The 72,089-nt window shown below is 39.8% G+C and overlaps 2 protein-coding genes across 3 annotated transcripts; one reads left to right on the top strand and one right to left on the bottom strand.

Annotated features, from left to right (window-relative positions):
• Positions 1-12,765: 12,765 nt before the first annotated feature.
• On the top strand, positions 12,766-51,251 carry LOC124218450 (mucin-17). The gene is made up of 7 exons (XM_046624923.2): positions 12,766-13,205; positions 29,998-30,107; positions 36,266-36,313; positions 36,449-36,919; positions 37,005-37,292; positions 37,373-48,674; positions 48,771-51,251. Exons 2-7 carry the CDS (start codon positions 30,017-30,019, stop codon positions 48,871-48,873), a joined length of 12,303 nt encoding a protein of 4,100 aa, XP_046480879.1. The 5' UTR covers positions 12,766-13,205; positions 29,998-30,016; the 3' UTR covers positions 48,874-51,251.
• Positions 51,252-54,227: 2,976 nt separating this feature from the next.
• On the bottom strand, positions 54,228-64,467 carry LOC124219297 (myeloid differentiation primary response protein MyD88-like). Of its 2 annotated transcripts, XM_046626655.1 has the most exons (8): positions 63,878-63,988; positions 63,756-63,774; positions 62,285-62,481; positions 56,580-56,675; positions 56,186-56,313; positions 55,927-56,095; positions 55,672-55,840; positions 54,228-55,551 (listed from the first exon to the last, which is right to left on the bottom strand). In XM_046626655.1, exons 3-8 carry the CDS (start codon positions 62,358-62,360, stop codon positions 55,128-55,130), a joined length of 1,062 nt encoding a protein of 353 aa, XP_046482611.1. In that variant the 5' UTR covers positions 62,361-62,481; positions 63,756-63,774; positions 63,878-63,988; the 3' UTR covers positions 54,228-55,127. The 2 variants fall into 2 exon arrangements, with proteins under 2 accessions (XP_046482611.1, XP_046482610.1); XM_046626654.2 differs by lacking the exon at positions 63,756-63,774 and having other exon boundaries at positions 63,878-64,467.
• Positions 64,468-72,089: the final 7,622 nt, after the last annotated feature.

Raw genomic sequence — 72,089 nt, 5'->3', positions numbered from 1 at the left:
ACATTTTTGTTCGATATTTTGTTTATCTTGGTTATGATTCCACATCAATGAACAATTTCAATTACACTTTCGCAGGCATGTTGCTGTGGATATTGAGTTAGTGATTCATATATTTCAGCAGATCTTATTTTCAATCGTATAATTCACACTACTGTAGCTTAGTGGATTACTTTTACTTAGATTCAATTTAGTCTTAAAGCTTATTTATCTCTAATGATTTAGTTTCGTTCGATTATTTTTTATTCAACTCATAAGTTAACTTAAAATATAAATATTTTAGTCCATTTTGTGAAATTCAATGTTATTTTCATTGTGAAGTGATTTTTTCAATTTATCATGTACCTATAATATTAGCTGGTTTTTGGTTAAATTTAGTTTCATCAATTAATCTAGTCTACTGAAATGTAATTATTTCAATCTTATTTCTCATCAACAATGTGAATTACAGTACGAGTTAGATTACACATGTAATGACTTCAGCAATACTTCTTAGCTTGTTTCGTTTCAGTTCTGATCGGTTTACTTAATTGATTTACTACAATAAAAGTCTTAAATTATTGCGATCCGTTCAGTTGAATTTCAAAACCACAGTCAGCTGCTTACGTAATGACTAGTATGCATCGATTCCTAGTCGACCAATTAAAATTGAACAGTTTTTAAAACTATATCACCTTTCAATTTTTTTTACATCTGTTCAAATCGCGGATGCAGTAAATGAATATAGAACTTGGTTAGTTTATCCAAATGCATACGCGATACCGAGGTAAATTCAGTTTTTTTAATTAGCCGATGTTGACGATTGTACGTGTACGTAGCCGAGGCTGGTCTATAATGAGGAAGGCGCGAATAATTAATCAAGGTAAACGCACCCGGAAGTTTATTCTGGCGCTAAACAAACTGCTATGTACAAGAAATAAATAGGTACACATCGCGAGGTATTGTGAGGTGTAATAACAATAGCTTCCCGTGTGCACTCGGTTATACATATGGTATAAGCTAATTTTCATATTCTTAGAAGACGCATTTCACCTTCGATAGAAAGAAAAAGTACTCATCTGTGTAACATTAATGATGGTAGAGATAATTATTTCGCAATGGTTTTGCGAAGATAGAGGAATAAACAAACGAGTCGAAAACCGCACAGGGAGAAATTTCTAGTAATGGCTGATATACAGTGATTACCTATTTTCATTATTTATAAAAATCAAAATATAACAGTCCGGGTATAAAATGAAAATAAGTTTAACAAGAAAACCTGGTAAGTGCTACTATTCTTTTTGATTATGATCACTTATGGTATTTAATTTTTTGTGATTGCAGCAATGATAATTTTATATTGCCCGAACAAAAAAATGTATATGTTAGATATCTGTAATGTAAAATGTATTGTCAGATTATGCGACAGCATAAATATATTAGTGAAACGTATAATTTACTTATAGTCAATGGATAATAAATGGATGTTAAGGCATTATTCAACCGAAAATATGTACTGAACTAATGAACCACACTAAGTAGTTACTTATACCAAATGTTTTTCCAATTCCAACAATATTCGAACCATTCTTGTAACGATACTTGATTTACCAAAATTTTGCAGTTCACTGTACGAATGAGAATTTTCTCAGTACTTACATAATAAAGACAATAATCATGAACTGTTTGACAATCTGCTCGTTCATTGAAACATCCGCTGTACTAAGGCCGAGAAGCAGCGTCGTCCGATTCAATTTCTCCACAGACTTAAGCCTCGGCGCTGAAGTATTTGAAAAATAGAAAGCTGCACATGAAGTTCTGTATGTGAAGTGCAGGCCGAGGGTAAAAATTCCATCAAATATGAACTGCGAGAGTGCCTAGAGCTCGATGGTGCCCCGAACCCTTGAAGCAGCACTCACTGTCAAAGGGCTTTATAACAATCTGTTCCCTCCAACTCCCGCCCCACTCTCTCTCTCTATATATATTTTTCTCTTCACGGACCCATCATCCTGGCACAACGCATCCTGTCGCTTACAAAGACAAATCAATTTCTCAAGGACCCTACCAGGACTCAGCTTTAGCTTCCTCCGCAGACAGGTTATTCCAGCCTGCAACGACAAAATTACTCAAGTCCTTCGTAATTTACTGCAACCACTCATCTGGCGCTTCTTCATTTCCGAGAAATTGAACTGCCAACGTCTAGTGGTTTCGCTCAAGCAATTGTTATCTGCTTCGTGAGTATTAAGAATTAGAAATTTCGAGAATGAAGCGTAACAATGAATTAAGGAAATTAAAGAAAGCTCAGATTTCGATGCTTCATTCCATAAGGCTGCAAAAACGTTGAAAATCAAGTAGATTCATTCGATTTTCTTCTGTGATGACTCATTTTGTTCAGAAGACGATCTTCTGCAAAGTCACCGGAGCAGGCTTATTTCTCTTTAGTAGTCAAATCGATACGGCTGTCGATTGATTGTCATCAATATTGGTATAATATTGTGAAATTAAATATTCAATACTGCTAGCGTCATAAAAATATGTTCCACAGAATTTGTAGAAAATATTCCTAAACTAGGTAAAATAAGCCATGGTACAATGAAATGAGAGGAATCTAATAGATTTTTAATTGTTCTAAAGCAATTCACAATAACGCATCGGTATTTCCAGTATTTTCAATTTTCACATGTTTTATAGCTGTCAAGATGTTTACAAGTACGATAATTTGACGAAAGCTGAATGTACGACTATCTTGTATCAAGATGAATAAAAATCGTCGATTTGTGACTGGCCAACCTCTTAAACCAATTCATGGAATTCCAAGTGCAGTAAAGTATCAATTTTCCGGTACTGTTCCTCCGAGTCTTTAGTATCCATAATAAACTTCGGACATCCGAAATGCGTGATCCGAGTTCACCTATAATGACAACGTGCACGTGCGTTGCAAATATTTGCGACAAGGCGTCGGACGAATTGCTCATCCATCCGTCCAGCTTCCCCTGACACTGGAAGCGTTGGCACATGACGTCACCGGACACATGTGCACCACCAGCTCCCTCTCGGCTCACCCTCGCTTTCCACATAGTCGAATACCACACGTTATCATTGTAAGCTTCCAATGTGGATTCATGGAAATCAATCAACTGCGAGGACAGTTCAGGGTGAGCAGGCGACCGGGTCAGGGGTCAGAACTAAGGATTTCGACCCTGAGTTGTTCTAAGGGGTCTTTGTTCCCCATACGATGCTGCATCCACGGCGGATGATGCGAATTGATATGTTCTCAGGCCAATCGCATTTTTCCGATTCCTCACGTGCGTGTAATAACGTTCTCAAAATCACTAGGCACCGAGAGTACGTATCGATTACTTTCTGTTTGATGAGTTTTTTTTCTCGTGACTCCTTTGGCTTGTGTTTGGCCTCCTATATAACAGCCGAAGCTTGCCAAGACTCCTTAATTCAATGTTTGTACACAGCCGTGAGCCAAATTTCCAATCGTATCCTTCACGGCCGCTTACGCAAATGTTTGTTCCTTTAAGAACAAGCAGGTGTGAAGTATTCAACATAACAAGGTATATTCAGGATCAGCTTCATTTGTCGTTTATGTCAACCAAACCTGTAAGCCTGTTAACATCGGAAAATCATGAACACATCTGCTGCGATACGAAGTCTTAAACACGAGCACATCGAAGTTCGATGTTCGATACTGCACACGAATTTCCGGTCCGACTGCGATTTCACCATTTTCAAAATGCACGCATCTTGATTACTGTTTTATAGTCCAAGCCTGATGAAATCTTCACTAGAATCTAAGAACACGATTATATCTTATGCTTGTAATCTTGCTTACTTTTTTCTCTTTTTGATACTATCAAAGGTAGAAAGATACACATTTTTCAAAATTCAATTAACACAAACCGTTTTATAGATATCAAAGAACTGGTGAACTTCATCTCCGGTACCACAATAACACGTCATATGTGCGTACTGGCAGATACAGGTATCCACCGTATTTGAACATAGAATTGATGCTTGAATTGTCAATAAATCACGGCTAAAAACTTGTTCTACAGTTCCAAATCTGTACATTTGCCAAATAATCAGAAATGGTTTCAATTTTCTCATTTACATTTGAGCTGGCTTCTCAAATTATTTTTCATAATTGTTAGAAAATTCATCCGGACGTGCGTTATAGGTTTAATTTGCACGAACCATTGTTCAGCAGAATACAATTGAGGGATGAAACACGCGCTGCGTATTGAGATCAGTTGTATATTAATATGGATCAGCTGTTGGGATCAGTGAAAGGTTGGGGTGTTTTGACGATCTGCACCCAGAAATGGGGGTATTTAGATACAAGGGGATTCCCAATCGGTGGGGTATGATGAATACGGTTACCAGCTTAAATGTCTGGATATATGATAAAGAGTCGGTAAATGATGGATTTTGATTTATGGATTCGCCGAACCGAGGATAACGCTAAATTACTAGGATCATAAACCGTGCGAGAAACTATAAAGAATCGCGCGGGATGGCGAATTTCATGCGAAACATTGCAGTTACGCGAATCGGTGATTTTCTTTTACACATCATGTGTTGTATGGTTGGAAGTCTGCGACAAGACATCAGGTGAAAAATTCATAGAGTGCAAATAAACCGGTGGAACTATGCCGATCAATGATTCACCGAAAAGGAAATAAGCAAACAAGCCATAACCCTTCGTCAGATTATGGTAATATGGAAGTGCTTCTCGATCACCGGGCATGCAAAGCTGCGAATTAGGAGGTCATCTCAAATTTCACTCTGCCAAATCTTATGAAGATATCTTCGAGTTTCATAAACGACTTGGCCCGACTCCTCCTCGGTTTTATGGGTTTGGTATATATACGCACGCCCAGCTTCTGTCCGTGCCATGCTGTCGACTTGACACCATGCGTCCCATCCTCCGGACCCAGCCTAGCAACGCTATTGATTTCCTCTCGCCCCATGCGAGAACTATCGCCTGCACCGGAATGCACGTACTATATCCAGAGAATAAACAAGCAAACATCGCACGAGCACCCAAAATTGCATTCCGGGCTAGGATGGCTCTGGCACATATCGTCTTAATTAGATCTGTTATATTTTTGGCACAACAGAATCAAGCTGGAGCCTTAATTGAGAGAAAACAACCTTTCACCAGTGCAATGCAGATAACCGAGGGACGTAATTGATTCTTCGACACTTCTTTATTATGCTCAGTTACGTCTGCAGAAGGACTGATGCAGTCTGGTTGACTGGAAGGAATGCACATGCATACGTAGCGTGGTGTTCTCCTTCCGGATGAGACCACAATCAGCCGACAACTGGTCACAGGTACCGAGTCAATCAATGAGCAATAACTTAGTTAAACGAAGAAATAATGGGTAATTGAGGTACCCCAGTATCGAGACTTGGCGCCTCGTTAATCAGAGATCGTGTACTGTCCTGGAAGCTGGTTTATCAGCCCAGCAGCATGACTCCGCGAAGAGAAAAAGCTCGCAGATGACGTCACCTTGCATTAGTCAGCTATACCTGACTTATACCTTCCGCTAAGAGACCCTGCACGCAGTCTCTGATACCTTACAGCTCCTGCGATCGCCACATAAGACGCACTTGCTGAGAGGGCGCCACTGTATGGATCGAAGGCCATCCGTATTTCCGAATCGCAATCGTCGAGCCAAATTAAAGGTCGCTTGCAACTCACGGTTTCGAAACTCTGCAGCGCTTGTACTCCGTGAAAGGGGATGTGATTGGAGTGCTCGTATGGATGAATGTATTCATGCAGCAGCCTCGTCAAGGTTCTTAGTCAATCTTTCAACGCACAGATGTCGGGATCGGTCAGAGCTCACTTTTCATAACTAGAGAATAGAAGCTAGTAGAAACGTTTTTCGAGAGGTATTGTTGTGAAATCAGCTCCGAATCGTAGTGACAGCACTTTATGCATACAGTGTTTCGGACTCATAAAATCGGTACTCAGATATTTATTTTTAAAGGTTATTAATATATTTATACTGCAGTACTGCAATTGGAGATTTAAGATCAAGTGTAACAAGTTCTGATTCCAATTGTCCATGTATAGTTCATGCACTGGAAACTTGGCAGTCATTTGGAGCAAGAATTGCTCATGAGTTGACACTGAAGTCTTTTGTCTATGGTTTCCATCAAGATTTGCAAAGACATGCCGCACAACATTAAAAAAAAAAAAAAATACAGTACTATTGAGACGTTTTGCAGTATCGACTGCACGACCCCTGATAGAACCCATAAAAACTGCTATAACATCAGTACTGTTAGTAATATTAGTACGTATATTAGATTTACTTTGCCGTACAGTCGCAATTATATGGAATTACTAACTTTATGTCCAGTAGAATTACTTTCCCATAAATCTGTGATACGTATACTACAACGTCAGTCATTTATTTAATAAACTGGTTCTGATAGGAATCGAGTGACTTAAATCCTGAATAGTTCCTAGACAACTGCATCAGACAAAATGATAGTTACAATATCCCATTAAAAAAATGTCGGATGTACATATCTATCATACTTCGTATTGTACACATCTTCAGGAACTGTCATTGTACATCCAACAGAGATTGCTGAGCTGGAATGGGAATGATGATGACAAGCTTGTACGAAAATTTGTAGGTCTGATAAATTTCTTTCAGCTTAGCGTGTAATAGCTCAAGATTTTTCGTTTATTATAAGCTTGAAATAATCACCAAACTAAAAACACTACCAAATTGTTACGAAAAAGGTCTGTTCGTGTAGCGGGAGTTTGCCTATCCACCAATATTCTTCCGCGATGAAAAGTTTCAACGAGCACATAGAACGGTAAGGAATGAAGGAAACTAGACCTGATACATATTCCAATTCGAAGAAAAAAGCTCTCTTGACGATCGTAGGCAGCGTTGTAGGTACACACGAACTCGGTAATACGAATCTGTCGAGCTCGTAGTCAGTCTTTACATGAGAGCACTAATACGCATGTGTGGGTCCAGTTGTACCGCATCTGTGGTAACGATGTTACGTACGTGGTTACATGTGTAATATGTGTATATACCACAAGTGCATCGCACGATAGAAACCCACAAGAATGCGTCCAGGGTGGAGCAATGCTTTTGCATATAACCACCGCAGCTTAACGCTTCTCCTGAAGGAACAAGCAACAAAACACCTCCAACTACGCTGATTGGAAATGCTCTCAACCAGCACGCTCTTGGTGAGTTTTGTCTTTTCCTTGTACCCTGGAAACAGCAGACCTTGAAAGTATTTCTATCTCTGATCTATCGAGTTGTGGGTAACAACGATGATCCAAGTTAGGATCGCAGCCGATACCTTACATTGTTCTTCTTCACTTTCTTGATTCCATTATGCGAGCAGTTTCGTCGGAGGTTAGATGATTCAAAGAAATATGTAGAATGAAATAGAGATTCAGCTTCAATTATAAAGATAACGGGAGTATGCGAAGTTCTGGAGAAATTCAGTCCAGCAAGAGTAATCAAGCCGAGAAATAAAAAGAGAAATGTTGCAGCGATACTGTTACAAGAAAAGGATGAATAAAAAATGTGAGGAGTGACGGAGAAAGGAAAAGCAATTTCTCCTAACCGATTCACTTTTAATTTCTTTCAAGATGCGGTAGCTGCCCAATACAGAGCGCAACATCTGAAACCTCGCCTCGTCTTACATCATCTCAAAGCCTACCTCACTTCGGTTACACGTTGACGGGTGCTTTCACCTTTCTCCAGGCCCGCGCGACTCTTTCTCTCTCGGGTAAGCATTCGGGCCAAGTTCACTAGGACTCGACTTGCGTAATAGCAAAAGCAGCGAGTCGCCTTCGAGCTCGATACACCGTTCTCTTTTCGTAATTATCGTTCATGCCATTCCGAGCCTGATTGACGGCGTAACCGGTGCTCGATGTTACAGTACCGCCATTGTCTAAGTGAGAATGCCAAAAATGTGACCATTGGCCACGTGCAGTTTTTGATATTTTAAAGTGTCTCCGTCAGATCTTCATCTCGCCGCTCTGGGGACGTTTTTCTGTAAAACTGTATAAAAATTCTTTAACGTATTTTCCACCATTCCGGTAAATGTTGGTGACTTTTTACGCCAACGTTGGTGTGCTGAAAATATTGCTATAGATATTTCCTCTTTCCTTAGATCTTCTATAAATAGCTCCGAATGCCATGGGTTCAAATTGTTCAGTAATTGTCTGTCGAAATGACACCGCGTTACTGTTTCCTGTGATATTAGTATTTTTTTGAATTCCCCTCAATTTTGCTAACGATTTGTGCACGGAAAAAAAATGATGTTGGAATTACATCACCACAACTTTAAAACTATTTAAATAGCTTCCGTAGTTGACTACTAGGCCCCCAGACAAGTTCGATTCTCTCCGGACAGAAAAACAAACCTTACTATATATAAGGTTTAGATGTTAGACTTCTCCAATGCATTCAAAACATAATTTTTTAATTGAGAACTCGTATATCAATGATTATTTACAGAAGATGCATCTTTTTTGTAGCAATACCATGCTTATCGATATGAATAACAAACAATATTAAATTAACAATAAATTCAAGAATGTTCTGAGTCGTTACAAATGCATTGCATAGAAGCAAAATTTCTTGTATTTTGCAGCGAATAATTGGATGCATTACGTCTAATTGACAGACGTTGAATTTTAACAGGTATGTAATCGATTACAATAAATAACACAACTCTACATAAAAATTTTTCGTCCGTTTCCTAAAATTTATTTTATGATTTTTCTTTTTATTATGCTCCAAAATAAAGGAAAAGTACCCATAGTCCATATAAAGTTTGCTTTTGTAGTAGTTTTGATAATAATACATTCTTTTCAGTTATCGTAGAAATATTAAATAGTTCTGGAACATTTAAAAATACCGCAAAAAAAAAAGTTTGGAATAGTTTTAAAGCAGTAGTCTTTGGATTTTTAGGGAATAACAAAAATGAAAATTACCAAGTTCTAGTTGAAAATATGTTAAAAAACTTTATAACCATGGGTTGCAGAATATCTCTAAAAGTACATATGCTGCATGCTCATTTAGATAAATTTGAAAACAACATGGAGGCGTGCTCAGAAGAACAAGGAGAACGTTTTCATCAAGATATTATGAACTTCGAACAACGTTATCAGGGCCAATACAACGAAAATATGATGGGTGACTACATTTGGGGTTTAGTAAAAAAAGTACTTATGAACATGAAAGAAAAAGTAATAGGGTTCACTTTCAAACTTTTTTCCACTATTTTGTAATTTGATATAATAGTAAAAGTTGATAAAAATTACATACAAATATATTTGTTTCGAGTTATCAATAAATAAAAATTTTAACTACCGATTTTCTAAAATACACTTCAACCGTTCTCCTGGATAGAAAAGCAAACTTTTTCAGGGCATATACATTCTTTTCATTCAACTGTCGATAAATCTATCGAAATTTCATACCCTCTTATCAAAGTCAAAATTCGTGTTGGCCTGTGTAATCAATCAAATACCTTAAACGAATGTCAATTGGTCAATATACACCATTTCCATTGAAAAAATTGTTATGTGACACACTACAATCGATTTGCATTAATCTAGTTGTTAAGTTTACAACTGCTGACGAAACAGTTGCATGCGTGAACGATAAGATGTACCTAATCCAATTGATGTTTTTTTATCGTCAATTTTTTTTTCGACCACAGATGCTCGAATCACAAACTGAATTCTGCACAGATGTGACTAACTCAGCGAACGCTTAGAAGAAATGAATGACAGAGAGCAGTTACCACTAGGATATACTTAAGGCAGCTAGTCAAACTCGATTTACGAGTACATCGTGACATTATGCTGACTGATATATTCGTATGATGAAATCGGCAAATCGAGGACCGAAGTAATTAAAGCTCGTCAGCGGTGTTTATATTGCCTCAGATATTGAGTGGTAGTAAATTTTGAAATGCCGTCGAATATACCGTTCCTCGGACAGTTATAAAACTTCCGATGATATTCAGGAAATATAAAAATTCATATTCTCGGCGTGATACGTATGCCTGGAGCAGAGGATGTTATAACGAGACATAATCGCACACGCTACGCCAGTAAAGTTGAAGTTCATTTAAAGCAGTCTACGGAGGATGTTGGACACATTATATTCCTACGGAACTATTAGAAGAGCGGTAGCTTGCCCGGAATCTCTACCAAACGGTTAATCAAATACCGCACTTATCATCGATTAGGTACATACAACGTACGAAGATCCTCGGCAATCCAACAACCGTAACCGTTAATGATAATGCGTGTAATACGTGTAATTTATGAAATCGTGGTCTTAATTTCTTTCGAAGAAAAATGAATCGACAATGTGCTTCTACGTGTATCGATAAGTTATCACGCTTTTCACGCGACAGGCTTAAATTGAAACGAATTTCAACGAACTCTTTCGATCTTTGCCGAAGATCCGTTGCATAATACCTACGCGATCCAAGGTAATGGGTGCGACTCGAAAGTTGCGCTCCACTTCGTTTCGTTCAAGTTTACTTCAGGTCAAGTGCTGCAGCACGGCACGTACGTCGGTACGGGTACACGTTGCGGTGATTGCTTCTTTTTCCCAATTTTTTTTCCAGCCTCCAATTTTTTTGCTTACTTTTTTTGAACGGATTTTTACTGAAAACTTCATTACCCGGCAAACGAAAACGAATTCACGAAGGTACAAGAATCCTGCCTTCGTCATCTTCGTCGAAAATTTCAGAGGATTGTAAGTGATGTGAACAGTGATGGTTGTTACTTAACTCGTCGACTACGAGTTGTGCTGAAATGTGAATTCAGTCATTACCGTTTGATGAAATCAGTGCCCGATCGTGACGTCAATGCTGCGGGTGATCATCGCATGAGCGCGACTCAGAGTTCGGCAAAATAAATCATACGTATAATACTTACATACCTGGAGATCGTACAGTTGTGACTAGTAGCATTGGAAATCGCTCTGTAATTTACGCACACACGTGTAGTGTGAGTGTATTCATATACGCATATACATGTATTGCAACATGAAACGGAGAAAAAAAGAAAGGTTGAATCAGGGAAAAAACCCGCTACGCACGAATTCCCAGAGGGGAATGCGTAGAAGGACGTAAATGCAGGATAACTTTTTTTCATGCCCTTTGGAAAGCAGTAAAATGAAATTATGATCGTCTGAGATTTATTCTTAGTTTTTAGAGATAATTCGTTTCATTAATGAATGAGAAAAGAGAAAAAAAAAAAAATAAAAAATAGTATCGTACTGAAAACGTAGGCAATTATCATTATACATGATAGATTTACAGTAGGTATACCCAAAGGTATCCACTACGTTGTGCATAACTATAAGGTATAACGTGTTGCATAAAGTTGAATAAAGTCGCCTCCTACTCGAGCATTGAACTCTCCCACACTCTCGGTGATCAACTCAGCTCATGTGCTTATATGCACACATACGGACGGTGTGTGCGCCTCTTGAACATCTTTCGAACGGTTATTTTTTTCATCCTTCTATCCTTTTTTACTCGTATTCAATAATTATACCGATAATTCCTTGTGGTTTTTTTTTTTTTTTTTGTATGGTTTTTTTCTTCGACGTTTAATGTTGCGGTAAATCCGGCCGATGTGCAAACGCCGCGGTCAAATGCGACCTAGACCCACGCCTTGGACTATAACTGGAAATGAAAGAAAGAATCGTGGAAGATAGCGCGCGCGAGCGTTACGAGAAGGTGAACTTGAACCAGAAGAGCCTGCTCGAGCGGCCTCAACATTCTCTGGCTCAAAGCAATGGCTCAGCCTAGACCTCATCGCGACGCTCATCTCCTATAAACTACGAGCGAAAGGACGCAGCGCGGGAAGCGTCTTCCAAGTAAACGGCAAACAGTCGCGTAAACGGCAACCCATACGGTGCGGGAAGACCTGATCGATTTCTCATCGAACCAATAGCGTTGCAAGAATGCAGAAATTTGTCTGCAAAGAAATGATTTTAGGAGAAACGAAGAAAAAAAAAAAACGTCCCTAATCAGGAACGTGCTTACAGAAAAAAAGTCACTACCCGTGATTAAGATACCTCGAACATTGTACTTAATGTATATATACATCGCGGGCACTGTCACATCGTTTTAGTCGCGAAAGACGTTGGAGAGCAATTGACGTAAGGTATAATCGGTACGACAAAACCGTGTCTTTTCACCAACGAAGCGATTGACCTGCACTCGCGATTACGTGACGTCTGGTTTCGATCGTCTACCATGGAAACTGATCGTGCCGCGAGAGAGATCTTAGCGAAAGGTCCTCGAATTTTTGAGGGAATCGAAAACGAAGAATAGCTGTGACGTTGCGGAATAGTGTTTGCAGTCCTGAGTGGTGGGAAGCGGGGGTGGGGGCGGGGGTGGGGGAGCAAGAGACCTGGGGAGGCGGGGAGGCGGCGGCGGCGGCGAAGGAGGAAGATGCTGCGCATCCCGCGGTCCAGCGTACAATGGGGCTTTCAATGTTGGCAACTGAACGTCCGGGGCAGAAATGCGCCGGCTCGGCGGCGGCGGCGACGGCGACGGTGGAGGGTGCTTCTTCTCGGCGGCGGTGGCGACGCTGGTCCGCGGGTCCGAGTCTCTTCTGTAGCCGCGGGCCATCGCATACAGACCCCCGCCAATCAGCGCGTCGCGACGGAGTAGGGGTCGGGCGCGCAAAGGTATTTAAAGTGTAGGCCCGAAGCTGCGCATGAGTTCACTTCTGTTTGGTGCGGTGGCGCGTCGAGTACGCACACCGCTTTAAAGGGTGCTTCTTGTACGAGTAGGTCTTTTTATAAAAGTATAATATAATATACACACACACACACACACGTGGACTCGCGCACGGTGCCGTATATATTAATAGATATTTATTACGCCGGTATAATTTGTTGTTGTTTTTTTTTTTTTTTTTTGTTAATAACAAGTAAACGAACAATTAATGTACACGCTGTACGCGACGTAGACTCAGAAACGGACGGGGGATTTCAACGAGGTTCAATTCGACGCACGGTATATATATTTCATACCTACATACGTGCGATTAATCTACGCGAGTAATAAACGGGGTTGTAATACGACGCGCGCGAAGTTGTAAATTTTATACGCACACGCATCAGGACCATCGACATTGCCGAACGACGGACTCATCGCAAGAAGCTACGGATTCCGCATAGGTAAGTGAGCTGAGATGAGCGTGCGAAACACGTAACTCGCATTGTAAAAGGCGAGAATAAGAAAAAGGGACAGCGCCGAGAGACATTGCCATCCCAATCGTGCGCAAAGTACGACAAATTAACCCCGAGCTGGCTCCGTTATGAAGTGTTACAAGCGAAACATGTAAAATTGTGCAGGTGCCAAGTGCTTTAAGTGACTGATCAATAATCAATCGAACCACGGATATGACCATAAATTTGAAAAAAGAAAAAAAAAAATACACAATAATTGGAAAAGGAAAAAATTAAAAGTGCTCGTTATTGAACTGTGCAGTGCACTCTCACGAAAATTCTTATATGGATATACTATAAGTGCAAGAAAATTCCCCCGCCCCAAAAAAAATTAATTGCAAAATATATGTATATATTATGATGCCTAAAACGAAATGTCAAAATCTGTGCAAAACGTCTGCGGATTAAATCAGGACTGCCTTCGTCTCTTTCGACCGCGATACGACGACTCAAATTTTTATCCAATCCGTGATTTCTTGAGGTTTCAGTCACCGAGTGTGATGAGAAAAAAATCGCTTACTCCTCAACTTCTCAATCACGAAGTTATTAGCGAAAACATGATATAGAAACGTATCTAGGCAGTGCGTAGGATCAGTTACGACCGTGAAATTATCTGTTATACCGAGGGTCATACATATAAGTTTAACAAGTTCGAGGAAACAGCCTGTGAAAACTTCTACTGGATGCAACAAAAAGTATTCGGCTATTATTTCATATTCTTCAAAATTTCTAAACGGGCTAAGAGTGTAAGGTCCTTTTTTACGTAATCACGCATTGCCAATATTAAAAAAAGAATGAAAAAAAAAGAAGGTGAATTTCGAAAAGGTAGACTACAGAAAAGTAAACGCGATCCGTTCTGACAAAAGCCAAGTGACGAAACAGAGTTGAGATGTTTAAGAAGAACCGGTGTGGCATGATTAGACTTAAATTGACTACCGCGTTACCCCGAACACGTATAATATATAAAGTAAGACGAGTTTGAAATGATTAAAAACTCACCTACGTTTATCGGTTGAGGATCGACGTGCAGGTTCACAGAGTCCAGGCGAGACGTCGCAAGAAGCCCGGCGCGACGACGACGCCCGACATCCACACTAAATAATTCAGAACCCAAACCCGATAGGTATGCAAGTCCGATCGCGACTTCGACGATAAATGAACCCAACTCGCGCGATCTTGCATTTAATTCGATTGATCGGCGACTAACACGAAGGAAATGAAGAAAAAGAATTTTTTTGCTGCTCACTCGGTCACTCCCAATCCGCAGCTGATGATTGGCTGCTTTCGAGCAGAGGTTTCAGAGATAAACGAGAAAAATTTGATTCCGAGCGCGTTTATAATTCAGATAAAGACGAAATCTGGCGAAAATATTTATAGAATATGTTGGAACTGATAAATGCTTTTTTTGTCCGACAACATATAAATTTTTCTGATAATGAAATCACATTCTTCGTCAGAGATATCGATGTTCGTAAGCGGAATGAATCAATTCACAGCTATACTTCGACTATTATAAAGAACGGGGAAAAACGTATAACTCATTCAATTTATAATTTAAACAAAATTTTCAGTTTCTTGATACTCATCAGAATATTCTAAATTGTACTAATTAGACGACAATTTTTGTCTTTTTAATCCGTTTTTGTTCTGCCATAATTTGTTCCAATTGGTCAAAATGTTGGAAGGACGAGGTTCAAGCCTATTGTCGAAAAAGCGGTTCACACGTCGATTTAATTTTCTCTTTGATCAATCCCCTCATTTAAAGCGTGAAGTAAGCGAAAATTCGAACAAATCGTTATTGCTCTGCAACGCAACGTTAGACAGGTTTTGGTATATCGTGCGTTACCTCAAAAATGTGGTACTCAAATTGAATCGCACAGAGGCCCGCCTTGTTCGAGATTATTTGATGAAGTTAGCTTGGCAACAACTAGCTTGTTGTCAGTTAAACGTCTGAACGAGCGCTAACCTCCGTAAAGATAATTTAAGAAAGTATTAAACTCTGCACAATCATCGAGACGCGTTGAATTAATGCTGAAAATATTCTGGAGTGGCATGCGTACTAGGGTGAGAGCATGAGATAAAAGTTGTGGAAAGGTGTAGCAACAGCAGCAGCAGCAGCAGCTACAGCAGCTTAGCTCGATGATATGGACGCTCGTGCTGTCGCATTGTCGAATGGATGGCGGGTTGCCCGTCACACGTACGTTTGGTCCTGAGCTGCGTCGTGAATGTAGGTACACCAAAGGTGCTACGTATACAGAGATAGCACAGTGGGACCATTGTTGCGTGTATTGTGCGCCCGGTGGAGGGCAGAACAGCCTACAATTGAACAGATCGCGTGTATAATAGACGCCCCCGAAAAGTCTGATAGACGCGAAACGAGAGCGAGAAAGATGGGAGAGAGGGAGGGAAGCACGGTGAGCCTGCGGGAAGAACCGGGAGGGGAAAACAGAACTGGTATATAACTATCCTAGAGCAAATATAAATTCATGGAATTCGGCCTTTGTCGCGTTACTGTTGGGCGCAACTGCCGCTGCGGCTCCAGCTCGCCTACTGCAGTCTGAAAAATGTGCATAACAATACGCGATAAATTTTACTCCACGCCGCCTGTGTCGTTTTTGGTCTCCTACGCTGGGTATTCCGTACTTCCAAAGTCTCGAACGCGGGTTCGAGCTATCAACGTTCATTCATATTTCCCGTCGGCAGATTTCCAAGCCCCGGCATTATCAGATCGCACGCTCGAACGCCACTTCTTCCTCAAATTCATCACCTCGACTGAAGTAACTAACGATCTCATTCGTTTGGAGGTCACGGAGAAAACTCACACCTAGCATGACTCGTAGAACCGATCGGTGGCTGACAAGCTTGCCAATTTTTTCGGCTGGGAACGATTGAATTCAACGAACCGTTGGAGTCAAATTCTATTTAACAGTGATTTACCGAGCCCCTTCCTCGTTGGAGCAGGTGAACTTCACGCTATTGAACCGGATAACGCAGGTTCAACGCGACGTGTTCCAATTTTCCTGAATAATTTAATGGAAAGCCACGCCCGATTACGCAATGACCGTAACACGACACCTCCGGGTTGAATCCTATCGCCCGAGGCCAACATATTGCGCCGGTTCATATTAACCGTCCGATATAACTGTTTATGATATGGAACCGATGAAACCTGTAAAAGTAAACCGCAATTTAACGGACAACTGCTTATATATTTCCATAAGACGGTTCTTTTTTTGTTTTAATCCTATATAAGCTTCCTCTTGCCGCAATACGATTTGTCGACGCTACGCACGAACGCAACGCGACCCGAATCTCCAACTCGATTCCTCTACTACCGATCGACGCGGGAAATAATGGCGAAATGCCAGCTGCTCGCATCGCGCCGAGAGGCATTGTGCCCATCAACACAAATGACATACACCGGCGATATGTAGATACCCTCCATTAGTTTAGTGAACCTTCCGCAAGCTTGGCCCACATCGAGTTCCACTTTGGTTCCAGTTCCATTCCAGTTCAACTTACAGCACCGATTTACCAGATCTGGCCCGACCTCGACTTACAGAATAATTACAGCCCGGGTAACAGGTTGTTCCACCGTGTGTAACACACATTCATACAAATCTACTCGAACAAGATATCTTTATGCCTTGTATCTGTCACACTTTGAGCCGTCTCATCAAGGCCGAATCGGTGACCGTGAATTCCTTCGCGGCTCGATCTCGACCGTTAGGGCTAGAATAAGTTTTCGTCTTATTGCAGCGGGTGGCTAAATTAACTCCCGTGTCGTCGGCAGCGGAGTGCATGTATGCATACGTGAGAGAAAAAGTGGAAAATTAAGGAAGAAGAGAGTGGGAAAGAAAAATGTGTGTAACATTTCACCTCGGGATTTATCTCCATTGCGAACCGGTTAACGGTATATTTTCAATCGCGTCGAGTAACACGCGCAAGAAAAAAAGAGAAGATGACGACAAAAAGAAGAGAACGCTATCACTTGCATTGCAGCAGCGTTGCAGCACCAACGTGCGCGCTAGGCGGCGGTGTATATGCAACGAGGGGCACTAAATCCTGGATAATTAGTACTTAAATGCAGATTGGTTAACGAAGCGAGTAGGTAGGTGGATACGTGCGCTGCGGCAGTGGCGGCAGTTCTTCCTTTCCTCCTTTTTACTTTTCTTTTTGCCATTCTCTTTTCTTTCTACCTTACATCGAATTTATTTTCGCCTCCGACTGCAGGCTAATTAAACGTCCGACAAGCGCTGTCATTTATATCGAACTAGTCTTTGATGCCCCGAAAGAAATATGATACCACGTCATCAAGGTCAATCTTCGCTATAATACTCGAACGGTGCGCAACGTGTTTGATATTTTTTGAAAAAATGTTCATCCCCTCGGAGTTTCGAAATCTCGATGGAACGTACGTAGATACTCGCGGGGTTCTTAGAATTACTTTTGCAACATTTTATTGCAACGTGTAAATCGATACGTGCGAGGAATGTGCCATTTCAAGTGTTCTCGAATATTCATTTATTTATATTTCAAAATCCTGCTCTACAATACGGGTGAAAGCCGACGGGATTACCGATACCGATTCAAGTTTCGAAACGATTGTACAATAAGGAGCAACGCAACTGGTCATCCGACGTGCCCATCTCACCCGCGAAAAGATTAATCGTCAAGTTTAACCTCCGACGACGAGACCTCTGAGGTGTGACGACTCCTACGGGGGGGAAGGGGGGAAAGAGACACGCGAGACGCTATGCCTGAAGAGCATAGGAGACGCGGTTAGATGGTATCGCGTCCTTCGGGGGAGGCACAGAGCTCCGTGTGGTCCGTGCATCCGGTTCACCATCCACACGTTATTACCCCGTGCAGTCTGCCTTGTCTTACTCGACTGGCAGCGAAGAGAGCTCCCTGCCTACCGGCCGGTATCGTCGTCCACTCCATGCTCGAATAAGGCCCTCTTCTCTCACCCGTTCCATCCGAGTACTGACCATCCAGGGTAAGATCGAAGCGCTGCAGTTGCAGGAGTGTAAAAACGCAGAGACTGTCGGGTCCTGTACGTACATCATATAACATGCTATTTCTATCTGCTCCGGAAGGTTGAAGATAGGGCAGCCTGGCGGGTTCAATCGTCGTAAGAAGAGGCCACGTTAAGGAACGTGTTCGCGTATACCAGTCGATAAATTCCATCGGCCACGCTATGCGGCATGTTATCGATGGACGTGTTTTCGCTGCTTTGCCAGTTGCCTCCCACCTTGTCTTTTGGCAGAGTTCAAGTCATAGTCGGCGAACCGATTTCTCCGTGGCTCGGTATAAGGAGGCGCGAGTTCCTCGAGAGGCAAATTAAAACTAACTACCAGTTACCGCAACATGCGCAGAGAGAAACATTAACTCGTGGAAGGAGACACGCTTGACTCACGCCTTAGGCCTCAGGGTTTCCCGTTGACTCATCTTACGATTTACTTCTTGAGAATCAGCCGCTCTCCGCAGCTGCATTATACGCATGTGCCCACCTACGGCAGCCATTGTCTAGTCGTTCGACCTTGGTTCGCATCGAAAATCGACTCCAACCGATTCTACGAGCTCGGACTGCGAACGATTGCCAATTTTTACGAGACTGGCCACGCGTAGCGCTAACGAAACTGAATGTCCTAACCCCGGCAAACTGGGCTCCGTAACCCTTCGGTATCCAACCTTTGTGATCAGACAGCAGTTTATAACCGAGAATCCGTTGCGATATCCACCGATTAGTGGAGTTCGTCGACAAAAAAGGGCGCAGCGCAGCGATCGATTAGCGACGGATTCGCATAAGGGGTTTGCGACCGGGAAACTGCCAGAAGATCGGCTATTTCTTGGAAGCCCTACGCCTGGTCGAACTCGTCAAGGTTCAGATAACCGCTGATCGTCCAGGCTGTTGTTAAATTACTCGATGCATACGCGATACGCCGATCAGCCTTTTTTCGCTGCAGGCAGGGTTACCTTAGACACGGTTTTTCAGCCACGATAGCTTCACAAATGAAATATTCATAATCCTGGAAATGGATGGAAAAGTGGGCTGAATGAAAAAATACAGTTTTGTACTAAACGTGATAAACGTGAAAAATTGCTTTGAAATTTTCGAAATTCATGAATCCGCGTTTTTCAACGTATCGTATGCTTCGATACTGATGGAATCGTAAAGGACTACGCAAACCAGTCCTCGCAATAAGAAAACAAATAAGTTTCATTACCTTTAACACGCAATACAATATTTTACCTTCAACAACTTGTACAACATCACTATTGTAATATACATCGAAGTAGCTGAAACAGATTTTCGGTAGCTACACTTTAAAAACGAAATGGATAGCAGTCAAGGATGAAGATCAAGCGTTTCGTTTCGAAACTACAGTCCATAAAAAAATATGGCAGTCGTGGATGTTTTCCTTCTATAACGGTACATCTTTGTCTATCATTTCCATTTCACTTATCGCCGTAGTAAAACGAATCAAGTTGCAAATATTTACTCACAACGTAGATAAAGACATAGTTGAAACACTGGAAAAAGATACCCCCTCGTTGGATTTCGTTCGTTCATTTGTACGTGCGTGGGAGGGGGCAGGGAAGGGCCGGCCGTCTCGTTAACCTGGTTGTTTGCCCTGACAACACCCTCGAACCTCAGCGGCATATTTGACCGCCGTAATACAAGGAATCTCCGAACTTTGGATTTACTTTGGCGAGCGGTATCCCTTGCGACGAGCGCGCTGCATATGCCAGCGGCATCGGGACTGCCTGCCACTTAGCGATCCCACGCGGGTAAACAAGTCAACGAAACTGGGAAATATTTCGAGTCATGTATTCCGGTGCAGCGGAGCTTTAACCATTATACCTTACATGTATACATAATTCTGTCGAGGAGATGAGACTCTCAGTGACCTCAGGACAGGCTTATCAATCGCACGATCGCGTCCCTTGTCTTCCAATCACGCGCCGTATGATAATTCGTAACACGTGGCCAATGGCGTGAGCGTTCTTAACAGTCACCAACGGTCGCAGCTGTTGCGGTTCGAGTGTAGAAAGGTCGACTTCCGCTGCTCTCGAATCCGTGCGCGAACGGTCAGCGACTTCGTCCTCGTCGACGCGGTCTATCGAGCAACGTGATCCACTTTCAGATATTTCTTGGCAAGGACCACGTTAAGTCATATAGCGGGACTTGGTACGAATCCGACCTTAAAGTTGATAAAGAATCACGGTATATCGCTCCGCGAGCCAGAGACCACGCAGAGCCACGGAGCCGTAGACTCGCACGGTCGATCACCGTGAAGTAATGAATCAGTTCGATCTGCACGGTCAACAACTATGGGCGCGGGCTGAACAAGAAGTCTCGCCTTTCTTCTGTTCATTCTCATCCTCATCGTCGCGGAACCTCGGCTCTTTTGCTTTTCATTTATTGGCACGATTGTCGAACTCTGTCTCGAGCTGTCAACGTAATTTTCTTTTCTTCATTTATATTGTACGCATACTTAGGTGTACGTATGTGTGGGTATATATTTTTTTTCTCATTCCTCTTTTTCCTTCTCATCCTCACCTTGATCTCCTCTCTTAGGTATTCCCTCTTTTTGTCCCCGTACGCAACTCTCCAGGCGTTACGGTGTCTCGATATTCGAACAGCGTATACCTGGTTTGTACATTACATCCCGTCTCGGTCAATGTGCAGATTATGCACTGGCCTGAGCAATAATGGCTTTTCTCTGAAGTAACCCACTCCCAAGCTTTTCAAGGCATAATAGGCGTAATTCGGCTAGTTTCAATATAAGATTTCGAAGTATCTTCAACGATACGAAGATTAATGCCACACTGAGATAAATGACTCGTATAGTCAAATAATCATACCTAGTTGAAAAGGATTTTGTCGTTGCAGCAATGTAGTTTATGATTGCCTGAACTAAAGAATTTTTGGCACAATCAAATCAATTTATTTGAGATATTTTACCTATACGGTAAAAGATAATCAACGAATTAATGTATTTGCTGTAAACAATTTCACGATTGAATCAAACGTATAATTTTACTTCACCGGTGGAAAACAGTTCGTTTCGTCCGATTAATAACTAATCACATTTCTCAGTGATAACACGGCAGCAACGATCCAATAAGAAAGCTTAATTGCTGTTTTGCGCGAGGAAAGTTACTTATAGTTTTCCAAAAATAGACAAAGTGTGTAGGAATACTAGACCTATGGAATGGATATTTACGTAACTTTGGGTAGAGGTAAAAAACTGGAACTGCTGATTGATAGAGGGACCAGAGTATGAAATTTTCATAGACGCGAAAATTTTATTTGTAGAATTGAAAAATGTGAAAAGTTGTAGTTTAAAAAATTGAAAACATTGAAAGTCGCGATACAGAAAAACAAAATATAGAAAGGTCAAAACGTGGAACAGCAACATCGATAATCTGTATACGATTCTATATTATGGAGAGGAATTCCGATGATTCTACAGTTTGGCATTCCGTGTTCTGACCTTTCTAATCTTTTACGTGTCCATTTTTCGACTTTCAACAATTTTAATTTGTATATATTAAGTTTTTGCTTCCTTAAAGATTCGATATTGTCACCCTTCGATTTTTGATCTGTCAATATTTTTACCCCTATCCGTAACTTTCACCGTCACGACTGTCTTAAGGGCGTTCCTAAGACTAGAAAAATAATTTTTCACGGATCTTTGGTTTTCTGTAGATTATTGTAGTCGGATCCGTTACATTTATTTTGTTGGGCCGTGGGACTCGAAATTCGCAAAATGAAAGAAGTTGTGAGCAGAAATGTCCAGCCCCGCTTCGGATCGCCGTTACGCGGTTATTTCGCCACTCGAAACCACATTTTCGATAACGGTAACCACGATTCCATCAAAACCGTTCATCCGATCAGCTTGAAATTCACACACGACTGTCATATGATTACGGACTAACCTCCTATGGAGCGGATTTTGTATCATTCTGTCCGTCTAACGTATCCAACCAAAGACACTGCCGAAAATCCAGAAAATATGTCTTACCAATAAAAAAGATTCATAACTTCACTAAATTTTAGCCTTTAAAGTGATCTTAGAGTTTTGTTTGTCAGATACTCCGTTTAGCTGGAAATATGGTTACCGTTTTCAACGCTGTCTTTTGCTTACCGTGACTTCAGTGGACATATCGGCCACAATATTCATATTACGAAATAATATTTTCTTTCAAATTACAGCTGAAATTGCGTACCTCTAAACCCGGTTTGCTCAATTCTTTTCTCCCCCAACTCCCGAGTCCATAGAATCTTGAAAATCGTGAACGCTGTACAACGCTCTTGGGTTATAAATCCCCTCAAACAATCTGCACGAGCGTCGAGTTTATTAAAATTCTGGTATCGGTAATCGCGGAGCGGCGGCGTTGGCCGTAGGACGCCGCTGCTTTTTTCATGCAGAAGCTGTATTAGCGTTCCGAGGCGTGCATGCACGCAACGATTCCGTGCAGCGTGTTGGGACGTTGCTAATGTTGCTTGTAAGTATCGTCGATGATGACTGGTGATTTGAAGCCCGCGAGAGACGGGATACGACGCGATGGCGGGGTTTTGACCGCGCGGCCGGAGGAGCGGGAGATTCCCCGACCCACGTAACTCTAGCTCAGGTGTTCTATAAATAGACCATGCGTGTTGCCGACCTGTTGCACGCCGCCTTCTCCGCGTGTGAACGCGGAGGCCTTCGACGTACGATTTCGAGCCGCGAGGAGCGCGCCGGGTAATCAGAGCTCAGGAAGCCGCTCACGCACCGTTCGCGTCGACGCACACGTGTGAGAAGATCGCGCTAATCGTGATGAGAGTCCTCGTCGTCGCACGATCACCACGTGCATGAGCAGATCGAAGTTCACAGTCAAGGATACTAGGCTCCTTGTTAGCCCAGGGTGGTCCTTAAAGAGGTCATTCCTCCTCAAAGGTCAAATCGGCTCCAAATAAGTCGAAAATAATTCCCCAGTGATTTCAGATTTTTCTGTTGTTATCTCAACTTTGACCCACGGCAGTAATAGGGTGGATTTCCCCATTCACATCGAAATTTGAAAGTCTGGAATGGTGGACCAAAATCCAAAAAGTCATTGGATTTCGGTGAAAGTCGATGTAGGGGGTTTTGGGAGCTCGCTGAATTCGAATCTGAACTTGAAATTACAAAACTCGAAAGAATGGATCCAATAGAGCAACATCAAGTCATTGTTGGGATATTGGTTCACCATATTAGATCCACCATTTTGAATTTTCAAATTTTGAGTTCAAACGTGAAGTCAGCAACCCAAGAAACCCCCGTACCTATATCAAATTTTATCGAGATCCGTTCGGCAGACTTAATGTACCCGCGTTAGAGTTGAGATAAAAATCTGGAATTAGGGAGGGAATTATGTTTGAAATATTTCAAGGCGATTTGGGGGGTGAGCCGGTTGAAATTCAATAATAACCCTGTTAAAAACCACCCTATTATCAGTCGCGACATCCATGATTGAATCATTCCCCCGCATCATCGGCTTGTAATAACCCGTATTAACCCCGGCATGAAATGACTGCGAGTCGCTCTGCTCTTGCAAATCTCACAGCGCGTTATGAACGAGATGAATGATAGATGGACACTTGATTTACGTCCGTGACAGTATTGGACAATATTATGACACAATGAAAAAAAAATTGGGTCTAATACAAGATACGTGAGCTAGCTTGAATACACTAATGGTAAACTTAAGCTAAAAGAGAAAGAAATATCTCAGATAGAAATAAAGCAGAAAGGCAGAACTTGAGGAGTGCGAGGGACCTCTGTGTACAGCGGAAATTTCCGCAGACGCGATCTAAAAACCGGGAGTTGGAAAATATATTGGAAAATATAAATATGCTCTTCTGAATAGAAAGAAAAAAGTACCTGCACTTGTCATGATCTTGCAACGAACGGAAGGCGACAAAATCGAAGAGAAAACAGCAAGTTTACATTTACGGTTATATGTAAGTTCTAGTATTCGAAAAAACGAAAACGCACAGTTAGACATTAGCCTAGATATTTAAGTGTGTGTTATTTCTCGTAGTGGCTCCAGGTTGCACTGCATTTCAAAAATACGGCGTGCACTGTGTATGTGTGTGTGAGTGTGTGTAGACAACCGAAGATAAGGACTACGCGGTTTGTTATGACGAGAGTATTTTGTGATGCCAAACCCTTTCACTCTTTTCTTTCTCTTATTTTTTGAGTATTAATTTCGTATGTACTTCCATTCATAATTCGAAGAAAAAGCAATCATTTAAAAATTGCCATGATATAGAAACTGTGGTGTCCGAACAGTAAAAGCACGACAAAACTTTTAATTGCAATGTTATCTGAATTTTATCACTGCATTTGCATGTGCTTTTCATTTTCTATACTACAAACTTAGCTACATCTCATTCGCTCTCACTCACTCTCTACATTCATTGAATCATCCACTTATTTAATACATAAATTATTTGTCAAAAGGCGTATAACGTTGAAATTGTAAATGTAAATTCTCTTTCTTTCTTTAAAATTGTCTCTTTGATCTTTCTTTATTTATTTATAAACAGTCTCTCTCTTTAATTTTTGTATGTTTCGTTGAGGTTTTGACTTTTTAATATACTAAATTGTTTTCCTGATAAGTTTTAGTGACAATTAATGAAAATCTTCTGTAGACGGTATTAATAATGGCGTTGAAAGTGTAGATCTACGGTTTTTCATTTTTGCAGACAACTCAAACGAGTTTGACGTTTTACTTCACACCGACTTGGTTATTATATATTATGTTAATCACGCATGATTGGAATCTACGTAATTCGTACTTAAAGCCAGCTTGTACTTGATAATTGCTTTGGTTTCGGGCGGGCATATTTGAATCGTTACAGCGTAAAGTTCCGACTCGGAACTGCGATTAGATTTGATTCGATACTCTATTCCTTTTTTTTCTCGTCACCGTTGTTGCAGTTCTATCAACGAAGAAGAATAATTAAAAATGCTACTCTTTGTCCGGGGGGTACGAGACGTAGCTGTGCAATGAAACTAAGGTGCGGAAGTCGAGATTGTTGTTTCCGGCTCTTATCTTTCTATCGCTGTGCAAAGTTACGCGTCACGCCAGCGGCGGCAGCGCGGCTGTAAACTGTTTCAAGTTATGGAGTTTATCTGACTCTGCGAGGACAGACGTAGGTGAGTCAGCCGGGTCTTTTCACAAAAAAGATCGTTGCTCTCCAACCCGCGCGCGAACGGTCATTTAGATAAGCTGCTCTCTACCTGCCGCACCAATACCTACCCGAAGGTGTATTTGCTCACGTTTCACTTGCACACGAGAGCTGGGTGGCGGGAAGCGGGGGCATGGAACCGTGTGCAAATGTAAACAGCCACAACTCCGAGTACACCTATGTCTACTTGAATAATTTTAACACCGAAAGAAACTACACGGAAGGCAATCGCAGTTATTCATCGTTGAATGGACGGAGACGCGGAGTTAAGCTCTAGAAGCTATGAATAACATTTACACTTTTTTCCTCCCCTCTCACATCTCCCAAGCTCCATCGCTGTCTCTATCTACCTGCACATCTCCTATTCCGTTCATTCCAAAGTCTCTTGACGTCGTGCCCCGACGGCAGCGTACCGTCTTGAATCACACCGAGATAGGTGCCCGCATATAACAAACGTGTGATCTCGGTAATTAAAACTCGCTATAACACCGTAATCTCTGGTCCATTAAAAGTCATCAATTACCACCGCTGTATCCTTTCCTTCGCACATCGTCACTGCGCGAGGCCTCCAACCATAAGCGTATAACTCACCGCGCTAGGGCATGATAATGGGCATGTCCCAGCGTGCACGTGGCTCCAGGCTGGGATTTGCATGCCGTGGAAGAGATCGCCGCTCACTCCAGGGTCGATTTTGAGTTAATCATCGCGCGAGACGATCCGCGCAAGCAGACTGCATAATCTCGCGACTGCCAAAGTCCAAGCAATCGAGTCACAACCGGATGGCCAGGTTGTTGCCGAACTTGGCAATCGGCGGTGGCATTTCATTACCCAGCGTCAAATCTTGACTGGTAACGAGCCTCGCCATCAACCTGTCCGCTGCGCTGGACGGTGGCACGCGGAAGTCCTCGTCCCCGGAGTGACCATCGGGCCTCGGGGCAAAGTAACGCGTGTGACCCTTGCGCCACGTATTACGGCGACGGCGAAGAAGGACCAATTGCCATTACCGTTAGGGGAATTATTTTTTTTCAGGATCATCGCGAAACGCGCCATATTCATTATAACTTCGAATAATACCTACACCTTGGGGGTGAACGACTGCCACTGTAAGCCGCGACCTTCCGGGCTGGAAACGGCAGATAGGTTCTTGGTGCTTATTGATTAACCTTCGTTTGCGTGTTACACGTGTCGCAGAAATTCTTCAGAAAAATTCTTTGAAATATCTTCAGTGACGAGATGTTAAGACTACTGGTTGATTCGGATAGTCGTCAGTTATAATTTTTACAAGTAGGAAAAATATTCAGGTTCAAACTTCAAACTTCATGAATTATTGAACTGGTTAAAAAACGTCAATGAGGTGAATCGAAGTTCAGATTTTTAATATTCGTTTCAGAATACTAATATATATTAATTATTATCAGCAAGACGTGATAGCTATGCAAAAGTAAAGAAGTAACTTAAATATTATCGTTGGACACTGTAGGAACTCTCAGTATTTTCCACATTTTACTCATCAAAATTGAACCAATGTCATAAAAATTGTGCGAACACGGTACAATATGCGGTAGAAGCTTCTCTTCTGAATAAGAAATCGGATACATATAATTTGGTAAAATATTACTTTGTATTTAATTATTAGCACAATTACCAATGATCAACAAACCAAAACGTGACTTCCTGTCACCTTGAGACAGTCAGGAATAAGACCTCAAGATCAAGTTCCAAACAATTATTGTTGTTAACTCGAGCCGCTTGACAGCCAGAAGGATGAACCGAGGTCACGAGGAGCCAGGTATCATGCCATTTTTTTTTCCTCGTTCCGGAGGGCTCGTTAAGGCGATATCACTGTACGAGCGTGACATCCCGATTCAGCACGGCGCTTCTGTGCGACGATCAGTTTCAGTTATATTCCGAAGTGGAATCGTCTGCAGTAAACCTCGCCGGTTTAATACCTGCCGTCTGATCGTGCAGAACGAGAAGAATGGTGTTAATTTTTTGAGCCGTGAGGTCGGATGGGAGGGCCGGACCCGATGGTGAAAATGATCCGATTGCAGAAAATGAAGCGTGGTAATTGCGCAAGAAATCGCGTAGTCATCCTGGCGACGGCGTTGAATAGGATGATGGGGTACGACTGGCAACGATCGCTCCGCGCGCGGCACTTTACACGTGCACAATATTCCCGAGCGGTGCCCGCATGTGGCGAAACGTCATTAGTCACGGGATGTTAAGCGGGTTTATGGTTCCCAACAAATCAATGAGACGTCTAATGGAGGGAAAAAATGAACTCGAAGGGAGTTCACGGGGGGATTACGAGGTCCAGGCGAGGGCAGAGTGACCGCCCGGGTGACGTGATCCCCCTCACCGACAGTCGGGGGTGGGGGTCGACGCAGAGGTGGAGGCTGTAATCATATTCCGCGTTCCACGCTAATGGCTCGGAGGAGCCAGCCTCTCGAGCCTTCCGGCAGTAACGGAATCGCTCGGGCGACCTGGCCGGCACCCCACGGCAGCCGCGCAGCGGTATCGAGGCGGTCATCCTCGGCCCTGTCTTCCGCCCATAATGCCAAGCCGAATCACAATCGGGACTTCATCGATCGGCCAGTTAATTACAACGTTTCGACGTTGTGAAACTCGATTTCAGCTCCTCGGGAGGTCACGTGTGACTCGACCGACTCTACCAGCTGTTGGCGATGACGATCTGTCTGTCGACTCTTTGCAAAGATAAGAACGTTCTCATGATTCAATCGGCCTAATCGATTGTATTTTACATTCGATCACCTCGTGAACTTCCTTGCAACACGGTAACATGTTTTGTTTTTTTTTTTTTTTGGGGCATTTTACTTCATTAAAGGCGGGGCTATCGTCACTCGATATGCGTACAATGTATTAAAACAATCAGAAAAAGTAGAATTTTCCATCGTAGAATTGCGCAACGAGTATAATAAGAAATTGATTACGTGTAAAGGAAATTAATTACCATTTATTGGTGGAAGATTATACATGAAGGCTTAATGAATTTTCAACTTTATTTTAGGTAAATATTCCACGTAAAGAGATTGTATTTGACTTCGTAATTTTTTTTTTATTTTGTGAATATTGAATCGAAGTATACTTCAATGATTGTAAACCGTGTATCAAAATTGTCTCAGATTATCGATGATACGTCATGATGAAATTAAAAAATGGATGTCGATAGTATTTTTCCAGCTAGTTAAATATTACTGACTAAACCTGAAAAGGAGTACTTCAGATTTTAAGTTTTATGGTTACAAACCTCAAAAAAAAGGTAAATTCTTATAGAGTATAAAAAGCATGTAAATGTAAAAAGATTTCAAAGTAACGAGGAATATTACTTCCCTGGATCAAAATTACGCAACCTGATCGACGGGTATCCGTCTGTATCTATTATCGAAACAAAGAACACGGTGACTACGCAAGTGGTTTGCAACAAGAATCAATTTTGAATCAAGGGTGAGAAAAGATATGTTGAAGGAAAAAAAAAGAAATGAATTTATGGCGACATACCGAGAACTATGAATGTTCCTTGAGGCGAGAAATAGGCATGCGAAGAGTTGGGTGTAACAAACACGAGCTGGGAGAGCTTGTCGAGAGCGTAAGTGGAATTAGTCTCAGTCCGGTGGTTCGAGGGAGTAAAGGGACCCGGACGGACGGAGATGGCGGTAGTGCATTGATATGCACCAGGTGTCGAGGTGGTGCTAAGTGACGTAGACCCAAGACGTCCCGAAGAGGAGAAATATGGGGGGAAGGAAGTCGACGGAGCACACGCTACTGTAGTCGTTGACCATTCACCGAATTCCGCATCGAATGGGTTGTAACGAGAATACGGAATGACGTAAGCGTCGTCGCCAACCTCCGCCGTTCACCTTGGGGTTAAGCATCGTGTGAGCTACCAATGAGGATGAGATTTTACCTATTTCATTCCATTTCTCGACTATCGAACCCCTCACGTGTTCGTAATTGCAATTATTAAGGTGTAATTTATAACTTATGCCGTGCAAAACGGAACTGGCGTTAACGATCACGGGGCTATTAGCTCGCAGCACTTGGAGCATTAACGGAAACCTCCCGGCAGTCGATCCTCGTTCGCTGTTGCGAGCGAGTCCCGATTTTCCACGCTTACGATAAAGCCGCGATTGAAAGAGGGAGAAGTAAAGAAACACTTCGGGGGTCAATTTTCCTGGCGTCGCCGCGTCGCGAGAATTCAGAATTCTTGTCGGCTGAGCGAGTCTTGATTTTTCATTCGTGCGATAAAGTACCGCGCTTATGAAATTGAGACGTATAAGCGCATTCTCGCAGATATGCACCTATCTTTTTGCATTTCAAAGTGTTTGCGTACTGCAAATTTTCATAACCTGTACTTGAAACAAGCCCTCGAAAAAGTTCTCACGTTATGATATTTACACTGCGCTTCACAGACACTTGCTACGGACTTTACGAAAGTCCGAGTTCGCGCCTCTTCACACTTGGAGAATAACCAGAATTTCTTTTATTAACTTGCAGAAGACAAAGAACCGCCGACATGTCGGCGTTGAGTGCCGGGATGAGCCGACCCGGGGAGATGATCCTGTTCCTGGTTATCGCTTTTCTAACAATTTGTTGCTCACGCGCTGGTAAGTTTTTACTTGTTCTAGATGTGTTTTTAGAAATTTTTTTACCAAATCGTTTCAACATTTTTCAAACTCCTAATTTCCCCGTCCCTAAAGAGAATCAGCTTCCAAAATTTTCGCTTTATTCATTCGTTTGACACAGAAAGGCGAATTGCGATAGTTTCTCTCATGCCTGAGGCAGAGTCGATAACTGCCAAGGCGGAAATTTATAGGTTCTATCGAAATTTATCTTACGGAGTAAAATACTGACGGAGAATATTCTGCAAAACCTTTTCTACACAAACTTTGTTCTACAGAGTGCGATCCTAGAGAATGAAGATCCCACAGACTAGAATCCAACAGAAAACATTTTACTTGAAATTATAAACGTAATCTTTTCTACAGAATAATTATCCTACCTACCACAGTCCTATAGAATAGAAATTCAACGAAAGATCGATTCTAGAGTGTGCAGTTTTATAGAAATTGAGATTTTTTCTGGAGAGATCGCTTCTAGGGAAAAATTGTTTAACAAAGGTCAGAATAATATACCATGTCCGAAACCACAACACCCGATTCCCTGACAAGATCGCAAAAGGCGTTTGTATCACCCAGAAAGCTAGAATAAATTGGGCTTTACTTTTTGTAAAAACTTCTGAAGAACTCTATAGAACAGGGTAACGGGGTATTATTTCTCTGTAGAAACGATGCCCTTTCCATAAATAGCTGTAGAACTGCACTCTGTCGAATCGGTCCGATGTTGAATTTATGTTCAGTAGAACTGCGGTACGTAGAATAATTTTTCTGTAAAAAAGATTATATTTATCATTTCAAGTTAAATGTACATCGCAGGACCACACTCTATAAGACCTTTACTCTGTAAGATAAATTTCTGTAGAACTGGAGGGCTCTCGCAGAGGTATATACGCGACCGTATTCGTTCCCGAAGGAGCGTCAACATCTTCCATGTCATTGGAAGACCGAGTTCGCGGTACTCGATGATCGACTTCCGTTCAAGTGAAGCCGGTTTAGCGAGGGTTAAAGACCCCTTCAATTCACGCTAGTCGACGTATGTTGCCAAGCTCCTTGAGCTTAGTAACGCGAAGTTCATTGACAGTCGGTAAACATCTGAGATTGACGGTCACATCGACGTGTCTCCTGGATCAGTTACTTGCGTGCAGCTTAACCCGCGAGGACACCATTCACCGTCCTCGGCAACCGGCGAGACCACTTTCACCAAGACACCGCGCACCCTGTGCAGGCCTGACGACTCATTGCCGAGGTCAAGTTCAGCGGTAATTCAAGGATTGGTTCAAGAGCCCCATAAAAAAATGTTTCATGTGTCTCGCCACAGTTATCCCGTTTCTTTCTTCCAAGAGCTTGGTACACAACTTTTCAAGTAACGAAATCTAGTCTTGTGAAGTCAGTGTTTAGTCCTACATTATTATTTATGTTACATTCGCTTTGTCAAGCCTCGTGGTCTGAGAAATTTGTCAAACAAACTACTCGTTACTCATTTTCATAAAGTGTTGAGCTGTTGAATGGGGAAACCATAGGTCGCACACATTTGCGCATTTGTTACTGCTTGTCTGTACATTTGCTGTACTCATCTCGGATTCGAAGTAACTTGTTCAATAATCGGCAATTGATTAAATTACGTGCTTCAGAACAATGTGGAACCTATTGGGTGAACCTCTATTTATCCTCCATTACGATCTTTAATATATACTACGTTTTCTTGTTTCTTCAAGTTATTCGCAACGAACCGAAATTTTGAGTCTCATTGCTGGTATCTAAAAGTGTTGACCAAGAAAGTAATTTCTTTAGTGTGGAAATATGTATATTCAGGAAATTGGAATATTTTCTTCATGTGTCATACAAAATCCATCAATAAAACCATTAAACATGCGTGGGACAGAGATTTGTGCATAGTTGAAAAATTTTGTTCATACCAAGTAATTCTTTCGCTGAGTATAGATTAGAAAAAACGAATCACGGGTTCGGAATATTTTGGTATTGAATCTTTTTGAGAGGTATGATGGAATCCAGCTGATAAAAATTGGTTAACCTGGTGAAGAAAATTCTTATGATTCTTCACGAAAAACTTTACGATTTTTAGAGAACTCGGAAGACGATCGTAGTTTCTAAACCGACTTTGTCGTAGAATTTTGTGGTTTTCCACAGCCAGTTGTAGAATGGCCTACCTTTTCACGATCGTTGTACGGACGTTAATTGTTGAAACCGATATAATTTTTTTGTAAAATATCGTAGAATTCCTTGCTTAGGGAAACAAGTAATGTTTTGATTTTTTCACATTCCCCTACTTCTAATAAGACAAGGTCAATTGTAAGTTATATGGCGTATTGTTTAAACTCATCGGGATCATATTCAAAAAGCGTAAAAAGTCTTTGATCGCAGACCCCCTTTCTGCGTAGAACTTAATCTGTTTTTGGTAAGTTTTCTTTGTCAAAGAGATGCTATATATAGCAGTAGTTCACAAACAGTATTTAATACCGTCTCGTAGATATTCGTAATCGCATTATAAAGTATCCTATCAAGAATTGGTTTTTTTTTACGAATTTCTGCGAAAAACAAGTTTTTGGTTTCCAAGTTGTAAATTTCATCAACACTCATGAGAACTCCCAGATTTTTACAATTATCTACGCAAGACTCTAAGTGTTCTTATTCAATTTGAGATTTTCTTACTCATATGTGCAATTCTACAAGTGTTCGCGAAATCATACATATTGTTACTACCAGTAGATATTTTTGGTCTTGTAGCAGAAAATTGATGGTCGTCATAATGTTGCGTAGACGTTCGTATTTTATCAAAAAAATTCACTTAGTTTTATTTACAGTTTTGGAATGGTTATTCATTTTCTATTCTGAAAAGAGTTGTAGACACAAATATCTTTTCATAATATTTCATCGTTTTCTATGAAAAAGCTACGTGAAAACAATCATCTTCAAAGATTTTAAATTTTTACGTGTTTTCGTAGAATGTCGTAGAAATTATTTTCACCATGCTAGAAGAGGTGATAAAATAAAATTAACTGTCAAGCAGTGGATTATAGCAATTTGTCCACATTTCTTAGGCTGTGAGTACTGGTTAAGCCTGTAACCTCTTAGCAAAGGCGGCAGTGGCCGCTGGCAACAGAATAGTGATTATGACTACCTAAACACGTGCAACGATGCCTGTGCATTACGTGGTGACATATCAACCGCGTGTAAGGCGTTATACTGTAAATGGTACAGTTTAGTATAACGAATTGTCCGATAACTATTAAGACAAGAGATACGAGCATCTGTGTCTGTGGCATCTCATAATGAAGAGATATTTTCTACTAGACTAGAGGTCTCAGTTCTGCGCAGAAACGGGGAAAACGGAAAGGTGCAGAGGTCAACCGAGGCCATGCGGGGAAAGGTATAGCGGAACGTGTGGGTGCTACGTCAGTGCAACGCAGAGGTTAAGTAATCTCACCAGTCGACTTCGAGCAGGCCGTCTTCGGAAAAAAATTGACTATCCGCAAGTTGCGCATCAGGTTCAGAGATTGGAATTCTTCTTAACGGTTACCTTGTCGAGTTATTGCAGCAGAGGCATTACTTCATATACCTTACGAGATAAGGAGGCATGGTAAGGGTGTAGGAGTAGCACAGAGAGAACCGACAAGCCTCGACCAATAGACGCAACCTCGTAATCACCGTGCTATTAAATCAGTGTTTTTTTCTCTGGTAATATAGCTTAAATCATTTACTCCTTTGAGTTGGTGGGTTTCGCGTTCATTACGAGATCTTCGTTGACGATTCTCGTCGAAGCAGCTTCATGCGAATGTGCCCGTTGAACTGTGCACGCGCATGACCGGTCGACTCTAAAGGTAACTTTCACATCAAGGCCATGGTATGATTTCATCAGTTTTACACGTACATTGCCAATATCGCCTTCAGGCAGGTACAAGTTACACCTACTCATAAATGTACGTACAAGCTTACGAGATACATTTTGCACACTAGTCAACCAGCGCCAAGCAGATCATCCATCCGACGGAAAAAGCTATTACCTTATACACGTTATGTAACATATTCCGACAATGAACTGGGAGGCTACCAGCCTGGTTAGCTCTGCTGAAGAACTCGTCTCGTGTTTATTTTTAGCGTAGTGCGCACCGGCTAATTTCGATTAGTCTTGGTTAGGATCGATAATCAATGATAACACATTCTGGCACTATATGTAAGTGCTTTTACTCGGAATACGTTATGAATTCGTGACTAATGGGACGTTTTTCTATTGGATAAGCCGATAGGATGTAGTTATTCATCAAAAAGCTGTGATATTAAATGACGAGTGGGTAATTAATGGCGGGTTTATCGCAGGAATCAATTTTATCACTCTGAAGAAACATTTTGTGTAGTAGAAATGAAAACTGTAAGCTGCTTGTAGTTGAGTACTCGATATGCCGCAATCTCCCATGCGACATTTTACGTAATTTATTACTCGCCCAGATTCGGCGTAGGTGAATCTACTTCCTTAATCAAACGCAGATGTTTTCGGTGTTAATCGTGAGCTCAGATTAACGACCGTCACTATTTCAAATAGCTCTAATCAGCTAGTTAACACTCTTTAGTAACACAGCGCCGTCAGATTCATTTTGGCACATCTAATGTCCATTTTTTGTGCACCATCATTATGACGCGTCTTTGTATTCTACAGCTTGAGTCTCCTTAGCCTTGAGTGTATTAGGCCTCAGACGTTATGGTTACATGCTCTTGGCACCTCAAGGCAAAGATACTCATTAGAGTTTTTCCGTCTGAGATCGTGTATGTCCAGTCACGAATCCTTATGCCAAATTGGTTTCATCAGACTATCCTAGTCGTACGGTCTTCACCTGTTGTACCTCGCAACAGAGTCGAACAAGAATGATAATCTTGTTTAACTATACTTCTAAAGTGCCGTTTCAGGCGATTCCACACACTTTTGACAAAGAGAAAAAATTCTACTTTTTAGCCTAGTTAATCTTTGCTGCCAATGATGACCCGTTAGCGATTGTCAGTATTGTTGCCAGGACTGTCACTATTGATTCCAAAAAAAGATCAAATTTTTTACAATCCGAAGGCTTCTGAGAAATATTGATATCGTAAAAAAACTCATTGTTCATTTCTCGGACCAGAATACGATCAGCCAAGTAATCAATGTCCTTATACGTACCGGGACAACTACTAAACTCATGTACTACTATGCGTGACTACTGCAGCACGACAAAACCGGTCAATCCTCAACGATGTTTTCAGAAATGTATAATTTGGCACATTCGCCACAATGCTGAGACTTGAACTAACTTTACGTACTAGTACATATCGTAATCAAGTTGTACCCAATTTTATAATGCGTAGGTATTTTGCTGCGAATTTCTTATGTGACTCGGGTGTCATTCGTCGAGGCAGATTTCTTGGTACAAATAATTTCATTGGGAACTGTCCGCGTGTCCAGCATGGAATGCTGATTCTCTTGTTCGCATGCGCGTGGGCAGCGTAAGAAATAAAATATAAAACTAGTGGTACTTGCAAAGCGTGGCAACGGAACTGGTACGATGACATAAGGTGAATTCAAAAAAAAAAAAAAAATATCGTAGAAAACTAAGAATTGCACATCTGTGAAAACCGGTACCTGATATTAGTGATCTAAGTTGATTTACTTACAAAGTTGTTGCCTGGGAGTCCCTGCTTCAGACACTCTAATCTCCAGTAATTATCGTGGAGCGTTGCTAGAAAGACACAGAATAATAGAATAGGGTGAGGAACATTCAGGACCCTAAGCTTTAGCTGGTAACGAGAATTTGCACCAGCACACACGCGGCGGTACATCTGACGCGTTGACTCATTCAACGGCTTTCCCGGACAACGTAACCTCCCCTCGGAGCATCAGATGATGAATGCCTTCTCAGTATAGGGTAACGTGCATGACAGGCGGACCTTTCTTCCATTTTTCAACTCCGCATGTACTTCTCTTCTCTCTTTGTGTAATCGGTTGAGTGCAATCTATTTCAGAGCCTTGTTGATTTTGATTATAATTACGTGGTATTATTCGAGCACTACGAAGCTACGTGCTAGGAATAATTTGTTTCCGTCTACAATATGAAGCCAAAATAAATATCATTCGCATAACGTGTGTGTTTTTATGATTACAGCTCCTGTAAGTGAACACGATACGACGCATATTGCGGAATATGGAGCAGGTGAGTTCTTAAGGCTGTCCTTTAGATTATTTGATCTTGTTGAAGTTTTGACTAATTTAAATAAATGGACGTTCAAACAGTGTAATTGATCGACGACGTGTCAATTAATTATTGCATTGTTTTTTCTAAATGTAGAATCTGGCTGCTACTACAATTTCCAACGCTATCAAGAAGGCGATAGAATAGTAACGAATGAACCATGCTTAAACTGTACTTGCCACAACCGAATGCTGATGTGCTACCTCAGGGTGTGCCCATTTACAAAAGCTATCGGCCAAAACTGCACAGTCGAAAAACGACCGGATCAATGCTGTCCGATCATCACTTGCCCAGAAGTCCCTGTACAACTTCTGACCTCTACGTCAAATTCACCAGCGATTATCGGCTCCACCGAAATTGGTGCACATGACAACTACGGCTGCCGAGTTGACGAGAGATTCTATGCTGATGGTGCTCAGCTACCAGTAGACCCGAGAAATCCTTGCGAACTTTGCTACTGCATCAGAAACAGAACGACTTGTGTTATGCAAGAATGTACCCTGCGTGTCGCAGGCTGCAACCCAGTCTATTTGCCCGGAGTGTGCTGTCCAGTCAAATATAATTGTGGTGTGTTGAAGTTTCTGTAATTTATATCTCACTTACCGTTGAATTTTGTACACACGTATTAAAATTTTGGGCATCATAATTTCAGATTATGACGAAGAACAAACGACTACCCTTAGTCCTACCACTCCTGGACTTATCATGACTACAACAGTTGCTCCAGGGCAGAGCGCCCCTATGTGTTACCGCGACGGAAATACATACAATGACGGAGAACTCATCGACTCGGGACGAGCATGCCAACACTGCTACTGCTTCCGCGGTGACATTGTTTGCGCAGTTCAAGATTGCAAGATACCAATGAAAATTCACGGCAAGCACTGCACACCTCAACCTGCTCCAGAGGGCAAATGTTGTCCCACCACCTATCAATGTGGTGAGTAATAAGTTTATACTGTTTGATATCAGAAATTTGTTCCAATCCCGTATTTATCAAATTATTTTTTCTCTTTGTAGATGGTGAAAGTAGTCCAACAGAAGTTGAGGAGGAGCCACAGTTGGGCGTGGGACTTTCAATCCCCGACCATCCCTATAAAGAGAAAGCTACTGAATCACCTATTCCGGGATTAGGATATGTAGATGAAGATAACAACCAACCACAGCAGATGGTGGACGTCTTTCCTGGCGCTGACAATACCATTCCTGAACAAGCTGGAGAAAATGAGGCTGTGACTGAAGGTCCCATCCAACAAGAAACCGTGAAAGCAGACGGCATCTTACCACACACCGTGAAACCATTCGAGGCAATTCCCACAGAGCTACCAGGTGGTGCAAAGGATGAGACGAAACCTGCAGAGATTCCGATCGGAACCAGTGTAGTCGAATCTGAAAGTACACCGATAAACTCAGCAGAAGATCTGCATCCAACTGACGTCGCTTTACCGGAATTGCCTGCAGTAATCGGTGAGAAACAGCCAGTGACTACTGTAGATGAAGAAAAAGAAGCGCCTCATGGTTCGATTAAACATGATGATGAAGTTAAACCTACAGTGACTGCCGATGAAAAACAAACCGAAGTGAACGTTGATGAAGGCAAACCAATAAGCCCAATAGAATCTACAGACAAAACAGTTTCCGAAGATGCAATAAAGACAACTGAAGATCAATCGACTGACGGAATCGTTTCTGAAGATGAAATCAAGACCACGGATGAATTACCAACGAAAGAAACCATACTCGAAAGACCGACACCTACTGAAATAATGAATAATGTACAGGAATCAAATGAAGAGTCTACAGATGAGCAGATCTTAAAAAAACCAACACAATCTGGAATCGAGCAAGAAACGGCAGAGGGCGTGACAAGCGAAGAACAAATGCCGTCCAAAATACCAGCTATCAGTGAACCACAAGAACCAGTCAATCCTCTACCTGAAAATGATGAGATAGCTGTTGAAGAATCGACAGCTCTGCCAACTCAGGGAGTAAAATCTGATGAAGAAGTCACAAAGGAGCCTGCAGTAACAGAATTGATGCCAACGGAGAGCGCCAAAACTGAAGACAGCAGTATCGTCATCTTCCCCAGTGAAGTTGAACTTACAAAACCCAAACCTTCAGAAGAATCGATTTTCCCTGAGACCTCTACTTTAAAACCAACCGAATCAGAAGTACCCGAGCAACCAATCAAGGAAACAGCTACGCCAGTTACTTCTGTTGAAGAGATCAGCGTACTTCCCGAAAGCCATGAGAACGAATCAGTGGAGACACCGGTTTCTCCAACTGTATTACCTACGGTAGTATCAGCTGACGAAGACAAATCCACAGAAGAATTAGGATCGATCGAAGGGCATACAATCGACCACAGTGATATGGCCAAAGAACCAACTGCAGGCGCAGTTCCAACCAGTGAAGTTCCAACCGGCGAAGCTCCAACCAGTGAAATTCAAACAGGTGTAATTCCAACAGGCAAATTACCAACTGGTGAAGTTCCTACTAGCGAAGTTACGATAGGTCAAGTCCCAGCTAGCGAAGTCACGATAGGCGAAGTTCCTAGTCCGGATGGGGTAACATCGGAAGTTCCCAGTCAAGCTGAAATTTCAGAAACACAGACCGGAGGACCAGTGATTGATACAGAGCATACAATCGAGCCGATAGTTACGGACGAAAAACAACCTGAAGGTCCAATTGCTGTCGAAAATCCTAGTGAACCAGCGGCTCACGACCATGAAGAATCTGTTGATATCCCTGAACAAGGACCAACAGGCATTCCAATTTCTGACCGGGTTCCAGTTGTCAAGGCTGAGGATGAAAGTGTCGTTCATGAACTGCATGCCACCGAAGTATCTGACAAAATTCAACATACTCATGTTCCCGACAGTTTGATAACTGACAAGCAGGATGAAATTCCTGCAACGTATATCCCACCAATTGGACCGACGACTGAATCCGAAATCACTCCAGGACAGGAGGAGGTTACTACTGGAGTAGTAGAGGAGATTGTTTCACACGAGGATCAAGCTCCACACATTTCTAAGGATACTGTCACTCCTGCTTCATCCGAAGAGGAACACGAACCGACCCCCCAGGAAGAGCTTGAACATGAAAAATCTACAGTAATCGGTCAGTTGCCAACTGAAGCTACTCAGACAGAAATACTACCTGTGGAAAACGTTATTGATGAACAAGAAAACGGTAGTAAGCAAATCTTCGACGAGCCTACTGAAAGCGATGTCAAGGCCTCAGAATCTCCCGAAGTGTCAACAGAAGTTCAAGAAGTAGAACTGGAAGGTTCTGTGAATACCAAGCCGACTGAATCCCCAGTGACAACGGACAGCGAACAAAACCATGTACCTGTGGAGGATGAAAATTTCCCAACTGAGACCACAGCTGAAATTGAGAAAAAACCATTAGAACCTACGGCAAGTATAGGTGAGATTGCTGAAGAAGATCAACAAACGCAAGAACCAGTAGCAAATGGCGAGTACCCAGCCGAAAATGTGGCTGAAGAAAAACCACTGATGGTTCCTACTCATGGTGAGAAGACACCTGAACTTTCTTTACCCGAAGAAAACCCCACAGGGGCTTCAGGAGATGAACAAAAGCCTGTCACGGATTCGGCTGTAGAAAAGAAACCAATTAAATCTTCTGAAAATGAAAGCGAATCAACTGAAGTTTCTATTGCTGAAAAAGAACTGTCAAACACACCTGTTCCTACAGAAGAATCTTTAACTACTTTGATACCAGAAAAAAGACCAAACGAACCTGTTATAGCTGATGAAAAACAAACTGCAACTGCCATTCCCCAAGAACAGCTAACTGAAAGCTCTATTTCAAGCGAAAATCCTGTTGAAGGTGGTGTCACTGCTGAAGACAAACCGACTGAAGTTTCGATTTCCCAAGAACAAGAAACCGGAACTCCCATCAGTCCTGAAGCGCCTAGCGAAATGAATACCGCTGCTGAAGAAAAGCCAAATGATGTACGTATTACCGAAGAGAAGCCAACAGAAGGTTCAATCATTCAAGAAGAACTCACGACAATCTCAATCATCGATCAAAAACCATCTGAAGAATCTGTTGTGGAACAGGAGCTGACAGAGGCTTCCGTTTCTGAAGGACTGTCAACTCAAGCTTCTTTCGATGCAGAAAATCCAGTTGAGCCTTCCGGTACAGAGGAAAAATTAATTGACATTCCTGCCTCCGAGGAAACTCCAACGAAAACCCCTATTGTTAATGACGAATCAAATGTGACACCTATTTCCGATGAAAAACCAACAGAGACGTCTATTACTGGAGAAATTTTAACACAAACGTCTGTTGCGGAAGACGAGCCGTTGAATGCTGATAAAAAACCAAACGAAGCTTCAATCACGGAGAATACCCTAACTGACATCTCAAAATCTCAACAAGAACCTACAGAGACTTCTGTTTCCGGTCAGGAATCAACAGTTACATCGGGTATCAATGAGAAGCCTACTGAGATTTCATTTGTTGAGCAAAAAGTAACGGATGTGTCTAATTCCGACGGACAGTCAACGGAACCTTCTCTTATAGAAAATGAACCGACTGTGGTTTCTATTGATGGAAAAAAACCGATCGAGGTCCCTGGCGTAGAAGAAGAACCAAATGGTGTTATCATCGTCGAAGAAAATCCAACCGAAAGTTCAATCATACATGAGAAAGAAACCAGCATCCCTGTTGATGAAGAACCAACAGAAAGTCCTGTGACAGAACAAAAGATATTCCAAGCCTCTGCTACACAGGCAACACCGACGGAGTCTTCTGTCCAGGAAGAGAAAATACCTAATGTACCTGCTGGCATTGAAATTTCCACGGAAGAATCTTTAACTGAAACAAAAACACCTGTGGTCGTTGTTGGTGGAGAAAAAGTAACAGAATCTTCGACAGAGGAGGAACAAGATGCCACAGCCTCTGCAACAGAAAAAAACCCGACAGGAGTTCCAGAAACAGAGCAGAGAGTAACCGATAATTCCATCATTGAAGAGAACCCAACAGAAACTCCTATTGCAGAACACGAAACAACCAGTGGCTCCATAGAGGAAGGCGAACCAAGTGGTACGCCCATTGCCGAAGTAGAATCGGAAGCTGGTTCTGTCATCGCTGTTAGCCAGGCTGAGCTTACCACAACGAAAACTGCTGAAACTGCTTCAACAGACCACGAACCAGCTAACCCATCCGTTGCCACAGAAGGTCCAGTCGATACTTCTTTCATCGACCAAAAACCAATCGAGTCATCGACCCCTACAACTGAACGAACTGAAACTGTCATACCTGAAAAAGAACCCTCGAAGAGTTCAGACAGTGAAAATCTGCACACAGAATCTTCAGTTGGTGCAGAAAAGGACGCATTCGAAACCAAAAATAAACCAACTCATGCAACGAATGTCGAAGAAGAGCAAACAAATATTCCAGTTTCAGAAGAGGTCGTGACCGATAAAAATATCATCGAAGCAGAGTCTACCGGTGCGACAGCGACCGAACAGAAACCAACTGGTACTTCGTTGACGGAAAAAATACCCACAGAGATTTCAGTTACAGACGAAACAATAAGTGATCTACCTGTCACCGAGACAAAGCCTAGTGATGCTTCTGTAGCCGAAGAAAAGCAAACTAATACACCAGTTTCCAACATAACAGAAACTGAACCTGCCGAAGGAGGGCCAGCTACGACATCTGAAAGTGAAGAAAATTTAGGTGTACCTTCAGTCATTGCAGAGAATCCTACCCCAGTTCCTGTTGGTGAGGAAAAACTAATAGAACCCTCAATTGCAGCAGAAAAGCCAACTGAAGGTACAGCTGCTACAGTAGAAGTAACAGAATCTTCAATTGTCGAAGAAAAACCAATAGAATCGATTGAAATCGCAGGAGAACCAAACGTACCATCTATACTAGAAGAAAAACCTACTGAAATTTCTATTGCTGATGAGAAGTCAACTGAATCTTCGGTATCCGAAGACACGCTTTCAGAAATACCTCAAATTGTTGAGAACGTTCCTCAGTCTTCAGTACCCGAAAAGCAGCCTACCGAGGTTTCTACCAGTGATGACGAAAAAATTCTGCTCGGTGAAGTTGAACCAACCATGATCGCTAAACCTGAAGAAGGACCTATAGAAGCTACTGCTCCTAAAGAAAACCCAGTAGCACTTTCTGACACTCGCATAGCTGAAGGCGAGATTACTGAAGTTCCAGAATCACAAGAAAATCCAACAGAACCGTCTGGTATTGAAACCGTTGAAGGAGAATCAGCTAAACCATCCATTGTTGAGGAGAAACCAGTCAATCCTATTACTTCCGAAGAAACACCCTCAGGAGAATCTCCATCTGACGAAAAACCGACTGAAACTGTCATCATCCCAGAAGAACCAAAAAAGACGGTAGAAGAGGAAAAACTTCCAATTGAACCATCTGTCGGATTACAACAGCCAATTGAACCATCTGTCGAAGAACAACAGCCAATTGGGCCATCTGTCGGAGAACAACAACCGATTGAACTCTCTGTCGAAGAACAAGAGCCAACTAAGTCATCTGTCGGAGAGCAACAGCCAATTGGACCATCTGTCGGAGAAGAACAGCCAATTGAACCATCTGTCGGAGAACAACAACCGATTGAACCATCTGTCGGAGAACAACAGCCAATTAAACCATCTGTCGAAGAACAACAGCCAATTGAACCATCTGTCGAAGAAAAGCAGCCAATTGAACCATCTGTCGAAGAACAACAGCCAATTAAACCATCTGTGGAAGAACAGGAGTTAATTGAAGCTACTCCTGAAGAACAACAGCCAAGTGAACCAAGTAAACCAGTACCTTCTGAGATCCCAAGTCAAGTGGATAAAGATCAAACTACCACCGAGAAACGACCGGAAGTGTTCAGTGATAATGTACCCTCGAGCATTCCCGGGGAAGGCAATTGTCTTGTAGATGGACAATCTTTTGCCAATAATTCGCGTATTCCACCAGCAAATCTATGTCAAACGCAATGCCTTTGCATTAGCAGTATAGTTCATTGTGATCTTGTCGAATGCTCACCACCACCAAGCCACTTGTCCAACTGTATGCCCATTCACACCAACACGGACTCTTGCTGCCCAATTTACTCCTGTGATTCTACGCCGACTATTACTTTGGAATCAGATAGTCAGATGGCAGATAATCACACTCCTGGATATGAAGAAATCCATGTTCCATCTACATATGATTACTCTAAAGAATCAAGCACGCCTATTATTGAATATTCAGCTGAGCCATCAGATAAAGTAACACCAGACTCCGAAGAGCATCCAACTGTAGCAGTTGATGAAGGCACTACGCCAAGCGTTGAATCAATTGCTGACCTTGATCAAAAGATTGTTGAACCCATCGAACAGAAAATTCCTGAACCAACCGTACCTGTACAAGAACCATCTGGAGCTTCTGAAACAAATGGAATTCCCGAACAGCCTGTTACTGATCGAACGGAACAAAATCCCAAGCCAGAAGTAGTTGATCAACAAACTGAAGAATCAATAGTGCCGACAGAAGAGCAAAAACCAATTAGTGAAGAAAAACAGAAGCCAGAATCACCTATCGAACCTTCTGAAATCCCTGTTAAAGCAGTTATAACAAATAACGAACCAAACATAATTCCTGCTACAACTGTAGATGAAACCACTTCTGCTCAGCAGCCCGAGGGTACGCCTACATCCAATAAAGAAACAAGTACAGTTACTGATACAAATGTAACTCTCATACCATTAAGTGAAGAAAGCCCAGAAGTAATTCCAACCAGCGAGGAACACCCTGTTGAAACAGGCACCTCAGGCGAAGAACAAACAACCGATGTTACCAAGCAGTATAAGCCTGCTGTAGAGATTGAAACGGTGACTGATCAACAAGGAGTCCCTGCTAGTGAAGATGTTGGACCCGAAGAACATCATGAAGCTTCTGAAAAACCAATAGATAACGAAACTGTAGTACCTGTCGGGGTATTACAAGAAGGAGAGCAGGTTGATGACATTTCACAGCCTACCGAAAAGGAACCCGCTGAACCAGTAGCTCCCGTCGATGAAAGTACAGGTGGATCTGAAGAGCACTTTGAAAACACAGAACATCCAGAAGTATCCGTAACAGACGATAACGAGCAGACATCCGGACTCACTGATTCTATAGCAACTAGTCCTGTGCTCCCAACCGATCAGTCAATCGTAGAAAGTACAGATGAACTCACTACACCAATTGGTCAGCACCCAGAAAAACATGTACCTCAGCCTCAATCTGAATCAGACGGCCAAATAACCGAGCCAAGCAAGCAGACCGATGAGTCGTCTTCTCCAAAAGACCAATCAAACTTACAACAGCAGCCTGAAAAGGGTGAACAAGAAGTTCCTGTTGACAGCTCAACAATCGGAAGTTATCCAGAGCTTGAAGCGCCCGTTTCTACTGGGAGCTCAGAAGATCAGTCTCCTTCAGTTCCGGTACCTACAGATGGAATTAATTTATCCAATAACGCTGAGTCGTCTGAACCAACTCCTGCTGGACAAGTCGAGGATGAAATAGAAGGTTCTACAGTAATTCCGGTAAAACACATTGACAGTGAACTTCCTATTCTTAGTTCGAATTCTGAAGTCACTACAGATGAAATCTTGCCAACTAAAACGAGCGAGCAAGGTGAAGCACAGACTCCCGTATCTGGTCTACAACCGCAGGAAGCTGCTGCTCCGACAACACAACCGACCGCTGAGCAAGAATTAACGGTTGGCTCTGAAACAACTACCTCGACGGTAGAAAAACATGACCAAGTTATAGTTGAAACAGAGCCATCGATCATGTCTTCTTTACCGGATACCACGAAGACAACTGAACCTAACGAGAACACTGGTGAACAGGCAACCGAGGTTAACACGCACGAAGCTGAACCAATTTCACATGAAACATCAGCGACACCGGTAATCGAAAGTGGTCAGTCAGTGGATACTGTGCCAGAATTATACGATGTAAGTGAGCCTACTGCTTCAACTGAAAGTACTGAAGGCCAAGTAACTGAAGTAAGAGAAACCACTGAAACTGGTAATCCAGAAGTTGCTGAATCATCTGAACCAACAGCGAATACGGAGAATGAGCCTACTGGTGTGGAAGAACAAACAACTCGACCAATTTCATCCGAAGAGGACATTAAAACAACTGTACCTGAAGAAAGCGTTACTTCCGAGCAAGGTGAATCATCCGAACCACCAGTTAGTGCTAACGGTGAGCGTATCAGTGTAGAAATACCAGCAATTGGACCAGCTATATCCAAAGAAGGTACGAAGCCAACTATTTCCGAAATAACCGATGAAGACCACAAAACACCGACTCTGGAGCTAACGACTGAACCGGCGTCACCTGAGACTGCTGAAACATTCGCGCCAACTGTGAACCAAGAAGACGAGACTGTAGCAGCAGAACATTCCACAACTAGTCCAGTATTGATTGAAAATACCGAGAAGCCTACATCTACTGTGAACATAGAAGGGCAAACTATTTCTGATGTTGAGAAACCCACTGGTCCTGTTTTGTTGCAACCCGCCAAATCTTCTGAAGCAGCTGAAAATACTGAGGTTGAACCTGATGTAGAAAAGAAACCAATATCTGAGATAGCATTACCAGACCAAGATGTGACGACAGGTGAACCCGAGGTTCGTCCTGTTAGTATAGTATCATCTGTGAGTGAAGAAAGTGAAGCTGTTACAGTTAAACAACCGAGTTTGGTAGAAATTCCACAATCTGGCGCTGAGGCGCCTCCGTCGACTACTAGCAGTGAGGTTCAGACGCTTCCAATGGAAGATTCCGAATCTGTTTCACCCGATCAAGGCGTAACAGCTGTATCAGGTGCAAGTCAAGAAGAAGAAACTACCCCAGCACAGCTGCCAGCAGTTGAAACATCGTCATCTGGTACCAAAAGTCCAATTCCTGTGGAAAACGCTGAAGAGCAAATGATCCCAGTTCAAGAACTTGAGTCCAAGCCTGATTCACCTGACCACTCCGAAGAACCCATTGCTACATTACAACCAGAAATCGTTCCAGCATCACAAGAAGATACGGAGGAACTCGCACCGACCGAAGGCATAGAGAAAGAAATTATCCCGACTGACCAGACAGCCTCAGAACCTACTTCACCTAGCGAAGGTGAGATACCTGTGCCAACTGTTGGCGAGGAAGCTGTGAGCATTTCAGTCGAAGGAGAAGCAACAAGTGTACCTTTATCTGACGATCAAATCAAACTGGCTGTCACAAGTGCAACTCTTGATGACCATGGTATATCGGTTGAAGCAGCCAACACTGCATCTGTGGAGAGCGAGGAATCTTCTACCCCAACAACAAACGAAAATGGTGAACTTGCTCCGGAAGCTGGTCCAACGGCTAGACCTGTGATTCCCGAAGAGAACCCTGAAACACCAACGTCAACACAGACTGAAGTAAAAACTCCTGAGACAATCTCCACCGATCACGCTGAAACACCTGCTTCAACTCCGAGTGAAGATGAAAAAGTAATTGCTACTGAATTACCTCAGCCAGGTTCAAGCCATAGCCAAGAAGTGCCAACTACAGTCGCACATGACGAATCCAAACCACAGTTGCCAACAGTAGGGACACCTGAACAAACAGTTACAACTGAAACGCCCACTGCCGGACTTTTTGCAACCGATCATATCAAAACACCTGAGTCTGTTTCAAGTGAAGAAGGTGAAAATGTTAATGCGGAGGAATCCACAACTGAGCTGAGTGATCAGGATAATGTCAAAACGTCAGCGCTAACAGAAAGTTCGGTTGACGGAAATACTCCGGTAGAAGAAGCAACACCTGGAGTCACTTCAATTGAACCTTTGGAAATGCCAAAACCAACTCAAAACAGCGAAGAGGAAACCGTGGCTGCTGGACATCCCACAGAGGAATCTGGACTGTTTGAAAACACTGAAATACCTATTCCTAACACGAGACCAGACCAGGAAACCGCTATGAACGAAGAGAAGATCATTGAACCGCCCAAATCCATAGAGCAAAGTACATCTACCAATTTCACTCCAGAAGAACCAACTGTTTATCCAAAAGAAGAAGTATCAACTACTCAATCTATCATGGAAGAGGTTCCAACACAGACTACCATAAGTGAATCTGTGAAACCGGAGTTGGTAACAATTGCCGAACAAGTAACACAGGAACAAATACCAGTTAACATTACGCCGATCGAAGGACAGCCAGAGCAAAAACCAGTCACCCCTGAACTAGAACAAGCAATTAAAACTTCTGAACCAACTCTTGAGCCTGCCACAGACCTCTCCAATGAACCTGCTTCAGAAAATCCATCGGTTGTCGAAGAAAGTCTAATTGAGGCAACAAAGCCAGCACTGGTTGAAGGGGAATCGATGGAAAGTACCGCTGAGAACACCGCAGAAGAGGGCGAGAAGCCAATCTCGACAGCATCTCCTATTCCAGAAGATCAAAAGCAAACTGAGAACGAGCAGACGAAGGTTCCACAGAAGGAACATGACACCGAACATCAAGTAACTGAGATATCTGCTCCAGCTGAATCCGTACCTCCCGTAACACCCGCGGAACCAACTAACGAAGATCAAGAACATGTTCAAACTCCAGACCAAACTCAAGAAGTCCCAGAAGAACCTGCAGTTGATAATACGGAAGGACAGTTGACCATTGAATCAGAAGATACTCCTGTACCTTCAGTGCACGATTCGATTGAGGAGACGAAACCTGCGATGAAACCTGGTTACTTCGGACGTCCAATCACAAGTACCTTGGCTCCTCAAGGAAGCTTGGCCTATCCAGATCAAACGGTCCCCGTCGAGGACAACAACCACTTCCCAATAAACAACGGAACCTACTTGAATCCAGAATCTGACGACACCGGCGATAGCGATGACTACGAAGGAGATGATTTGGACATTTACGGACCGGGCACTTGCAGATATGGTGGCAAGGTCTACGTGTCTGCTCAACAGATACCGAGAGATGATCCTTGCGACTTCTGCTTCTGTTTCCGAAGCGATATTATCTGCCTTCAGCAAAGCTGCCCGCCACCAATTCCTGGCTGTCACGAGGAGCCCATCAACGGCTTCTGTTGCCCGAGGTACGAATGTCCGGTATCAATGGCGACCTCGCTTAATTTGACGACCACAACGACAACGACAACGACAACTCTGCCGCCTCACTTCTTGTCACACGCTTATAAAGGCGCTGCGAGAAGAAGTGGCTGCCAAATTCGCGGACAGGCATACCGAGTTGGAGAAACCATTCCATCTGCATCAGGCCCTTGCCTTCAGTGCACGTAAGTAACAAAATAGAATTAGTTCCCACAATAAGGAAGGGAATATTTGTCTGTAAAGTGACAATCGATATTTGAAAAACTTCGTTTACTTCACAGATGTGGCGGAGATGGTAATATGAAGTGCGAACCACGAGTCTGCAGTCCAGAACCTATGCTGAGGCAAATGATCGCTGCTGCAACAGCCAAGAGGAGAAGATGAGCTCTGAAGTTTTAAAAACAGTGTTGTAAAAAAGTGAATTAAGATTATTCTAACCATTGCGCGGAACACAGACAATAATGTGCCCGACAAATACGAACTGGGTAGCCAAACGTAAACCTTTTTATATTATATATCTATATACATATATACCCACATATGCATATACATATATACGCGGGTAACAGTATACATATATCGAAGGGAAAAAATAGCTAATCGTAATAGGCAAATTTACGCTGACAAAATGTAAAGCAAAGTAAGAGAAGAAAAGATGCAAGAAAAAAATCAAGATAAACGCCACAATTATAATAAGTAACTATACTGAATCGTAATGTTGCTATCGTGCTGTACGAAATATTTCATCGATGTCGATCAGAGCTGCGAAACAAACGAGACTTACGACTGTGCCTTCGTCAGTGCCAAAAAAAAGGCGCTTTCGCTTAGCGACAACAACTTAGCCATATCACTTTCACCGACATCATCGAGATGAATCTAGGCGTATTATGATAATAAGAAGAGAGCGTAAAAATGAGATTATGAAAGGATGTAGTAATGAGAAAAAAGTGAAGATGGGTGAGGCAGAATAAAATGAGATAGTTAGAAATTATATAGCTGAGCCACGGTGGATAACAGCTACTCGAAAAAATCAATTAAGAGATTTTGGAAAATGAGCGCGCATGATTCGGGGTTTTGATGAACCTCTCGACCGAGGACATTCGCAATCGATGTTCAAATACACACCTCCAATTATCCGTAATTGCTATTATCAACCGTGGCTAAAAAGATTAAAATTAATAATAGTAAGGGGAACATTAAACTCTCATTCATTATATGATAAACGTACACACAACTTCAAAGCTCAAACAGCAGCTCGCTCGGAGGACCGAAAGTTCATTTGAGAATGCTTCTCCGGTGAGCTGACATCGTATAAAATACATTTATATGATTCTTATACAATATACTCTCAATAATAATTAATTAAAATTAATACAGCGTATATGAAATTCTTGTTTGTTCTCTAGCTTCAAAGTGCCGTAAAAATATAAAAATTTCTTTGTAATGTTCGTATTTTTATTAATTTTTCTGCAGTGTCAACCAAGTGAACGTCAATTTTTCTAACAATATTAAATTCAATTCACCTCGCGTGAAGGAATTTTTTTTATTTTATTTTTCAAATTACCTCATCATTGTAGTTGAATACAGAATAATTGGTCAATATGCGATTTCATCACACTTTGAAGCTCCATCGAACAAAGAAATGTAGGTGATATACTATAATATACAAACAAAGGCCCGTGTCATCGTACGAGACTTAACAAATCTGATGTCTGTATTTATATTAGAATTCGAAGATACAATCTGGCCTTCCTCAAAAATCTTGAAGTCTGTTATACTCTTTGTATTTGACTAATATAAATGAAATATTATATTATATCACAGAATTCCGCCTAGCTGTGCGGTCCGGCTACGATCCGGGTCGTTCGATCGAGAGAAGCTTGCCATTTTTACTACCGTATACATTTTTTATACATGATATTATATATTATAGTTTGATTGTGAAGAATGGCTTCTAACCCTTGAACGTTCGGACTAGCAATCCCTGTGTATATTTCGCATAGCTAGACAACTTTCCTGCGTTTTGGAAATGACTAGGCGTTACGAGGCGGGGGTGTAATTCCCGAATAGGCATACGATTGATTAATCAGCGTTCGCCTCTATGCGTAAAAATCGGAATGCCTTCGTAATACGTGTTCCATACTCATGATTTTTTCTTAATCATTTATGTACGAATAGAAGAAAGAAAAAAGGATTACCCCCGACATCGAGTCATTCTCATAGCGCCACCTTTAGAGATTAGTCAAACTAAGGAATTTATCTTTATATATCCATTTATGCGATAGTAATAATATTAATTAAAATGAATTGATATTAGATATTACGATTACAATTATAACAATAATATAATGGTACGTACAGTATACATGTAATTATATAAAGGCAAAACAAAAAAAAAAAAATGTTGAAAGAAGAAAAAAAAACAGAAGAACCTTCATAAAATATATACCATTTGAATTATACAGCAATATAAACCTTCGTGCAAATTAAATAATATGTATGAATACGCTATGAAATTTCGGCGACTGATTATCCCCAGTGCAACGGCGATTTGGAACGGACATTTTTATACTCAACGAAAACTAGCGTATAACGGTTCTAATTGAGTCCCTATCGGTTACTGCATGTTTATGTATGTGATAAGATTATTGCGGCATGGAGACGAAGACCGATTGAAAGAGCCTACGGTAGGTTTAGGGCGGCACGTGCTAGTATATAAAGTGTCCTTTTACATGAATAAATGATTTTATATGTCAAAAATATTAGCTGCAGTTCTTTCAGTGCTAACAAAAAAAATGTGCGCAAACATCCTTCCAAATTCCATCTCATTTCAACCAATACCCAATGCCGTTTCCATTTGCGAATCCATAAATTTTGTATCGTGAATTACTTCGTGTAGAACAATCACCGTTATTAAAGGGAATAATTATTTAAGCCATGAAAACACACTCGGACTATTTATAACGAGTGCTTCGAATTCACACTTATTATTAACGTGTAAGTATGTAATATACGGAAACGTGTATCTCTATAAACACCAAAAACCATTAGATCTGACTTCTGAAAGTCAATGAGGTGGCTTCCATATCAACCATATCAACTCAACATAAAAAGACTGAGGCAAAAAATGTCACGTTGAATATGGTAATAGCACATGGACATTTTTATAGATATACACAGATATATGAGCAGTTCAATGTAACTACTCCACACTTATCCTTCATGGTTAAAGAGGTTTAAAGTTGAACTTGGTGATATCAAAAAGTTCACTCAATGAATTCTTGAGGGGTTACATGGGATTGGAAATTTCAGAAAATCCAATTAAAAATTTTTTTTTTCTATCTCGTAGAAATTAAGATTCAAAATTTCATTTCGAATCCTTCTTCCAAGTACAAGTAGTACTCACTTATTAACAGAAAATATTTGATTTTTTGATTTCAGATTAAGCTAGCATAAGTTATGTAGTCCATCACCAAAATACTGGGTCTCTGAAAACCAGTTCTGATCGGCTGAATTTTCAACATTTTTGGATGAAATTTTTGTGAAATAGCGTTCAAATATTGTTTTTTCATATGCCGTAACTTTGAATCAAATATTCTTTTATTACATTTTAAAACATTAGAGAAAATATGCTTTCTAGAACGCTCGAAACCCATGTAACCCCTTAAGAATGGTGAAAATTGCGAATGCTATTCATAACTTGAAATTTGTTATTGATAACTTTTTGAAAGTTTAAATCTTAAAATCATCAGTCATGCCTATTTATTACAATGCAAAAAAATGCAGTTTCTGGAGAAAATCATTCATTGGCGTCATAGAAAATTGATTAATTTACATATACCTGTGTGTATATCTATCGTAGACGATATTTCTTTCGAGGAATTTTTTGATTCAACCTTTTCTAGCAATTAAATCATATTATTATATATTTACTAGAGTGGTTCAAAATCAAAAGTTTTATTTTCGCTTTTACTTGGCGGCCCCCGAAATGTTCATGTTTCATGGAAACAAAATCCTCCGAAAAATAAACTCTCTAGTTCCAATCCAATAGGTCACTTTTTTAATTTTTTTCCCCGTAATTTAATATGGGAAAAGCTCACTTTTTGTTAGCGGTGGAAATACTGGTAAAGTATTTTAACGGACAAGATAAAAATCGGTAGTTTTCAGATGACTTTAATTAGTGTTATAATGATGATCACTACGCTTTGTTATAGAGGTTTGGAAAACTTGAATAATCAGCTTCAAGGATTTATCCGTAAATTTAAAAAATATGAAGTGGTTTACGAATATTTTAACTTTTAACGAAAAGTAAAATTTTTCCATGTCAGACGAATGGGAGATAAAAATCGAAACAGCGACCTGTTGGACTTGAGCTGAAGAGCGCATCTTCCGGAAGGATCTTTTTTCTGTCAAGCACTAACATTTGAAGGGATAAGAGCAAAAATATTACATTACGCATCAAGTACGGGAATTGCCTGTTTCGCGCACGAGTTCCGTATACTATTTTTCCTAACAGGTGTGCAAAATTCGAGACAACAACGGATAAAGACGATAACAACAACAATAATATCAAAACGTGTAGTAATACCAAAAAGTGCAATATTCTGGTAGAAGACTGAAAAGAAGAGATATAAGAGTAGGCATAGGTATGGATCGAGCACAAGTACCCCCCTAAAGAAATGGCAATAGTAAATTCGTAGAATCCGTGCCATTTTATTATTTCTGCGTCAAATGAAAAAGTATTAAAGTGTTTTTGTTCGGAATTGCATATGTAATGAGGCTGCCACGCAGCACGAAATATTTTAGAAACGTTTCGAAATTCGCGGAAATGTTATATTGCGCTTGAAATATTGCTGAAACGTTTCTGAAATACTGGAAATGTTGTATTGTAATTAAAATGTTTCAGATACGTTTCAGAAATAATCCTGAAATTGTGTCAGGAATCTGCAATGTTGTGACATTTCTGAAATGTTTCTGAAATATTTCGTGTCGCGTGGGCTGTTGAACCCTTTTCCTCGTTTGAAATACGTGGACCTTGATATTTGGAGATATATACGTCAAAGTAGAAATCGACCAGGGCATTAAGCGTATTCACAGCGGAAACGGCAGCTAGGCTGCTATCGGGTAGCTTGAAATTTTTGCTCTTCTCCCTCTCTCAACCCTCGACATGCATTTTGCTTTATATATTTTATACCAATGATGTCAGAAAGGGAAAATCGCCGATTCTAGGTAATTTAATAATCGATTGCTTGATCAAATGCAGATTTACCATACTAGAATCAATGGTTATGCTAGTAATACTTAACTCATGTGTAGTCGAATTTTCTTTTCAACGGAGTCCATCTGTTGGCCAATTTGGAGAAACACATTTTTTCCAACATATGCTTGGAAAGTTTAAGTTTCGAAACTTGTGGAGCGTGTGTAAAATACCCTATTTCTGAACAATACGGTAAAATGACGCTGGCGCATGCGCATAGCTGAGATTCTCAATTTTACACACTATGGCTTTTTGGTGCACGCGCAGTTCCCGATAAACTTAGTTTCACGAAGTGACTATAGTACAAGATCCCGACTTAAATCGACCTTCCCTCATGGAGTTTTCTAATTACGTGATATGTACTATCTACACAAAAAATTCACATTGAAGTGGTGAGGGTGAGGTACGAGTGTTCCAGGAATTCAGAATATAATTCATATGAAGCTGTTGATGTTGATGAGTATAATCATTTTATGAGAGCTATTTTTCCTAATTTTATTTAAATATACAGTGGTAAAAATATACATCATACATGTTGTATTTGTGTTATGACAAATTTATATACATACATTATATACAAATAAAAGATTTTAATTGACTATACGTTTGGTTGATTTATACAATAATTACACAAATAGACATTTTGTGCGGAAATCGATGATTTTGTGTGACAGGAATTGAATTTTTTCTCTTACTCTGTATAATGAAACATGTGCGCAAATCGTGAAATACATGAAGCAGCTTCAACCTCAGGTTTTTCAAGAATTTTATGATGGTGATTGTTAACGATATATTTGGCAAGAACGAGTTTTCTCATGAAAACTAGACGGCTTAACCGAAAAGATCTTCAGTTTTTTGTGTAAGGCATGATCACTTGTTTTCGCGATATTTGATTTTGGATATCTCGAAAGACGACGAAGTTAGCAGCTGCCATTTCGAAACCAGAAATGTGATAGGTCCATCTTGGCGATAAAAACAGTGTCCCGTGCAAATTTCATCCAAACCGGTTCAGTGATTCAATGGGAATCCTGCTTACAAGGAATCCGTGCATCCACTTTTGAAGTACTTGGGAAGAAAAAAAACTACTCTACCTTCGATATCTGTCGAAAGAACTTGTACGAAATTTCTGACCTTCTCTTCTACTAAAATTCTCCTGCCATTTATAAGTTTTCCAACTTTCATGGCAACCCTTGCTATTATCACAATAGTAAATGATAATACTCTTAATTATTGAAACGGAGTTATTGGCTTATGAGTGTAAATGAAGAGTATTTTTCGAGGATCATCGGTACGTGCACCGAACAAGTAAACATAAACAACTACAGTTAGAATTTCTATTCTTCAATGAGGTGCCAAATATGACTAAAACCATCTTTCACAATCACGATTTCATAAAAACGCTAATTTTGTTCTTATATTTGTTACTAGTAGTTTTTTTCTTTTTACAGGTATCCGATAGAGAATTTATCGAATCAAGCGACGAAAGATCGAAAGCGGACAGACTTCTGGATTCATTGAGTTCTTCCGATGAACATTTTACTTTACTTTGTTTGGAAGGTAAGAATTTTTTAAAGTTGAAAAGCCTCGACGGTCCCTTCGATTTCTGTGCAACTGTTTCAGGTATTATCTCAGGTTCCACGTCAACATTATCGATATTACACGGTAGTTTCGGCTCGTATGACTCGCAGGAAGTTTTTTTCACCTCACCAACTCTTTCAACCATGGAACATTCGTTTCTTTCTGTATGTTGTAAAAATTTACACGGCTTTGATTTCTCAACTGCAGGTGTAGGTAAGGCAGTTGCTCTAAAATAATCAAAACATACAAATTCAGGTTACTGGGGTAGGCTTCGTACATTCAATAACCACATAACGAGCGAGTCAAACGCTTAATCCTAAGCGACATATTAAAAAATTACCATTTACCTTGTTTCACGACACCGAACATCTGGGGTTTTTATCGATTTGCTTAATTTTTCCCAAAAGTTGAAATTCTTGCTTTGTATGTTGAAATCTAATATGTGGTAATATCTCAATTGGACTGGTACCTCGCATCTCTTGTAAAAGCAGGGGATAATTTTACGCGCCCTTGTCTCTAAAATATAAATTTAAATAATTGAATTGGTAATTAGAAGAATGTTAATAGCTTGTTTATTACATAAATTAAGGGCAGAATCTTACCTATTGCTTGTGCTTGAGTGAAATTGACGAAAAATTCGGTTACTGAACTTCTCACAAAATTGGGAGATAATATTGCAATTAATCTGTTACATCGTTCAGATATCAATTTCATTATTGCAGAATGTTCGAATGGAAGTCCAACTATAAAGTCTCGATCTTTTCTGCAAAGCTGGAAAAAAATTCAACATCACATTTATTGTAACGATGTAGTTTTAATTAAACATGAAAGGAATATCAAATTGTCAACATTATACTGTACCTTGAGTTCATATGTATATTCCAGCTTTTCACACAATTCATCGACAAAATTGATGTCTTCTTCAGCGAATAAAAGAAATGCATCATACTGCTGTTTGCCTAAGCCTTGTGGAACTCGCCACAAATCATCTGAAATAAGCAACAAACACGTTAAGTAATAAAGACACTTTATAAAAAATCATATAACCTGGTTGCAGTTTATCTACTCGATTTGAAGTTAAGGTAATGTTACACAGAGTGACATAATACAATGGCAGAACGATACAGTAATGATATCCAGCTTGATATTAAAACTTACAACTATTCTTTAACAATTTTCCGAATTTTAACGAACACTGTGCAAGCCGTATCTAGACCAAATAGACAACTGTGTGAGAAATTATTGAAAGACTTACCGTATGTTATTATCTGTTCTTCAACATGGTTGTCAATAGCATTTGCCGATGTTAACGTTCTTTGGGAACATTGTTTATAGATCTGAGCATCTCTCTCTGTACATATAATTAAAAAAAATGAACCAAATTAAATTAATTTCTCGATGGTTTTGCCTCTACGTATTCAAAATATCGTATAATCTTCAGAGGCAGAATATTTTTTTTTGTAAGGAACTGTTTGATGTCCATGGTTCTAAGTATTTTCAAACACATTATGTGAAGTATTGTCCTTTACAATCAAATCTGTGTTCGTGAAGTTCTATTGATAACAAGTACGATCAAGTTTTAATACCTTCAATTACACCGTCCCACAAAAAAAAAAGTGGTCTGTACATTTGAACAGACCCACCTACCTTTATGTATTTTGACACGCTGAATCTGAGTCTGAGGTCCGTTTGGTCCGTACACCCTCAAAATTTTGAGAAAAGTGCATAAAACCGTGAAAAATGGAAACACTGCAGTTTTGGTGATCAAAAAAATGTCTACATATAAATCATACAAGTTTTTTATGTGATTCGATCCCCTGAGTATGAATCTGAAGTTTATTTTGCCTGTAGGCCCTTAAAAATACAATTAAATTGCAAAAAATCCCTAAAAATTGCATTTACAGTAATAAAAAAATGGATTAAACATGATTAAATTCATTTCTCACATATTGTCATGCACTAAATCCAAATGAAAAACCTGTTAATGTGAATCAATCAGAAATTTACCAAAAATTGTTCAAAAAAGCATAGAAAGATAAGGTAAGGAACGAGCTTTATCGATAACAAGGGAAGTGGAATGTCAACATGATGGCAGATTTTTGCTGGACGCTGAAGAGAGAAATAACGAAGGACAATAAAAAACGAAATAGAAACCCGTTGCGTATGTCATTTGAAGGCAAAAGCGTTCGACACAAACAAAGAACATCTTGAAATCGATAAAGCTCATTCCTTACCTTATCTTTCTATGCTTTTTTGAACGATTTTTGGTAAATTTCTGACTGATTCACATTGACCAATTTTTTATTTGGATTTAGTACATCACAATATGTGAGAAATAAATTTAATCACGTTTAATCAATTTTTTTATTACTGTAAATACAATTTATAGCAATTTTTAGGGATTTTTTGCAATTGATTCATATTTTTAAGGGCCTAGAGGCAAAATAAACTTCAGATTTATACTCAACGGATCGAATCACATGTAAAACTTATAATGATTTGTATTTAAAATTTGTTTTTCATCACCAAAACTGTAGTGTTTCCATTTCTTTTTTACATTTTTTTGCACTTTTCTGAAAATTTTGAGGGTGTACGGACCAAACGGACCTCAGATTCGGATTCAGCGCGTCAAAATACATATAGGTAAGTGGGTCTGTTCAAATGTACAGACCACTTTTTTTTTTGTGGGCCGGTGTTATTTATATTCGCATCATGTCTTTATTCATACGTTTTGTATTGTTATTAGAAATTGGATACTGGACTACTTAGACTGGTTCGATAATCTTTCAGAGTTCTCCAAATTGAAAATGTATGTTTTGCAAGCAATTTTAGGGTCTCGGTTTTTTTAGACTGGATACTGAGTTATATTTTCAGAACTTTTGGAAAAATAAGAGAATAATACGCGGTATCTGGTTTCTTCATTTCAATAATACATGACGTCTGATTATATGAGTTAGATAAATGATGTTTAGTACAATCGGAGCGTACAGAAATTTGACCGATTTCTGTTCAAGTCTGACGTAGAACTGGCAATTTCTTAATGGTTACAGTGGACAATTCTTTTTTCGACGTATTTTTTTGAATATAATAAACGTCACAAATTTTAAACATGTGTGGTAATCTGTAGAAATTCAAGGGGTTAAAATTCATTGTTTACACTGATTCCCAAAAGAATAAATATTCACAGTCTGGGATAAGCATTCGGTTTCAAGTAAAATTTATTTTCAAGGAGTAAAGAATAACAGCTGTCGTCTGGCTTTGTATTTTGATCAGGTAGAAGATAATCCGCAAAATAATGTCAAACTGGCAGAAAACAAATAATGTAAATACCTTGGTACATACATTGTAAAACAGTTGAGCAACTGTTTGTGAAGTTTGTAACAACTCTATTTGGTGAAGGTGGACCACAAAGTTTTAGGAGAAAGCAGTCAGCGCATTAAAATTAGCATACCATACAGATATTATTGAAATGCAACAATTCATTATTCTTATAATTACCACCTATAACTTGAGCTGAAGTTGAGGCGATGCCAAAAAGAGTGCGTAATGCGTTATTATTGATTGCTAATGATGGTCGAATATAGAGCCGAAACTTTACAGATTTGTTTTTCAACAAATTAGTAAAAATTCAACTTACGAAACACATCCAATCAAAAAGGTATAGGGCATTTCGAATGAGAATACCCAAGCAATTTTCTTTGTGTTAAACACAACTTTTTTGGGGTATTTTTATTCGGTATTACATGTGAGTTGCATTGTTTGCATCATTTTCACATTAACGGTATGTAAGCTTTGATAACAGTCAAAGTAAGTGGCATTTAACACGGTCAGTTAAGAATGACATTCGCTTGATTAATATGAAAAAACACACTCCTTTCATAAAATCTTGATTTATTTTTATTGGAAGTTTATTGTCAACTCCCTCAAGGGATAGAAAGAATAATTCTAAAACGACAGTGTGGAATCAAGACCCGTTTAGGCTGAAGTAAGTAAATATGAAACTAGTCAATTATCGTTGTCTTTCTTTGATAGTTTCATGATGTGCCAATTTCAATACATATGACGTTTTTTCCTAAAACTCAGTCCGTCACAAATCATTGCTCAACTATTTTACAAAATTGATTTTCCCAGGTATTTACATTCATCATTTTTCGGTCAGTTTTACATTGTATAGTAGATTACCTTTCATCTGATCAAAACACGAAAGGTAGGCTTCAGATATTATCTTTCTGTCGTTTGAAATTAGTTTTACATGAAAAATTATTTTAGATTTTGAGAAATGAATCTTTCAAGTATCAATGACAAATAAACTTGATTATGCGACCTTACTAGACATATGATCACTACCTAGCTTTGACTTATGATGCTGTAAGTTACTATTTTGCTGGAGATTAGAAATCATTGCATTAACATAAGTTTGTAATTAGTAATGTTGAAATAATGACAATTTCCGAAAAATTGCTATTTGGCAACTTGAGGATTGGTCGGTAGGAGTCATGATTACAAAATAACTATGCTTTACGTTGTGCTTTATGGTTAACAGCTTAGTGATGTTCTGACAATTCTAGAGTTTTGGAATAACAAATTTTTCTAACACTTTGATATGCCAATGTTGTAAACTTCAACCTGGTGAGTGAATTACAACTTTGGCAACTTTTAATGTCAATTTTAACTTTGAATTCAGATTCTATGTAGCTCACTTATCAAGGGTGGTAACAATTTTAGTCAAATGAAATTCCCTGACTTTCCCTGTAAAAAATTCAGAATTTCCTGATCTTTTACTACAAAACTTGGATAATGTTGGGCAGCTTTTACGACAAAAAGCTCCAGAAATTGTACACTTTCAAAACATAAATTTAGATTCAAAAATACGTAGTATCGCTTCGTTTCATACAAATAATTAAAAATTGAAGAATATCATTCCTGAAAGTTGACTTAATTAACTGAATTTACGAAGCATAGTTGAAGTTTAAAAAGAATTTATAAAAAAAGTAAATCTTTTATTTTGGTTCATCATAATTCCCTGACTATTCCTGGTTTCCACAGTCTGTCGTCACCCTGTTATCGCTGGTGTTGAAGTATGCACACATTTCACACATAGACCTTATCTACATTGATATACAGTTCATACATTTCTATAACCCTATACAAACTTCACATATAAAAAAACTTCACGGAGCGATTGAACTATGGAATGCTGCACTTTAACATGGTGGCCGCTTTTTTCGGAAAAAAATTCCAGACTTTTTCCTGACTTTTCCTAACCAATTGTTCAATTTTCCCTGGCTAAGGTTCTTATTGTTTTCATTGGTGCTATAAGTCCCCAATTCTTAATTTCATTTCAATGTAAATCCATTAGGAAATTCAACCATTTCAGGAAACATTACATGAAAACACAGCTGAATATAGATATGAGGATGGTCCATATCTAGGGCTCCGCTGAATCCTCATCATTCGCCCCCCAGATCAGCTCCAAATAATTGAACAAGAATGCTCCGTTTTTTTTCGTATTCTTCTCTCAACTCTAACCCTTCCCACCAAAACAGTGGATTTCCCAATTTAAAATATACGTATTCCAGCCGCACTCTCAGCATAAATTTTATTGTACGAGTCATTTTTTTTTTTAAATCTCTAACCGGGATATTTTAGTGGGCATTGATGCTATCTGATAAAAAATTTGTATTACCATTCCAGGCAATTTGGAAGAATTGTACAGCCTCTAAATCGGACTTTGTTTTTCATTTAGTGGGTGTGCAATTCGTCTGGATTACCTGTACGATGATGTGAATTTTTTTTCAGTAGTACTACTATGCCTACGAAAATCTCGCAGTTGCAGATTGGTTTAACCGTTTGTACTCTTACAATAAAATACATACTGAGAATATTGCCGCAATTCGTATATTTTAAATGAATAAATCCATCCGTTTGGCGGAAGAGGTTAGAGAGAAAAAAATCTGAAAAAATTGGGAAATTCTTTTTGAATTATTTGACATCGATTGGGGAGGGAGGGGGGGGGGGGGGGGGGGTTAAAAATTTGTCAGCAGTCTTAATACGGATTACCCTAGTGTACATACGTTTATTGTACACGTATTATATACACTACGTGGTATTGTTCGAAATGCCCAAAGGTTTTACTTCTGTTGCATAGAGTTGTGAAACATGTTTTTGTTTTCAATAATGAATGAGAATTTTTTAATGTCCTTTCCAACTGTTCATTAGATGTTTGGTGATCTCTGTTTTTCCGTGACCAAGTTTGAAATTCTTTGACATTTCCATGATTCACTGACCAATTTTTTATTCCCCTGACAATTCCCAGTTTTCCTGGTTTCCCCTGACAGTGCTCACCCTGTTTAATAGCTGTATCCAGAATAGATGAGTAATGCAGACGAAAAGATTGAAGTTAACCATAAAGCATACAAAATATACATAAATTAACGTTTTGAATTGCTACTTCAAACCAGGCATATCTGGTGTAAATAAAAATCTAGATCATAACAGAGCCATGAGACCTTATCAATTTTGGATCCATAGATTTCAGTGATAACTGATTAATTCACACAGCCTCTGATTAGTAGAAGGAAACATTGCAGGCAGTGTAAGCTTTTATGTCAGAAGTGAATTTGGAGCTAACAAGATTAGTCTCAAGAATGGCAGTCACATAACAAGACCATCAGAACCAATGTTACGAATATGTAGAACATTCGAAATTACCAATGATTCTTTGTGATTCCAATGACCACTCTTCGTATTAACCACTCAGCAAACTGTGATTACAGCTTGCTGACAAATTCTAGACCCACTGGGCCATCACACTAACAACATAAAGACTGAATCTCCTGCAAACAACTGTAGAAATACAAAATTGGAAAAATATCGGAGAAGCAAATAGTCCGCCTAACATGAATCATCCACTTGAATCAAGGCGGACATGCATAAAAACCAGAAATTGACTGTACCAACCCATTAGAGCGGCTGTATCGTCGATGACGTCCCATCTCTCCAATTTTTCCAACAATGCTTGAAATGTAGCAAACATAAGACCTTGACTTTTCTTCTGTATTATGCTCAAAATATATCCACATGGATCTGACTTGGATGACAGATTGGGTAGGTCCACGCTATCGAAAACCGCCAGTTCCGCCAATCCTCTCCAATCTCTAATAAAGAATGACAGACAGTTAGCAATAGCTTTTCTACGCAAGTGTAATAATAAATTTGAAACTTTCGTTATTAATTAGTCAGGCAGAAGTAAAATAAAGCGGTGGGTTTTCTGAAAAAAAAAAAAATATTGAGTGAGGTAAGAAAAAAAAAGGCCAAGTTAGTTTATGTTGAGCCAGATTATGTTGTAGAAGGATCTTGGATACATAGGTCTTGTATTAAAAACAAATATATGATGCCAACGTTTCGACTCTCGGATTGGAGTCATTCTCAGGACAATCTTTAATACATCTATCAAAAAACAAATACGTACAAATATCTTGCTCGTGATGGCAAGAATGTATGATAGAACAACTAACCGTGGCAAAATTTCAATATAGGCTTATCCATAATACGAAGGGTGGCCTCGTATTAAAACACAGATACAGAGAAATGGGATGAACATGCCCATCACGTGCTGAAAACCGGAATTAGAACGGAGCTTAATGATATATATAATGAAAATATGGATGTCGAGTAAGGGAAACTAACCTTGTATTGCGTAATCAATTAATAGACAAACTGAAAAAATGTCAGTCCATAAAACAGTGCCTTGTTATATCAGTTGTCTCTTCTTCCTTATTTCCCATCACTCCATTGAAGTTATTGTTGATAAAAACGGCGAACCAATTTCTGTCCAAAGGTTGTTACGAAAAGCGAATTGGATACGAGTAAATAGAAATACATTACTTGTAGAGAGTGAACATAGATAATAAGGAAGAAAATAAATAGAGACATAGAAAAAGTGTAAGACAAGGTAGACCAGTAAATTTTGACTGGTTCGCCGTTTTTATCAACAATATCTTCAATGGAGCAATGGAGAAATAAGGAAGAAGAGACAACTAATATAATGAGACACTGTTTTATAGACTGACATTTTTTCACTTTGTCTATTAATTGATTATGCGATATAAAATTACTTTTCCTTACTCGATGTCCATATTTTCATTATATATATCATTAAGTTCCGTTCTAATTCTGGTTTTTAGCACGTGATGGGTATTTCCATCCTGTTTCTCTGTTTCTGTTTTATTGTAAGGCCACCCTTCGTATCATGGATAAGCCTAAATTGAAATTTTGCCAAGGTTAGTTGTTCTATCATACATTCTTGCCGTCATCAGCAAGATATTTGTACATATTTGTTTTTTAATAGATGTATTAAAGATTGTCCTGAGGATGACTCCAATCTGAGAGTCGAAACGTTGACATTATATATTTGTTGTTAATACAAGACCTATATATCCAAGATCCTTCTGCAACATTCAAACCACGAGGTCAAGATTATTTCTACATGAGCTAGATTATATGAATAACCTTACCACAAAGTTGAAAATTTTATGCGTTGCAATTCATTACCTTAGCAATCCGTTGTCTGCTGGCAAGCATTTTGTAGGATTAAGTAACGACGAAATTGATTCTTTGGTCGTATCCGAGAGAGCAACAATTGGCACCGTTGAAAAGTCCGTCATAGCAGGATAAGTTAACCTCGAAATCTCGTGATTTCCGTCTTCTGAGCTTCTGATCGTACACTGACACTGACTGATAATTAGGCCAAACAGTCGCGTATTTTCATCTCACGGAGGTTAACCACAGAGCTTTACCATAGACCTGGAGGGAGTTTCTTCTTTCTCTTCCGTGTGACTATAACCCCGAAGAGAATATGCCAGGATACTCCTTATTTACTCCTGAGTTGTCACAAGAGTTTTAATAAATGTGTTTCTTTCGCAGTAATTGCTTAACATAAAAGAATGATCCTCCAAGGCGTAGTCCAAAGAGTATAAATGCGCGTGTGTTAATCAACAGGTGAGTTTCCTCCCACCTTACGATTTGACCCAGCAGGTGGTTTGCGGCTGGGGAGAGAAGCGATTGCACAGACAATGAAAATACTGAAACGAACACAGGCATGTATATAAGTGAGATATTCGAGTAGGCGTGCATTAGTGTAGTTGTAGACAAAGATTGTTTTCAACAATGGAGTCTGTCATGACAAGGATCGCTTGGAATGAACATTTTCAAAACAGTTTTTGTAAATTGGTACGAGTGTTACGTCTCAGCCGATAACTAGGGCGGCGCCTTACCTTACCGTCGAGCAGTTACCATAAGAGAGTGTTATGCACTCTTACCATAGTTCTTAGTCCAATACCGACATACACCGTTACCATCGTAACGTGCAATTCTGTTATATCGATACTTCTCACACGCCACATTGCCCGTTATTTCATGAGGCAAGCTCATATCCGTGAAGCATTTCACGTATATATAGTAAGGCCCATAATTTACGAACTCAACTGTAACGACTCAAAGTAATAAACACTTGCGATAGATTTCAATGTTATTACCCAGTTAAGTACCCTCGTAGACTAAACGGGTATTACTCATCAAATTCCGAAATTTAAGTCCCGAGTCATTAGTGCTAAGTCACATGCATTCATTACCGATGTAACATTTTTATTTAAATGAAAGTTATTGACACTTAGATTGTTGAAAACGAAACCGAGATATCGTCATGGAAAAAAAATATTTGCTCAATTTATTGCCCTAAAACACATTTCCTCACCGAGGACACAAAAAAAAGTGTGTGTGTCAGCTCCGACGCACGACTGGAGTTTACTCCTTACGGACGATAATTATGATATATATCCAATAGAAAAAGAGAGTAAATGAACGCATCTTCCAAAATGATAAGAGAAACAAACATTTATCTGTAATTATTCGGATTATTTACATTACTTCAAAAATTTCCAAATTTTGAGTGCATATTCGTAATAAGTGAGTGCAAAAACCCCTGAGTACCAACTTTCGTTCCCGTCAAACGACTTTTTACATTTTCGGTCCGCCATATTGGATCCGCCATCTTGAATTTCTAACTTTTGAGTGCGGATTCGTAATTGGCGACTCCGAAAACTTTCGAGTGCCAACTTTCGCTTTCGTCAAGCGACTTTTTGCGTTTTGGTCCGCCATATTGGATCCGCCATCTTGAATTTTTAACTTTTGAGTGCGGATTCATAATCATCGACTTCGAAAACCCCTGAGTACGAACTTTCGCTCTTGTCAAACGACTTTTTGCACGTTTGGCCCGCCATATTGAATCCGCTATCTTGAATGTTCAAGTTTTGAGTGCAGATTCGTAATCAGCGACCCCAGAAACCCTCGAGTACAAAATTCAAGTCGATAGTAAGTAAGGAAAAATGTGTGCCGCTTAGGGTTAATATAAGTAATGAAATAATATATAAATATAAAATATATTAAATCAATTAATCAAAAATAATAAAAACCCTAAATAAAAGATCTAGTTGTTCGTATTTGAAATGTATATTATTCATAAATGTAAACGATAAGCTTACCAATTAACCGCATCCATGTGTTTTTCGGATTCTTCTTCATTATCATCTAAATCAATTTTTTTCATATTTTCAAATATTTTGACGTGATAACGTCACGTCTTATAAATTCATCCGCATGCACACAACACACACGTACAGACATGCGCACACATTCAACTCTCAGACCAGAGGTAATGAACCATACAGTGAGACTACGAAGCACCGTACAAAGAGGAGACCCCGAGTATAGGATACGTTGTGTAATGTATTCCATCTCATTCTTTTGCACGTTCAACATATATATCTGTCTCTTTCTATAACGCCTCAAGTTTTCGGGTTACACTTGATTTTACTCCTCATATAATTTCCGTACCGGGCCCTATAACTCAAAGCGTTTCTTAAGGAGTAAACTCCAATAATAAAAACAATGTTCATCATCAAAATATTCGAAAATAAGTGGTTATTGTATGTTAAACCTTTTAATGCACTACGATAAGTACATAAAACTGATAATCAATTTTAAATGTATGTCCTGCAGGATAAAATCATTCCCTCACCGTGTTACGGATATTCGGTTTAAGATTGCATGGAATAAGATTTGTGAACGCAATCTCAAGTTTTCAAAACCTGGCAACACTTCTAATATGTCAATGTGGCATTTTTTTTCAACATTGAAATGACTTTGTACAAAAAAGCATTTGGTTGGAATTATTTAAGAATTACATTTTTCTTTGTCATTACGTATATAAAGGTGAATCATTAGGCGTTCTCCACCAACTCTGCAATTTATTTTTATCCTCTCGGATCTGTTATAATCAGTTACGTAGTAGTACTACTTTCTGTGAATTTTTTCAGATTTTTTAATTTACTCGTTTAGGAAATGGTTTTCTTCTAAGCCCATATATCATGGAAGTTTAAATTCGGGCAAAAAAATTTTAAAGTATATAAGTTGAGTTTTTCCATGAACTATTTAATGCAATATATATTATATTTTGGATGACATCAAAAAGGCTATTTTTAGAGAAAGAAATAGATTTTATTTTCATTCAATGCAACATCTTTGATTTCGCTGTAAATTTCACAGGCTATTTGGCAGTGTATTGGGAACTTATAAAAAACTCGGCATTATGGAACTCGACGTTCTTGCCGAGTAGAAAAAATATTTTACCGAGAAACGAGAATTAAGTCTGAGTGTTGAAGGTGAATTAATCTGAATTTCACTCTTTCATGAACTATTTAATGCGATGTATGTTATATTTTGATAACATCATGTATCGCAACATATATATTATTAAATAATTAATGGAAAGGAGAAACTCAGATGTACCTTAATTCAGCATTCTCGGTAAAATATTTTTTCTACTCGATAAGAATGCCGAGTTCCACGATGCCAATTTTTTTGTACGTTCCCAATACACCGCTAAAAACCCTGTTAAATTTACAGCGGAATCAACGGTGTCGCTTTAGAAGTAAAAAAAAATGTAATTTCTTTCGCCGAAAATAACCTTTTCGATACTATAAAAAACATAACATGTATTGCATTAAATGGTAGATGAAGAAACGTAACTTTTTTATGGTGCAATTTTTATTGTACGACTTCAAACTTCTATGACATATGGGTATAAAAAAAAAAAAACGGTTCCCGAAAGAATAAATTGAAGAATCTGAAAAAATCACAGAGAGTACTTTTAAGTAGTCGTACTACATAGCCAATTACGGAACAGATCCGAAAGGATAAAAAAAGTGGCTGAGTTGGTGGAGAACGGCCCATATATGCGTATGCTTTAATACTTCTTATTGGATTTTGGAGAGCAAAATGCATATAAAAAATGCTGAAGAAATATGTGGTTATATGCCCGTGTTTTCTGAAGCTATTGTTTGAATTCAAGTCATTCCCTCATCGCATTTAAAGGTGAGAGGATGACGGTTGTATGAGGAAATGATTTATACAATATTATATATTAATAACTTTTTAATAAAGTAGTTGTTTGGACTTCTTCATTATATTTCTTCAGCTTATACAGCATGTTTTTTAAATTTTAACAGATATATGGCGAAAAAAATGACAAGACAAAAGAAGCGAATCCCTCATTTTACAATTATTTCAAACTCATTTTTCTATTTGTTATCAAGAAAAATATTGCAGACCATTACGTTTGAATAGACCTCATTTAGTAAAACTTCGGATATCTGTAAAAAAAAATGTTTTACTCAGTACTAAAGATTTTGTTAAAATCCGAACTGAAATTTCGGAATTTGTTGAGAAATACCCAAGTATAGGAAACACGGGAAGAGAAATCATGGACACATATCGCTGGGATTCGTAATCAGCGACCTCGAAAACCCTCCGGCCTCTTGTACTTATTATCTTCAAAATCAAACATCATTCTATTAAATATGTTCACCATATTTGGTGTGGCATTTTGTTTACAATATTTTTTACTTCGGATCTGTAATCAGCGACCTTGAAAACCCTTGAATACAACACCTTGTTTGTATAGAAGTTTATTTAAGGTTTACTTCTCCTTTTTGGGACTTCATTCCACTGTGCAAACCCCCCCCCCCCCCCCAATGTGGTTCATCTATCTGTAACTATTTTGCTTCGGCTTTGTGACAAATTAGATCTTCAAATGTAAAGGCTCATTTTGATGGACCAATGTTACGACAAATATTTTTTCACAATCTAACATTACCCGAAAATGTTGCACACCGATAAAATTACGGTCACAGACGGATAATCAGGGTGAAAATGCCTTTTGCAAATATCTGAATGATATTTTATGGATAAGTAGGTACATATACGGAAATTGATTCTGCGACAGCTATTTTTTCCTAAAACTTACTGAGCGGCGCGCTAGCGGCTGATATTCTCCAATTGCAAGTTATTGCCAAAGTGGCTAGGCGAAAAATTAGCTGTCGCAAAAGGAATTTCCATAAGTGTACTATTGAAGTACAAGGACTCTAAAGGTATCAGACCTGGACCTATAGGTTTTTGAGAAGAGAAAAAATAATTTTGCTCTCGGAATTGACATAACTAATTTGATTGAAAATTTGATATGTTAATTAGAGAGTCAAGAGATTTTATAGACACAATGGACAGATTTTTAGTTTATTTATCTTTATGCTCGAAAAATGTCACAGTACAGAGCAAAAATTTGAGAGAAAATAATTTTTTCTTATCATGAATTTAATAACTTTGGAATTTGTCTATTGTATCTACAAAAAACTCTTGACTTTCTCAATAATATAATTAATTTTCAAGTAAATTGGTCTAGTCAATCCTGATAAAAAAATTGTTTCGATATTTTTACTGCACATTTTTTTTCTCCATATCTAATTGAAATTGAGGTTTGATACTTTTATGATCTTAGTATTTTAACAGTACCAATTTACCCATAGAATATTATTCAGATATTCGCAAGAAACATTTTTACTCTCCTTTACCCCTATGGTCTTCTTAAAATTATCTCAACAATGTAAAGTATGGTGCCACCAATCTTTCAATTATTATTTTACTAGAGTTCTCATTTGAACAATTAATTGAGTATAAAAAAACATTACTTGCAATATACTGCTCTACGAAAACGAGCGTTCACAGTTGATTTTATAAAATTGTTCATTATTCAAATTTCATTACGCTTGAATACGTTCATGTATACAGTAAAAATCTTGAAGTTTCAAAAGTTTCCAGGAGATTACGAAATCAGAATAAATTATTGTAAATGAGCGATTTTTCGTAATTTCGCAGAGGTTAATTTAACAGTACGAAAGACTTTACACCGAGGTTTTTAGGAAAAACAAACGTCCGAGCAATTTTGGAATTGAACTAATTTATATGTTTTTGAAAGCCGATTCTTTTCCATTTGCTTCTTTAACACACAAGCATTGCTGAAAATTTCTATTATGTGACTTGAAAATTTTCGTTTCGATTCCTAACCATTACAATAAACTTATCTATAGTACAAGAAAATTGAAAAAACAAAAATTCATCTGTGCTACATAAGTGTCATTTGAACCCCTCCCCCCCAAAAGCATCTCCGGCGCAAAAACCTTTCGTCAAGTACATTAAGAATGTTTTTTTATCCTTTATGAAAAAAGATTGAAATCGCATACTACCCTTACGGAAAAAAAACCCAATCTTACCACCAAAATAACCCTCAACCTCTAAGGGGTAAATTCGTACCCCTTAATTCAAGGTTAACCTCGAAGTCGAAGGTTTACTCCCAGGTTGAGGGTTTAATCCCAAGTTGAGGGTTTACTGTCAAGTCGAGGGTTTACTCCCAAGTCGAGGGTTTACTCCCAAGTCAAGGGTTTACCTCGAAGTTGAGGGTGAACCTCCCAATCAAGGATTCACTTCGAAAGAATTCTCGAGTCAAGAACTTATTACATCAGTTTATTGGGATTATAGATGTAACGGTATTACAAAAGTGCATTACACACCATTAGTGAATACAATAGAAACTGACTAATCGAGAAGTTGTCTGGTTATTTCTCATATACAATCATGTGCATATTTAAGTTATAAGCGTGGTTCTTATAACTTAAAAAGGGGTGCGGAAATGATAATTACGGAGTCCCAACGACTTGTGTTGATGTAGAAACGATACTATAACATTATATTACCACCAATCACAAATAATTACATAAATAATAACATAAATAATTATAACACTTATAGTTACCGAAATCTACAACAATGTCGGTTTTGATGATCGAAAATACAGGCTTAATTTAATTTTACAACAATGAACAACAATTTACAATATACAATATACACTGCGGAGCATTCACTATAATACTAGTGAATGTCCCGAGCGCCTGTAGCCCACTCCTTTCTCTCCCGAGGCGAGGGCTCCGCGGTGTCCACTATTAGCTCCCCTTTCCCTAACCCGTTCGGCGCGCGGCGTGTTTATTGTTTCCGCGGATAAGTTTGGATGACCAGGCCACAAACTTACACATATATTTCATATACATTTGGATATTCGTTTTTATTATTGAATGCCACGAAAATTATATGTTAACGTTATTAAATTTTTGTATATCTATACGGATTCGCGTTCAATATAGAAGGAGGGTATAATGTATCCCCACGCAGAAAAATAATGGTAAATAAAATTTAATGTACGTATGTATAATTCATATAGCCATGAAGAATTATCTATATCCAATGCATTCCATTCATTATTATATTATAATGAAGATGTATGCGTACATGTACTGTGACGTGGATTTTTCCCGCTCCTCGGTCACTCGGAGAAAATGACCGAGAACTTACCGCGTGCACAATAATTTGGCGTCCACGATGTACCCTGGATCTAAAACAATATCGCAAAGTTTTTGTTGGACGCCTGGCGTGATTAACACGCCTCGAAATCATTAATACGCTATTCCTCGGGTATATGCTCGATAGCTCAGTACCGCGGAGAGGGAAGGGGTAATTTTTGGAGAGAGAGAGACACTCGAAATACACACGCTATTTAACAAAAGTAAAATAAAATCTTATACTTCACAATAGCGGTGATACAAAACAAAAAAAAATATAATCCAAAAATCGCTCATCGCGAGTCTAATACTGAACAGAAAATTACACGTAACCTACTCTATTTCTTACTCTAATGAGCTCGCGGCTCCTTAACTAAAACGTCACTCAACGATCACGAAATCCTCATACGCAATTCTCAATTTGCAAATTCGCCATTTGTTCTCCATGGCGATTATTGCTCGAAACGAAACTAAAACTAATTATTCGACGGTGCGCCGTCGGGCTACCGAACAGACGGCGTCCTCAATCTCACTCGAGATCTCACCCGACTCGGAGCTTCGACGCTACCGCGAGCTGTCCTAAATCTAAACGAATCCGCACACGTTACTATATTTTAAACGCAACTAAAACGCAATGCTCCAACTTCTCGTCTCAACTGCTGCTCAACGCAACGGCAATTTCGACTATACATCACCTAACCTCGACTAAACACTATCTTAACTAAACGTAAACTTAACTAAGCGCAAGCACCACTACATTTAACTTCAACTAAACACCAGCTCAGAGTAACGCAACTCAATCTACATTATCTTAACTAACGGGTACGGAACTCAATGCAGGCGCAACTAAACGTAACCTAAACTATACGCAATCGTAACGCATCCGAACTTAATTCTTTTCAAAATCCCCCAAAACGTTACCCGCTAATCCGAGAACTCCAATTCGGCACTTCCCGACCTACTCGAGAGGTGACACTAAAAAA

Source organism: Neodiprion pinetum, chromosome 5, assembly GCF_021155775.2.
Source record: "Neodiprion pinetum isolate iyNeoPine1 chromosome 5, iyNeoPine1.2, whole genome shotgun sequence".
Taxonomy (NCBI): Eukaryota; Metazoa; Arthropoda; class Insecta; order Hymenoptera; family Diprionidae; genus Neodiprion; species Neodiprion pinetum.
Note: the sequence above shows the minus strand (reverse complement) of the source record. Positions and strands in the feature narration are given on the sequence as shown.

What these genes read in the sequence shown, in the direction of transcription:
- LOC124218450 (XM_046624923.2), top strand. Translation starts at nt 30,017, where the DNA reads ATGTCGGCGTTGAGTGCCGGGATGAGCCGACCCGGGGAGATGATCCTG. An exon ending in TATTGCGGAATATGGAGCAG is followed by an intron (nt 36,314 to 36,448) that starts GTGAGTTCTTAA and finishes TTCTAAATGTAG; the next exon opens with AATCTGGCTGCTACTACAAT. An exon ending in TCCAGTCAAATATAATTGTG is followed by an intron (nt 36,920 to 37,004) that starts GTGTGTTGAAGT and finishes TCATAATTTCAG; the next exon opens with ATTATGACGAAGAACAAACG.
- LOC124219297 (XM_046626654.2), bottom strand. Translation starts at nt 63,990, where the DNA reads ATGACGGACTTTTCAACGGTGCCAATTGTTGCTCTCTCGGATACGACC. An exon ending in GCAGACAACGGATTGCTAAG is followed by an intron (nt 62,482 to 63,877) that starts GTAATGAATTGC and finishes ATTCTTTATTAG; the next exon opens with AGATTGGAGAGGATTGGCGG. An exon ending in CACTCAAGCACAAGCAATAG is followed by an intron (nt 55,841 to 55,926) that starts GTAAGATTCTGC and finishes TTTATATTTTAG; the next exon opens with AGACAAGGGCGCGTAAAATT.